At 35.4% G+C, this 72,089-nt stretch overlaps 4 protein-coding genes across 31 annotated transcripts; 2 read left to right on the top strand and 2 right to left on the bottom strand.

Moving 5' to 3' along the window:
* Positions 1-14,766: 14,766 nt before the first annotated feature.
* Positions 14,767-16,838, top strand: LOC132303044 (F-box protein At5g07610-like). Its single transcript, XM_059800109.1, has 2 exons — positions 14,767-15,304; positions 15,522-16,838. The coding sequence occupies exons 1-2, from the start codon at positions 15,300-15,302 to the stop codon at positions 16,729-16,731; spliced, it is 1,215 nt and encodes a 404-aa protein (XP_059656092.1). The 5' UTR covers positions 14,767-15,299; the 3' UTR covers positions 16,732-16,838.
* Positions 16,839-27,672: 10,834 nt separating this feature from the next.
* Positions 27,673-42,267, top strand: LOC132303043 (uncharacterized). Of its 16 annotated transcripts, none has more exons than XM_059800099.1 (16): positions 27,718-28,198; positions 28,324-28,356; positions 29,396-29,461; positions 31,093-31,153; positions 34,231-34,299; positions 34,599-34,707; positions 34,830-34,883; positions 37,921-37,983; positions 38,052-38,117; positions 38,305-38,346; positions 38,469-38,525; positions 39,677-39,901; positions 40,141-40,438; positions 40,595-40,636; positions 40,759-40,812; positions 41,837-42,267. In XM_059800099.1, exons 5-12 carry the CDS (start codon positions 34,243-34,245, stop codon positions 39,811-39,813), a joined length of 585 nt encoding a protein of 194 aa, XP_059656082.1. In that variant the 5' UTR covers positions 27,718-28,198; positions 28,324-28,356; positions 29,396-29,461; positions 31,093-31,153; positions 34,231-34,242; the 3' UTR covers positions 39,814-39,901; positions 40,141-40,438; positions 40,595-40,636; positions 40,759-40,812; positions 41,837-42,267. The 16 variants fall into 16 exon arrangements, with proteins under 16 accessions (XP_059656083.1, XP_059656082.1, XP_059656081.1 ...); XM_059800098.1 differs by having other exon boundaries at positions 40,134-40,438; XM_059800095.1 differs by having other exon boundaries at positions 40,094-40,438.
* Positions 42,268-44,481: 2,214 nt separating this feature from the next.
* Positions 44,482-59,083, bottom strand: LOC132303042 (uncharacterized). Of its 13 annotated transcripts, XM_059800088.1 has the most exons (15): positions 58,609-59,077; positions 58,451-58,483; positions 57,346-57,411; positions 55,604-55,664; positions 52,495-52,563; positions 52,136-52,159; positions 51,960-52,013; positions 48,837-48,899; positions 48,703-48,768; positions 48,474-48,515; positions 48,295-48,351; positions 46,389-47,154; positions 46,249-46,290; positions 46,073-46,126; positions 44,482-44,912 (listed from the first exon to the last, which is right to left on the bottom strand). In XM_059800088.1, exons 6-12 carry the CDS (start codon positions 52,155-52,157, stop codon positions 47,018-47,020), a joined length of 441 nt encoding a protein of 146 aa, XP_059656071.1. In that variant the 5' UTR covers positions 52,158-52,159; positions 52,495-52,563; positions 55,604-55,664; positions 57,346-57,411; positions 58,451-58,483; positions 58,609-59,077; the 3' UTR covers positions 44,482-44,912; positions 46,073-46,126; positions 46,249-46,290; positions 46,389-47,017. The 13 variants fall into 13 exon arrangements, with proteins under 13 accessions (XP_059656071.1, XP_059656070.1, XP_059656061.1 ...); XM_059800087.1 differs by lacking the exon at positions 52,495-52,563; XM_059800078.1 differs by lacking the exons at positions 52,495-52,563; positions 55,604-55,664 and having other exon boundaries at positions 46,389-46,787; positions 46,930-47,154.
* Positions 59,084-64,809: 5,726 nt separating this feature from the next.
* Positions 64,810-66,878, bottom strand: LOC132303041 (F-box protein At5g07610-like). The gene is made up of 2 exons (XM_059800075.1): positions 66,344-66,878; positions 64,810-66,126 (listed from the first exon to the last, which is right to left on the bottom strand). Exons 1-2 carry the CDS (start codon positions 66,346-66,348, stop codon positions 64,917-64,919), a joined length of 1,215 nt encoding a protein of 404 aa, XP_059656058.1. The 5' UTR covers positions 66,349-66,878; the 3' UTR covers positions 64,810-64,916.
* Between the last annotated feature and the right edge of the window lie 5,211 nt (positions 66,879-72,089).

Genomic DNA, 72,089 nt, shown 5'->3' with positions numbered 1-72,089 from the left:
TAGATTATATTTTTCTATGGTCATTTGAACTTCACTGTTTTGCATAATTAATACTCCTATACTCGCTCTTGTGTCCATGCTATTATACTTATGCCCAATGCCTGTATTTTCCACATTGGTTGCATTCTTTGCTCGTCATGTCTAGCATGTTTCACATTATTTGATCATTCAATGTTTATACTTGGCTTGCATGACCACTTGCATAGGTAGATTCATGGGTTTATATATTATGATATTTGCTTCATTATGAGCATCGTGTTATCTATCTTAATCTGACAAACATGTTTCTATCTTTTGTGCATTCATTTCTGTATCTCATCTACTATTTCCTATTACTGACTTTAATTATAAGTGTTTTTTTCTTTTTGCAGGTCATGAGTAGGTTCAAGACCACGGCTAACCGGACCTATAACCGTTGAGTGAGGTAGAGGATAGAGGAGCCAGCTCCTACACAGTCCGAGTATTCCTCCTCTTCTTCTTCATCATCTCATGAGGGTGAGCCCACACCCCCTTCTTTGCCTGCTCCAGTGCTACCACCGGCACAGCCTGGCATTGCCCGAGACCGGGTGGATCGGAGGTTTACGTGCCTTTCGGTGGCGCATGAGTCTATTTTTGATGCGAACTTCTTTGCACGGTCGATCATAACCAAGTGGTCGTATGACGAGATCTATAGCCGCCATCTTTCTCCCATTTTGGTCTCAGCGGCCAATCCAGTTTACCCAAGGCTTGTTCGGCTATTCTACCAGAACCTCTGGCCAGCTTCAAGTAACTTGGCTGAGCTACAAGCTACCATTGATAGGCATCTCGTCTGCATTACTGTCGAGACATTAGCAACAGCTTCTCAGTGCCCACATGCCTGCCCTCCGGACATTGATTATCCAATTTTATAATGGCCATCATTTGCAGACATGGCCATAGCTCTTCATGGCACCATTACTGACGCCGACACTTATTCCACTAGGACTTATCTGCCTAACAGCATATGGTTCTTTGATTCAATTTTATACTGAAATGTTTTTATGGCTGGGTATAAAATCCAACGGCAGGCAGACTTCCTTGTAGCTTTATATGCCATCTTTACAGGGTATTGGTTTTCAGTTCTTACACTCTAATGGAGTGTCATGATGAAGCGGTATATCAATTACATCAACAAAAATAACCCGAAGCAGCCCAAGTTCCTTTACTATGCCCATTTGATTACACAGTTCCTCCGGCACCAGCACTATCCATTTGACCCGGAGAAGGACATTGACTAGGGCTTGCCACTACAGGAAGAAGGACTGGAATAAGAGCTATAACGCTCTTAATAAGAGTCTGGAGGTAGAAGCAGCCCAGGTAGTAGAGGATCTTGAGGCTGAGGAGGAGGCAGCAGCAGCAGAGGCACCAGTGACAGAGAGAGCTCATATGGATATTGACCCGGAGTACGAGCCTCCAGTGGGGTCACCACATCCTTCCCAGGAGCAGAGCCATCATTCTCAGAACCAGGACGAGCATTAATCTTCTGATGACTCCAGATTGCCCCATCAGGATGATCCAGTAATTCCTGACACTCAAGCTCAGACAGACACTTAGGGGAGCATATCCGGACTTTAGAGGATGCAGTAGTTTCCCTCAGTGCAGATATGACCACTATCCGCACGATATCATGACAGCGGTGCAGACCATTTCTAGATATATCTGGGGTTCCCGCCTCGCCAGACCGTCATCCTCTGCCTGACCTCTTTCTCTTTTTATCTCATATATGTAACTGTGTTCTTTTTAGACTAATACTTTGATACTGTTATTCCATTTTTGCGGCCAATTTGTTGGTCCGATTACTGAGATGTACATAATATTATTTTTATTTTTAGATATTTTGGATGTCAGATTCTTATATTAATATATCTATTTATGATTGACTCCATTATCAGGTGCATCCCGGTGACTTCAGTGAGAGAGTGTAACCTATACTTTTTCAGGACCATCTTTACCCTCTCTTTATTTCATTTATTTTCCCGCTTACACTTGCATGCCCACTATGCACCATTATTATCCCATTTGTTATTTGATAAGGTTTTATTCTAGTGACATCTTTTCAGGACCACAGTTAATCCCAAGTTTGGGGGGGTTATACCACCCACTTTGGATACTTGTGTCCCGACCATTCATTGTCATAGTTGCACTGGTATATGGTGTGTCGTCGGACCAAAGCACAAAGGTGTGTAGTGTGGCCAAGTTAAAATTTAGAGAATGCCATTACCACTTTTAACTAAAACATAGCAAGTGAGTAGGGATCGTCCCAAGGGAAAGAAGTCATGTTTTGGAATCAATTATTGGATTAGTAGGTTGAATGATCAAAAGATGGTTTGATTTGGTTAAGTTATTGGTTCAATTAAAATAATGCAAGCAAGTATCAATCTAGAAATTAGGCAAAATATATGAGAAAGAGGTCTTGGGGCTTAGAGTTCACCACTGAGCTTCACTTCACCAAACACTCGCAATTATAAATTAACGGGAAAATTTAAGTTGTAAAATGTGTATGTGTGTCATTAATTTACAACTAAGCATGTGTGATACCCCTCGAATCCGAGACACGGGTTGATCAGCCCCAAGCCCAAACCCGAGGGAAATATCAAACAATTAAAGTATTTTAAAGTGAACACAGAATATAAAAATGAAATAAGAAATAGAATAAAGCTGAAAGAAAAATCAAATATAAAATCCTCCAAACGATAATGAATAATGTTAATCCAATTCTCCATAATCTCCAAGAGTACAACTTGGGAATCCATCTAATGGAGCCCTAAATGAAAATCCCAACTGAACTGAATAACAGAAAATTAAAACTAACTAGAACATCGAGAGAAGTCCTACGTAAGCAGATGAATAAGAGACTGTCCTCGACAAGCACGATCAAGCTCTAAGGCTGGAACCGTCCTGTATTTGAAAAGAATAAAAGAGTGGGTCATGCCCACGAACAAGTTCTAATCTAATTGCAATCCATACAGTGACCCGATACGCAGATACACCCTAGATACCTCACAATAGTCATCTAGTCTATAAGTATATATATATATATATATATATATATATATATATATATATATATATATCCACACTAAGGGACATTCACTGGACTACAATAGAGGTCTCAACCTAAATAGAAGGCAACATGCGAAAACGCACCCAAAGGTGGGCATGAATACTTAGACCTAATAGGGTACACCTCAACCTATCATAGCCAACTACGCATCCACTACATATACGCACCCTAACTAATGAACCTAAGACTCAAGCTCATCTTGTGGTACCATAACCATATATCTAAAGTCCATCCAAAACCAGAGTGTGTCATTCAATTATTCATTGAGGTGACATACAAACACAATCCAGTTAGTCACTCAACTTATTCAGTCGATATGACTTAACTACAACCAACTAATCCAGGAAGTCATTCAACTTAGTCAGTTGATCTGACTTAAACATAATTTAGGATTCAATATTTTACAATCCATTCCTTTAATCCGATAGGTTAGGTCTTAGCGTTTTGAGCTAAACCATCCCTAGTATGCCACCGTCCCATACCAGTGCATACAATACTCCATATCCAATTAAATTACTACACATAAATAATAGTTAAGCAATTTACAATCCAAACCATTATCCAAATAATTGCAGAAAGATGTTTAACCTTCTAGCAATTGTAATCCAATTGTAATTGCAGAAAAAATTTCAATAGTTCAACAATTAGCATCCAAAGCAGGCGTAGATCAAAACTAATACATAAATGACCCTATCATGCATTTAAGATAAGATTTATAATCTTATTATACTCCATTAAATTGCTAAAATTTAAGCTAAGCAATTACATTCCTTACAACAGTTAACAGCATGCAAAGTTGTATACTTTCCTACTGTTCTATCCTTTAACATAGTGACATAAACTATGCAAACAGAGGCTTAAATAACACTTGAAACTTGAATTAAGAACTCCAGTATACTCTCAACCCAGTTCAGAAGAAGTTAAGACATCCATCGTCCAAACAGTATTCCAAAAACAACCCTGTACGCATCAAAATAAGAGAGCCTGCTCTTAGAACTTGAGAGCAGGCTCTTTTAGAGCATGGAGCCGGCTCTATACTTCATGGAGCTGGCTCTGAGGACCTTAGAGCTGGGTCTGGACTCCCCAGAGCCGGCTCTGAAGATGAGGAATCCGGCTCCCTCCTCCATGGAGCTGGCTCTCTCCCTCTCTGAGAGCCGTCTGCTACTTCCGACTGTCGTCTTTGACCCTGGCCACTTCCGACCTTTCTGTTTGGTTTTAAAACTGTTCCTAAGAGTCCTAAATGTGTCCAACATTATACCAAACCATTCCTTAAACCAACTTACATTATTAGGAACCTTAGAACTCTTACCGATTAAACATGCTTAAAAATCAAACACTGTAACAGAACTTGCAAAAACCGTAACTGAAATAATTCAACACATACAGATATTCAATTTAGCCTATACTAAGCATGCATAATTCAATTAATAATCCATTAAACCCTAGAGACTATCTAGGTGCACAGAACATAAGCCAACGAGAAAGAGGAAGAAAAGAACTTGCCTTTGATTTTAGTAACGAAATCCCGGCGTCGTCTCTAAGTTTCTGGCAATACTAAACACCGTCAAACCTCCTACTGCTCCAGCTCTTCCCTTCTCCTAGGTCCGACCATTAAGCCTCAGTCGAAACCTTCATCGAACGTGCTCTGTTTTCTCAAAACCTCTCTCTTTTTCTCTCTGTAACCTTAGTACGTGAATAGGGGTTGTGTATTCTAAGACATACTGTTCTATATATATATAGACTTGAATAAAACCATATTCCCTGTATGATTGTATGATTACAGACAGAGCCTTAATGTCGATCTTAGTCGGCCAATAGAGCAACCTAAGCTATAATATACGTCGGCTACATACGTAACTTCTTAACAAAAAAAAAAAAAAAAAAAAAAAAAAAACCTAACTTAATTAAATACAATTTTAACATTATAATTATTACACTAATTTAATCCCATTAAAACATTTAACTAAACCAATTTGCACATTCCAAGGAATAACACTAAATTACTAACTTAACCCAAGTAAAGAAAATACACATATAATTTAAATACACAATTCAATTAAAGCAAACAAGAAATCAATTAATGCAATTTAAATTCATAATTAAACAATTAAATTACAATTAAATTAAATAAATAATGAAAATAATTAAACACTTAAACGCATAAGCAAATAATCACACAAAAATGCAAGAAAACAATAATTAAAATGCCGAAACTATCCTTTTAAAATTAAGGGTATTGCAGCATGGATGGCAAATAAGCATAGATTGTCTAGTCAATCTAGTGAATAACACAACCTATCAAATGAGACCATAAACCATTCAATTAAACTACAATTAGAACACACATAATAATCTAGAGAAATGTACTCTTTGTACTCATGAGTATGGAACATCAAGCAACAAGAATGAATTGTCCACCTATCTAAGAAATTAAAGCAATTACATTACAACTAGGCTAGAGACATGAAAATTAAACTAAGTAAACTAGAGGTGTGGTACAATCCATCAAGAAACAAGTGGAACCATCAAATAAACCACAAGAATATTCAATTAAGTACCATGCTTTGACCATCACTAGCTTAACAACATCAATACACATAGACATGCATTAATTTCATAAAATCTAGAGTAAGACATATGAACACTCATTCTAGCATACATAGACTTATGGAGAGAAATAAATGATCAATTAAAAGCATCAAATTAAGCAAAAATCACAAGATCTATATTTATTCAAGGTCAAAACATTTATTATAACTAAAATCCCCAAAAATACACAAAAGCTAGGTTTAAGAAGCAATCCTAGGGGATATCTCTAGCCCTAAGTGAAGGATTTAGCCATTTATTGTAGTAGTCATGGAACCCTCAAGGGCTAGCTTGGAGGTTACCATTATCATCTTCATCCATGCTTTCTTTCCAAAACCTTAGTTCTAGAGAGAAAAATATCTACTTTATGAATGATATAAGATAATTGTTCAATTAATTCATTACATGCTTTTTTGAGTAGGCACCAAGTCAGAAATACAGCCTATGATTGGAGGAAATTCGCAACTACTCAAGTTAGGTAGTGATTGACGCTTTCGGGATTAGACAGCACACTGTCAGTAGGCAGTTCGATCGATCGAAGATTTTCGATTGATCAAACACTTATCTTGGATCGATCGAAGGTGAAGTGGCATCAAAAATATCTTTCAGGCCTTATCCACTTTGCTAAACTGGCACCACCTCATTTTAATTGATTGTAGTCGACTTTGATCGATCGGGCTTCCTTTCGATCGATCGAAGATCCTCTGGTGCAATTTCTTGGCTTCTTTCCAACTTTGCTCCTTAGCTCCAAAATCAAGCTAAATGGCTCTTGTTAGCCTGTTTGAACTTTATTGACCTGAAATAGGCAAAAACACAAATAAGTACTAAGACATGAAAGTAAGATAAATGAATGGACTAAAATATCCTAACTTAGGTGCTAAAATGTGTCATATTTGAGCATTTATCACACCCCCAAACTTAAATATTACTAGTCCCTAGCAATGAACTACAAAGAAAAGAAGGGAATAAACAACTATACAACTATGAATCTAGAGAACAATAAAAAGATAATGCCACTTTTGTAGGGAATACGATTACATTTAGCATATGCAACAAGCCTTTTGAACCCCTAGGTTACCCCTAGTGCACGAGTGAAGTCTCGTGAGGGTTTTCAGAAATTATACCCACAAATATTGTGTTGAAAACTATTTTAGTAACACATTGAGCTCTTTCTCACAAGAAAGGAACCAATATACAAAACAAGCATTGGGAGAAAACTACCTCAAGTATGCAATTTTTCAACCATTTCCAAGCAATCTCCCAAAATCTCAATACCAAACAAGCAAATATGGTCTTCCACACATCAAGACAATGATCATGCAAATCAAAACAACTCTAGAATCCTTTTTAAGTGAACCGGCATCAAATATATTGCTATCTAAGCCAACTAAAGAAATGATCACATCCGGCCTCAAACTAGCATACAAATCTAGTACCGATCAACAAAATAAAGAATGGACCTTTTATTAAAGCTTTATTCAACTAGGTGTGCTTATTCTTTTCACTCGATTTTTATTTTTATTTTTTTTACCTAGAGGATCAAAGATGAAAGCATGGTGCAATGTAGTGATCTATTAAGCTTTCTAGCGATCTATGAGGTCGAGTGTTAGGTCAATGACTCCTAAACTGGACGACTTTAGGGCATTAGGTGTTTAAACACCCCTAAGGACTTACAAGCTCAATCAATTAGGCTACAAATCAAAACTACCTCTATTTAATCATTTCCCACTTCTCACCTTTTAGGAGAAGAACTCACTTTTTTTTTTTTTTGCTTTTGCAACTTTTTTTTTTTTTTTTTTTTTAACCTAGAGTTTGGATCCTTCACCTTTCGGCACAAGAAATTCAATGGTTGATGAGGCTAGAATCCTGACTACTTAGTGAAAAGGGTTTGTTATCCACCTTGTCAAGAATAAAAGCTTTCAATACACTATTAGCTCAATTGGGATATAACTAAATCAATAATCAACAAAGCATGTACGCCACAAATGAATGCTAGTGTACACCTATGCTAGTGTAGAATCTTATAATGAATCTCAAAATAATCACAAAATCAAGATAACGTGGACCACAAATGCAAGCAAGATATTAATCTTTCAAAAAATTTACTCCTAAATGGCATCCATAAAGCATACAAGGAGTATTGAACTCTCAAGTTAAGCAATTTTTAAATTCTAAGTACGATGATCCTCAAAAGATCAAAATCATAGCCCAGGACTCTCAAATCATACCACATGCATAGAAACTAAGTGTGACATGTAAAATATGCTAACACACCCCGAAACTTAATCTGTGCATTGTCCTCAATGTGCAAAGAAGTAACAAATAATGGAAAGAGTATACCAAATAGGTGAAGCAAAAGGGACCCGGAAATGGAAGCTTAGCTTTGAAATATGCATCCCTAAACTTAGATTCCAAAAACCTGTCTGAAAATGGTCACACTAACAACTATCAAAGCATATGTATCAATGATATAAATGAGAGGTGAAACTGAAAATTGGGCAAAAATAATGGTATCTAACAATGAAAAGCTCAAAATATCCAAAACTGATACCAGTATCCCAAAAATCCATATATATATAAAATAAATCTAAGATGAGATATCCATAAATCAATGTAGTAGTGCCATGCAAGAAATAATATCCAAAATATCTAAAATATCCAAAACCTAGAGCAAGTGTCAAAATAAGCAATAATATCTCAATAACAGCAATGTATCAGATAATAAATAGGAGAGAGAGAAAGTGGTGGAATCATGGAACGGGATCCGAAGTCAACATATCCGTAATGTGTTGGAGCACGGCAGACATCTCAGTGCTGTGGCGAGTGAGAGAAGCTGTAAGGTCAGTCCGTAGTGCGCCAAGCTCACCTCTCACTACAATTACATCTGCTCTCAAATCATTATGCCTCCTCAGCAACTCATTATATTGCCTCTCCAGATCATCGTGCCGCCTCGTGACATCCTCATGCCACCCGGTCATATCAGCTCTGAAGGAAATGAAGTCTGTGTGCAGCTGAGTGACCTCTGATTTGTAGCCAGAATCAGTGTTGGCATATCGGGAACGAGTGTCGGTCTACGCTATCGGCTCTGTGGGACGGACAAGAGAAAGGTCAGTCTGCTATGATAAAGAAGAGACATCTGGCTGTGTGCTTGAGGCTGCAGTGGTAATGTGACATCTTTGTCTGGGAAGAGATCTATCTGCGGCATCATCTGTTACAACTGCCTCTTTTGCTGCTCTCTACTGCTGCGCCTATAGTATTTTCATATCCCTATTTGCCCTATTCTTACAACAGGAGTTGAAAGTCTTCGTCCACCTCACCTGATCATATGCTCTCCTCTCTCTTTCTCTGTACTAGGCTCTGGAATCTCCTTGGGGTTAAACTGATAACCGTAGTCTAGTAGCAGTTGAGTAATCAAGTGGCCAAAAGGTAACGGCCATGTCGTTGCTTTAGTACTGCGTGTGTGATGCAAGTTCTTCCAGAACTTGTGCATAAGCTCCCAAATCAATGTAGGTATAGAAATCCAATATCCCTAGTCTAAACAAGATAGAGCTTGAAAGATCCCCTCTCGCCATTGAGTGCCATGGCCTGATGGAAATGCATTGAGGTGCAACACTGAGTCAAAGAACCAATACCGAGGATCAATCTCAACCCGGTCTGCAAAGGTGTGCCCCTCAAATGAAGCATGTGGAGATAATGTAGCGACCATGGTCAGCTCAGTTGGAAAAGGTAGAGCTATAGGGTACAGAGGCTCCTGAGAATTATCAGCCAAAGGAGAAGTGTGGGGGCATCGACCGGCAGCAGCTATGGTAGGAATAGAAAGAACGATCTCCTAGCTGTCAATAGTAGTATGGAGAAGAAGTCGATCATCCTCATCCATCTGGAGGTGCTGGTAGAACATAGCAACTAACCAGGGGTAGACGACTGTGTTTGCTGGTGTCATAATGGCATCAATGCCCTACCGCACAAGCTCATTATAGGACCACCTGGTTTGGTCCAAGGTAGAGAATAGATCTCTATCAAATCTGTACTCAGTCTCCTGTGTCTTACCGGCATAAGACTCAACGAGGACCTCTCGGATAATAGCATGCTCAGTGTCCATAGAAGATGGCTCAGACTAGACTGATACAGAAGATGGCTCAGACTAGACTGATACAGAAGATGAAGAGGATGAAGAAGAAAACTCTGCCACTGGAGATGAAAGAGCTCTCTGTATTTTTTTTTTTAGCTAAAGTCTTTCGTTTACGCTACATCTGTAAAAGCAATAAGTATAAATCAGTGCACAGGTATAGGATAAGGTAATCAACTGATAAGAAAACACAAAGCATACTTGAATCAAGTAGAAATAGAGAATAAACAAGTAGGATCATGCTTATGCAAGAAATGATTAAGAAGGTTTTAGAATTAGCATTCAACATGTTTCGACTAAACAGGATAGATCAAAGCATAATAAGTAATGTCAAATAAGCAGTGATGGCATAGAGGGCAGAAAAGTCACATATGGAATATTTTAAGCAAAAATATGATCAACATGACAAGTATAGGCTGTGATGCGCATAAATGATGGATCGTGCATTCACAAACCTAAAACTTAAGTAGATGCTACAACGACATGACAAGTATACTCTAAGATGACATCATATTAATTCCTAGCAAGAATGTCTACAAGTGCAACAGTGAAGATCATATGAAGTAAGCAGGATAACATGGAGCATATAATCATGACAAATATCAACCTAGGATACAAGAAGCTTACATTTCATGTAATAAAGAGTAAGTGGAATGCACGGTTGCAAAACACTACAATCCAAAGCATGTTATGATAGACAAGATCAAGAAAGAATCCTGGACATGGTATGCAACTAGATGGTATATATCTAAATGATGCACAAATAGTATGTTATTTTACCTTTATTGCATTATTGTTTAGTTTAAATAGCATCTTAGCTTAATTCAACCACCAACAATCCTTTGATCACTCGACCTACTAACCCTAATTTCGATTCCACAACCTTTTGCGACCCTCACAATCCCTTGGGACGATCCCTACTTGCCTTAACTATATTTTTAGTGAAAGGTAATAGTGGCAAATTATAAATGTAAAACTTAGCCACACTCACTTGCACACAAATTTGGTCGCACCGAGCGGACGACACCAAGTTCGAATGTTGATAACTTTTGTAATTCTGATGAAATCACATCTAGAGGCCATGTACTCTTCATTTGATGCCTCATTCCAACTTGTGATTCATATTTGTAGGCTTCTAAGTCAACCGATGATGTAAAATAACTCATTTAGATTCATGACCAAAGTTGACGAATCCATTTTGATGTAAGAGTGGTGTATTATGTGTATCATGATGTTTGGATTCTATGTTATAAATGTTTATATGTAAATGGATGTTTTGGAATGGGTTTTTCATGATCAAATGTTTAATTATGGACCAAAGGGGTAGATTCTATCACAAAATATTTTTTACTCATTTATGGGCTAAAATGTGCTTAGTCGCACCACTAATTACGCCTAGGCACGCATTGGCCTCTGTTCTTTTGATGCCTCATTCCGATTTGTGATTCATATTTTAGGGGCTTTTAAGCCAACCAATGATGTAAAATAACTCATTTTGATTCATAACCAATGTTAATGAATCCATTTTGATGTAAGAATGGTGTATTGTGTGTATCATGATGTTTGGATGCTATTTTATAAATGTTTATATGTAAATGGATGTTTTGGAACGGGTTTTTCATGATCAAATGTTCAATTAGGGACCAAGGGGGTAAATTCCATCACAAAAGATTTCTACTTATTTATAGGCTGAAATATGCTTAGGCACACCACCAATTGAAACTAAGCGCATCCCAATGTAGCGCATTGGCCGCTGTTTTACACCCTATTCTGGTCTAAAATACACTTAGGTGGAATTATAATGTGCCTAGGCGCATATATTCCCCTAATTTGCAACCTCTATTTTTCAGGGCTAACTTCAAATAACCACATCTCCTTCGTTTCAATTCTAAATTGGGTCATTCTTGAGCCCAAATTGAAACATTTTTTGTCAGCTTTCCAATGATATCTGCCTAATACTCAAATTATAGTCACACTAAGAGTTATAGCTATTTTAGTGAAGTAGTGTCGAAAATCCTTCAAACCGAGAACGAGAAATTGTGGGAAACCATCACTATCGGCATTAAAAACTTGTAGAATGAGTTTAGTTTATTAAAACGATCACAAAGAACCCCCATTGAACTTATCATCCACCTTTAGTAATAAATAATAGTATTGCCCGTAGTTGACCTCGAGTTCGAGTAAGGACCTGCGTAACGATTCGAACCCTCGTGTTCGGGTTGTTACAATTTATATATGTGTGTGTGTGTGTGTGTGTGTGTGTGTGATTATATATATATAATCATGGCAAGAATGTTAAGGGTTAGGGGTAGGGGTTAGAGAGGATGAAGAGGGTGTAAGGCTTAATCACGAGCTCCTCGAGTAGCAATCCATCTACTTAGATATCACGACACTTGTTATAAGGGACATATCTTAAGTCACATATAATATAAGGGACACTTGTTTAAACAAATCAATGTCGAAAGGATAATTTGAGAATGTTATAAAAATAGTATATCTATTTTTTGAATGAGAAATGTATTTTGGAAAATCCCAAAATATAAAAAGAAGGGCAAGAGTTTTGGGACTATTATTTTTAAAATTATCAATTTATCCTTTTAAATTAAAATAAATATGTTATAAGTAAATAAAAAATAAAAAAAATAGAGGGTAACAATGTAAAAGTTTGACTTTTCAAATGAGATAACTATTAGGCAAAAGTGATAAAAACTCCCCTGAATTATTTTAAAATTGCAGTAAACTTTCCTGGACTATTCCTTGTACGTTGCATATCATACCATAAACTATGTTTGTTGAATATAACACCCTAAACTATCGAAAGTTGTAATATGATCCCCTCCCGGTGACCAGACGTCAATTTTCGACATCCAGAGGGTCAAAATTAATTATTACCCCCACTTATTAATTTATTATAAAAGTTATAAAATATAGAATTGCAAAATACCAGTAATACCCTTCAGGGGGCATCTTGCAACTAATCAATAGTTTAGATGGACTTTTTGTAATTTTGCCTAACAATACAAGAGTTTTGGGATTGTTATTTTATTTTTTTATTTTTATTTTTGGCACTTTTTCTATATCAGGAATATGACATAATTAGTACTGTAATACCCATTTACCCTTTTACTTTTTCAAAAATACCCATACCAAACCTTTAACTAGTTCAATCTAAAACTGGTTTAGGATAAGAAAATACCTATAACCAAGCGCCCTTTTTCTCCTACACCTTTCTTCATAGACTAAGCTTATGTGATGGCGACTGTAGCTGGACTGAAGGTAACTAGACGGCGTGGCAAGAACCTACCAAGCTTTCGCCGATCTTCAACGAAGCTTAAGAAAGGATGGGGCAAGGCAGCACTACAAGGTCTTCCACCGGTGATGAGTCCATTGTAATGGTTGTTGTAGAACATTAAAAAAAAAAAAAAAAATTTGAATAATAACAGAGGTTTCCAGCCAACACAAACCAACGGAAAAGTCTCTGCACACAGACGAAACCTACCATCATAAATCAACGAGGAAGTCGACTGTCACAAGAATCGGTTGCGTTTCAATGGCGATGACTCTCTATATCTCCAATCAATCATGCTAGGAACCTCTTCTCGGTGAGTTCATTAACAATTTTTGACGGGCAATGACAGCAAGCATGATGGAGATCAACGACTGCAAGGAAGATGGTGAAACAACGGCGGCGAGTTCTGGCGCCGCCGAAGGTACTAGCAACAGCGGTGATGGATCTGGCACGGGCGATGGCTCCAGAGATCTATGGTGGACGGCAGAGAGCAGCTGCAGAGGGCAGCGACATATGTGGACCTTGGTGGTGTTGACGATGTAGAGAAAACAGAGAACGACGACGTGATAAAGGGCGGCGGCGATGGCGGAGAACAGTGGCGTGGTAGATGGCATTGGCGGTGACAGAGAATAGCAGCATGACAAAAGGCAGTGGCGGAAGCAGAGAGCAGCGAAGAGGATGATTCTTATTCTTACAGTGCTTTGTACGTGGATGATGGTGAAGCTTCGCCGGTGGGTTTTGATGTGCCAGGGGATATTCTTGGGATTTTTTTTTTCTCCTCATTGTATTAGAGTTGAAGAAGATGGATTTTGGGTACCTTTTTAGTCCTTTCACATCGTATTATTATTTTTATATATTTTATAAATTGTGTCACTAAGGGCCTTTTAGTCCAATTTTGTGTAAGGAGGACCTATTTGCACAAATGTCATAGTTTAGGATATTTTTTGCACTGAAAGAGTGCAATATACACTATAAGCATACTTTAAAGTGTTTTTTACACTTGACCTGTTATTACTATTACTACTATTCTTATATATATTAAAATAATAATAATAATAATAATAATTTTTTAGGTAAAAGTGAAAAAAATAATAATAATAATAAATTATAGGTTAATTGCAAGATGCACTTGCAAAGTGCATTATTGGTATTTTACAATTATGATATCTTATAATTTTTTTAATAAACAAATTGGTGAGGATAAATAAGTAATTTTGACCATCTGATAACCACAAATTGACGCCGGTCACCCAATGGGTCACATTGTAACTTTCTGATAATCTAGGGTTTGATATGTAATAAGCAATAATCCAAAGAGGTTTACTATAATTTTAAAATAAGTCGGAATTTTCTTCATAATTTTGCCTACTTAATTTGAGACATCCAGTGGTATGTGACCGACGGACGAAAGCTATTGTTTGGTTTTGTACTCGCCAAACCAACCATCTAATCTAAATCTAAAGTAACTCGGAATAAATTATTTTAGGATTTGAAAAAGAATCAAAATTGAAATAGAAATTAAAATTAAAATAAAATTCTATTTATTTGTTTGGGATAAATTAGATTTAAAATGAAATTTTGAATAAAAATAATATAATATTATTTTTGTTCATATTTAAATAATAAATAAAATATTTATTTTATTGTAAAATATACTCTTATTCCAAACGAAGTGTAGGAAAGGGGTCATAAATCATAATTACCAATTCATATAGGTTTTCAAATTTTAATCTTTTGACAATATCTCAGCCACCACCGACCGCCACGCTCTTCTGTTCTGCTCAGATCTGCCGGTTGCTGTATAGACTGTTCCGATCAGCTTCGCCGGCGTTCTCTCTGTTTCTCCACAAACACAAGCAAGGACGACAACTTTCTACCTTTCTCGCCGTTTGCTGTTCTGAACAGATCTGCCGGTGCCCATTTTTTATGCTTACCGATTGTTTATTCCGATCAGCTTCACTGGCGTTCTCTCTGTTTCTCCACAGACTTGAGCAAAGGTCACAAGTTTCTACCAGTCTCGCAACGTGTTCTGATCAGATCTGCCGGTGCGGGTTTTTTATACTTACCGATTGTCTATTCCGATCAGAATCGCCATCTTTGTCTCTGTTTCTCCACAGACGCGAGCAAAGACGACAGTTTTCTACCTGCCTCGCCGTTTCCCTTGTGGTGTGATCAGATCTGCTTCCGATCGTCTAGGCCGTTCACCTCTCTGTTTGATGAGGTTTGCATCATCAACCGCTATTCTAACAGGCTAAATTTAATCTTACTTATTCAAACACAAATAATTATTTATTGTGTTTAAAAGTTAAATAAATTTATTTTTATTTTTAGGTTGTCAGTGTTGTATTAGGATAACACACGATTTGTTATTTTGTCTATGTAAGTGTTTAATTAGAACCATCCTCTGAAGTGAATTCAACTTCGTTAATGGGTTCTAGGGTTAAAAGGTTCCAGAATGCACAGAGCCGGTCGTCGGCCCAAATATCCTCTGCCGCTGCTGAAATCATTGGCAGTAACGACGACCTGGTGGTGGAGATCCTTGTGCTTCTGCCGCTGAAATCTGTGGTTCGATTCAAGTCCGTCTCGAAAACATGGTTCTCTCTAATCTCCAGTCCTACTTTCCCTCTCCTCTGGCAACAGCGGCAACGACAATCCCATGATCCCAAAATCTCCGGTCTTTTCTTCACCTGTAAATCCCGAAATCAAATCAAATACATTCCTCTCAAAGGCACAGATGATGGTGGAAAAAACAAGTCTTTAGCTCGCTTTCCCAATATGTATACTGTGGATATTACAATCATAGACTCCTGCAATGGTTTTCTACTCTTGTGTTTAGAACCAAACTATTTTTCCCGATCCTACCAAGTTTTCAATCCTACTACCAAGCAATCCCGGACGCTTCCCTGGCCCTTTTCCCTTGCTAGATATCCTCCTGACCCTCTATATTTGGCTTTTGATCCTTCCAAATCAATTCATTACAAAGTTGTTTTGCTCAAGAGATTACACGAGGTGAAGGTCGATTTTTTGTATCAAATTCATGTCTATTCGTCACAAACCAATGCATGGCGGAGACCCTCAGGTGATCATCATTCTTTCTCCTCAAGCGGAGTGGACTTGGGTAATGGAGTCTATTGCAATGGTTCAATACATTGGATTTCCTTCTGGCCAGATAAACCTTCCAAATACTTTGATGTTGATCAAGAAAGAGTGTTTCCAATGCCATCTTCACCAGAAATGGTTTTTAATGGATTACGGCATTTCGGGGAGTCTAGAGGTCATTTGCATCTTACTGGGCGAAGTGTTTATGGTACCATATTTGATATTAAAGTCTGGGAGATGGAAAGCGATTACTCCAAGTGGTCATTGAACTATCAACTTAACTTTAACATGATGCTTAATTTTGTATCACAGAAGATGATCGTACCGCGAACAATGTCTGTGCTTGGTTTAATTCATGGAAAAGATGAAGCAGATGTGTTTTTGGTGTTATTTGTGGGCACCAATATGATCATCTCCTACAACATTAAGGATGACACCTTTAAGAAGCTTCATGATGTAGTACATCATCCTGGTTCTTCTTCCCAGGAGCTTATGCAGCCTGAAAGCTGTAGCGTCCATCCATACATTGAGACATTACTCCCACCTTGACCAACAGTACATTTCTAGTTACTTGGATTGGGTGTTTGTTCATTGTTTTGTAACTTTAACTTCAATCTCGAAATCTATTTAATTTACATTAATAACCTGTCCTACTATTTACTTTTTATTGTGGCTTGTGTTCAAGTTTTGTATGATGCATGCCCTCCTTATTGGAACTGGTTTGACTAACACGAAGTAAATATTGAAATTAACAGAGCACGTTTTATTACCATGAAACAGAATTCACAATAAAGTTGGGAATCAATTGTCTTGTGGCCCAATAGTTAGAAAACATCCTACTGTTCTCTAACCATGAATGTTTTTTTGAAGGAGACTCAGAATCAGTACATATTTCAACTTAAAAGCCTGTTTTGGCTATACGACAATTTGTGCGTGGCCGGCCTACCCTTGTTCCAACACACACTCCTCCTGGCACCTTGAGAAATTTCTGTCTGCGGCCATCCCAAGCCCTCTTGAAAGAGAATAGCCCCTTAACGTGGAGCCTCAAAATCCGGTCTTTGGCATAACCCCCTTCTTATTATTTTTGATTAAATTGCCCCCACTAAAATTAAACACCACCTTTAACTATAAACCGTCGTCACATTGGCCCATTTCCGTTTAAACCAGTTAACCTGTCGTGAAATGACAATTATACCCCCATTTCCTTTTAAACCAATTAACCTGTCGTGAAATGACAACTATACCCTCATAATATTATATGAAATTTAAATACAAAAGAAATGTTTTATTTGGAGGCAACAAAATGGGGTCTTATAGCAACCCACCCTTTTCAACCCTTTGTCTCCCACCAACACACCACAAAATAACAACTACAATATAATCTGAAATTTAAATACGAAATAATTGTTATTTTTACAATTGGGTGCTCTGTGATTTTTCGTTGAAGCACACCAGGAACCCTCGCCGGAGGAGCTAAAAGAGAAATCACTTTAGGCTTCCGTTGTATTAGCCAATGGATCATTGCTGATCCTTAGCATGAAAAAAACTGGATAATCAATCCTTACATCTCAATGCAATATTTGTAAGTTTGTGTATATATGTGTCTGTGCGTATATATATATATATTTCTACTCATATATACAGACATTTCTGTAATCTGGGCAATCTAAAACCAACAACTCCATACAGGGGCTTTACACGTCACCTTCCACCACAGCACAAGGCCGTACAACAAGTATGGTTATCCCTCTTCAATTTTGATGTTCCCTTTTGATTAATGTCTGAAATTTTATGTTTTCATTTTTTTTTTTTTTTTTTATTTTATGGTTAAAGAATTTTCCTTATTCCTTTGGTTGGTTTCTAAGAAAATTAAAGAAAGTGAAAGAATTATATAATTTTATTTACTGGGTCTGTTCTCTGACGTTGTTTTGGTCTCAGATTATAAATCTAATTTTTGTTTTTTTGGTTAAATTTTAAAATTGTGCAGATGCATCTTCCTTCCTTTACAGATCAAAGTCCCAGACTTTGTCACACCACAAGATGAGACTCATCAGCAACCAAACTCAACATTGTGAAATTCCCAAATTGGCTTTGAATCTCAGCTCCAATTTAACTACCACCCCAGCACATGGTTGTTCGTCACTATCCCACAAGAGAACCCTTCGCCGGAGGTGATCGTACTGAACTTCGACGCCACCTCTGTTTCTTCCACAACACCAAAACGCAAGGAACAACGATGACAAATAAGCAAAACGCAGGGAACAACGGCGACAAATAAGCAAGGGAAAGAGACGGTGGTGGAACCTTCATAAACAAATTCTCCGGCGACCAAGCTCTGACCCGGGAATCTGACAAAATTCTCCAGCGAAGGGTCTGGATTCTAGCAGCGATTGGGCCGTGGAGAGGAGTTTTTGACGAGTGATTTGGGATTCGGAGACGATTGGGCGTGGAGAGGAGTTTGTGACAGAGTGATTTCGGATTCGAAGACGATTGCACTTCAGCAAAACGCGGCCTCCCCCTTCCCTTTCCTTTTAGGGCTTCAAAGCTTTGTACACAACACACGCTTATATATATACAGTATACAACACACGCTTATATATAATATAACACAGAGTCTAGGGAAGGGGTATTTTAGAAAGAAAAAAAATTGATAAGCGCATGTTGGTCACGCGCTGCTACCCAAACCCTAGGTTAACGGGTTTGAATGGAAGTAGGACAATGTGATGACGATTTATAATTGAAGGGTGTGTTTAATTTTTGTGGGGACAATTTGATCCAAAATGAAAATAGAAGGGAGTTACGTGATTTTTTCCCTAAAAAAAAACATTGAAACTCAAATTCCACATCCCCATTCCATAGAAGTGAACTAAGCTTTGCATCCCTGGGCAAATGAAACTGCCATACACCCCTCAGACAAAACAAACCTCTGCAATAAGGTCTTATCATTATACCAAGGATCAAGAAAAAAGATGAACTCATTCCCTGTACGGATCAGAAATCCCCAATCTTGCACCATAACATCATTGGCAGCCATGCAACTGCCCCCATGCAACAGATCTAGAATAAGATGGAATAGCCAACCAATAGAATGACCATTTATGCCATGTTTGGTTGTATCGAATTGGCAGATTAAATTTGAAATTGTAAAAAAATTAGTATACTCATGTTGTATTTGGAATCCCAAGATTTTATGAGAATTGAATTTCATAAGGGACTTGTTTTGTTTGGAAGATTTAAAAAAGGAATTGGGGTTTGTAGGGATTTGATAAGAAAAATTGTAATGTAAAGAAATTTGGGAAAAAATTGAAAGAATTTGAAGGAAATGTTAACTAACCTTTGAATTTTGGGATTGTAGAAATTAGTATCTTCACGCAGTGTTTGGAATCCCAAGATTTTATGGAAATTGGATTTCAAAGGGACTTGTTTTGTTTGAAGCAATGGAATTTAAAAAAGGAATTGGGTTTGTAGGGATTTGATAAGAAAAATTGTAATCTAAAGAAATTTGGGAAAAAATTGAAGTAAGTTAAAGGGATTTGTTAACTAACCATTGAAGTTACAAAAATAACCCTTCTACCACAGCTACAAACTGCCCTGTTCTACAAACTAATTTTTTCACCTTTTTAAATCCATTATCAAACTTCCCTGTTGTACAAACTACTTCTTTCACGCTTTTAAATTCCTTATCCAAAATCGTACAATTTTTTTTTTTATTCTCAAATTTCTTTTTACAAATTCCAATTTATTCCAAACTTAAAATAAAATCTTATTTTAATTACAATCCAATTCCTTTTCCAATTGTATTTCCAAATTTAAAAAAAAAAAAAAAAAAAATTCCTCGAATTCCAAATCCAAAGTACTACTAAACATAATATTTTACTTCATTTGGTGTATAGAAATGAAATGAAATGCAAGTGGGAATGGAATGAGAATGGGTATGGAATGGAATGACCATTCTCATTCTGTTGTTTGGTTGTAAATATGAAATGTGTTGAAATGAAATGATAATAAACACTCTAGTGTTTAGTTGAACCAATTTAAAATTTAGATTGGAATAAATTTCAAATTGAGTACTCCAAAATATCGTATTAGTAACAAATATATTAAATAAACAAAATGACATTCTTCTATAATTTTTAAAAAATAAATGGTGGCAATGGCAGTGGTTGATGTACGGCCTCATGATCAACAAAATATAAGTGTATTAATATGGCAATTAAGAATATCAACTTTTAAATTTATAAAAGCCACTACACAACTATACGTGAGTATAGTGAGTAGAGATCATTTACTGGGATTATGGGCTTGAAATGAACTTAGTATCAATGAGCGTGAGATTAAAAAGATGTTAATTGGTTTATTAAACTAATGATGAAATTCAATTAAATGTAAATAGTAAATTAGATTATATGCATAACTTGTTTGTTTTAAAACCTTAGCTTCCGTGTTGTATTTTTTTGAGTTCCGTGACTTCTCGGGAAATTACTTTGGAGTCTTAAAGGTGGTATGCATTTTTAGAGACCATTTATTTATTTTATTTTTTCGCTTTCGCGTTTGGGATCTTTTTTCGGATCAGTTTCGGGACACTCACTAATGCATCGAGTTTTATAAAACTTGTTCGGTCACAACAATTGTTTTATAATTTTAAATTTAAAAATTAATTTTGAACTAAGAATGTGTTTTAAGTCTATTTGGAATAAAGTTTCGGTGTAGAAAGAAATCAATAAAAGGTGATTAAATTTTAATATACTAGGTTTAAAAGGGATAAATTATTATTAAATTTTGATATTTAATGAATTTTGTCTTTGTCATTACATTCTCTTAAACGAGTGCAAAGTGCAATAACATAAAATTATTTTTTTATAACAAATTAGAGAAATTAAAAACAGTATTGAGAACATCTTGTTTGAGATAATTTTATATGGGAAATAATTTTTTTTTTTCATAAAAACCATTAATTTGAAAACTAGGAAAAAAATTATAGTATAGCGAACAGACCTAAAAATAATTGGTACCGAGCTACCATAAGCAATGAAATTTTTTTTTGTTTTTTAATAAAATAAAAGCAATAAAAAGTAAATAATGCTATTATCTTAATGCTTGTTAAAGATATGATCAGAAAGCAACAACCATTAATTACCGAAGCAGATTTAATGGTTAAATGCATGGATTTTATGAGGAATAAATTTGTTACAACTTTTGATTCCTCCACATCGACAGTAAGAGATGATGCCTCCATGATATCAGTCTCTAGCCAGATCAGTCAAGATGGTAATCAGTTTTCCTGTCTAGCTGGTTATGCACAAGATCCCAATGAAGATCTTATTTCTGAAGATGAACCCACAGTCGCTGATTATTGGGACTCTCTCACCAGCCACTTGAAGGAAAAGATGAATCCATCCAAAAAGTAAAGATTCCTCTTATCCTGCCGACAGAAGAAGACAAAGGACTTTTCTCAGAAGTCTTTGATTCTACAGTATTTCCTTCATCAGATGTCTACTTTCCATCAGATAAGGAGACAGAACTTAGTGGTGGGCCGACCGACTGCATTATTTAAGCACACGTTCCCATGCACTATGCGGACTTCAAAATGTTAATTTCAAGTCCATTTTATGTATAAATAGAGGGCAAAGTTTCCCTTCAATGTATCTTTCAATTTTTCTTTCTTCCTCTTGTAATATATCTCTGTATTAAGTTTGGAAGTGCAATAAAGAAGAAAGTTTTCTGTAAGTGTTTCAAATATAATTAACTATTATTATCAACTGTTTATATTATCAACTGTTTATAAATAAATCAACTGTTGATTATATATCGATCCACTTATTTATTATTTTGGTATCAGAGCCATGCTGGCTTAACTTTTTATTGTTAATGCTTCTTAGGTACTGGTAGCATGATTATTATCGTAATTATGTAATGAACAATACGACTACTATTCTGTCTAACTTATGTTTATCCCTGATTCAATTATGGGTCGTCTAAAAGTCGCGTTGGAATGTTTAGCCCGCTTTTTGCATTAAATTGCTGCACAGGGTATTGTTTCAAGTAAATCGTTGACAGACGAGTAATAGAATCTCTCTTAAGCAGAACGACAACAGAATAGTAACTTACTGTTCATTATATAATATTATAATATTTATACTATACAGACCTTAAAGCATTAACAATAATTAACAAACATGTTAAAACCATCTTCTTCCTCCTCTTCAGGAGTACAGGAAAACCAGGATTCAGAATTGGTAAAAAATACTGAATTAGTGGAATGGACCAATGTTCAAAATAAATTGAACAGATGGACTATCCCTCCAGTAAGTGCTAAGAGCATTTACAAAATCGGAATGCTTAATCTAACTGATCTATGAACTGTCAAGACCATGGAACAAACTATACAATTAAGCACCCAAGACACAATAATTAGATTGTTGTCTTCCCGTGACCTTCAAAGGCACATGCACAAATATAAGTACATCCATATAGGTTTAATTCAAATTGCTTTTAAACCTTTAACCTTGCTAGGTATGGATGCTTATATTCAAGCAACCCTGAGGGATGCTCGATGTCTGAAATTTCACCCCTCTTTGATGGGTGCACTGGAAACCAGTCTATGTCATGGACCGGTTTATTTTAATATCTATCCTAGTTTGAACTTATCTTTAACAGATAAAAACATCCTTGAGGCAGTTAGTCTTCGTGTTCAGACCTATGGGTATGATTATTTACCTGGATCGGAAGTGATAAGTGTTATTTATCGCATCCATTACAAAGTACTTGATACTATGTGTCCAAATGCCATGCGCAAAGACTCTCAATGAGTAACAGCGTTATGGGACACCAATATGTTCAAATCAAATGTTGCCACAGAAAGGATGATTCCTTGGAGTGAAATAACATTTCCTGAACATTGGACAATTTCTAATGCAGTTCCGGCAAAGCCAATTGCTAATCATAGCTTGGACTGTGTTATTCAGGACCAGGATGGTGATGTTTTTCTGAATTTCAGAAAATCATTAGATCTACCCAGATCTACATCATCTAAAGGAAGTCATCTTCCTTATCATGTTTCTTGTCCTCCTTCTTGCCATTCGATCTCGTCGAATTACAGAAAGGAAGATCTCCAACCTCCTGCAGTAGTTGGTTCCAATCACCTCAAGCTGAAAGGAATACAGTAATCTCAGAATCAAATTCCAAGAGGAGTCTACGAGAAAGCACCAATAGGTATGTCTCGTCGCCAATTTGGAATTGAATTCAGCCCAACTCCATCCGAAATGGGAATCGGAAATGAATCTGTTAAGGATCAATTTGATGATCCTACAGACATAAATGACCCTCATGAATATTAGTTTTAATGGATTTTGTCCCAGATAGAATTGCCATTAATACTGAATTTCAACAGGATCAATATAAAGAATTCAGAAATTGGTATTTTAAAACTTTTGACCAAAATCAATTACAACTTTTTAAAAATCAATTTTATGACTTTATACAAGAACGCAAAATGGTTATACCTTTTGTTTCTTGGTTCTTTATGACAAATCATTCTTTAGTTAACATAAACATATTGGATGATTTTCTCAAACCATGGACTACAACTGAAGATAAGGTTTATCACTCTGTCCATCCTCCCACTGAACATTTAATTCTGAAAAGAATTGACCCTGACAGTGGTGCAAAAGTGGAAACCAAGGCTCTGATACCAAAATAATAAATAAGTGGATCGATATATAATCAACAGTTGATTTATTTATAAACAGTTGATAATATAAACAGTTGATAATAACAGTTAATTATATTTGAAACACTTACAGAAAACTTTCTTCTTTATTGCACTTCCAAACTTAATACAGAGAAATATTACAAGAGGAAGAAAGGAAAATTGAAAGATGGTTTACCAACCTTTTTTGCTGAAAGAATCAGGAAAAAGCTTAGAGATATGCATAATGGTATATCTATCCCTTACAGAAACTATACCTATGGTGGATTAGTTAATATTGTAATCCAAGAAGGTTTAGCTCTCTGTAATGATCTGAAGTTACAGTCCCAGTTAAAAGCACAAAGATTAACTGGTAGAAAGGAAGTAGGTGAATTTTGTGATCAATTTGCCTACCAGACTCCCTTATCTTATCCTAAACCTAGGAAAAGAAATAAGGTTGAAAAACCTTATAAAAGGAAGTATTCCAAAAGAAAGAATTATTCAAAGGAAAAGGATAATTCTCGACAGTATACTAAGCCTAAAATGAAATATATTCCTAAAGCAAAAGGTAAAGGAAAACCCAAAGCTGAGGCTAAATGTTTCAAATGTGGACGCATAAGCCACTATGCAAACAAGTGCAGAACTAAGGAGAAACTTAGTAGTCTTCACATAGAAGATGAACTAAGACTTCAATTAAGTAAATTGTTACTTAATACTAGTTCTTCTGAATCAGAATCATCGGCTGATTATGGGAATGATGTTATGGAATTACAGTCTTCTTCTTCCTCTGAAGCAGAAGTTGATAATCCAAAATGCTCCTGTAATCCCTCTCATGATGACTATTATAAGGCAATTGTTGAAATGAATGGGTTAAGCTTAAATGTTTTGACTTCGACTCAACAATCCTTATTGGATCTTATAGATCACATTCAAGATCCTCAACTCAAGATGAAAGTCTTTGAAATAGGTTCTGCTTTAGCACGAACTAATGAGGATACTGATAATCCAGATTTTCTGAGAGCAGAAAATCATTACAGCATGAAAGAAGTTCTAAGCAGATTAGAACACCAAGGACAGAATTCACGTCCTGCTAATCTCCCTGATCTCAGAATGGAGATTAATCTTTTAAAAGAAGAAATTCGTCAGTTAAAGTCTCGTCAGACTAAGATGGAACTGGAAATTACTCTTTTGAAAGCAACATCTGTAACTGTAACTTCATCATCCCAGATTGAAGTCCCTCAATCCGAAAGCAAGAATTATCTTCAACTCTTGAATCAAGTTACTTACCAAAAATGGTATATATCTATCAATTTGGTAATTAATCAAGAGTACGCCATCACTAATGCTATTGCCTTAGTTGATAGTGGTGCAGATATGAACTGTATACAGGAAGGATTGGTTCCTACTCAATATTTTGATAAAACCACTCAAGGTCTTACCAGTGCAAGTGGTGGTAAGATGCAGATTAAGTATAAACTTAATCACGTTTTCATCTGTAAAGAAGGTATTTGTTTACCATCTACTTTCTTACTTATCAGGAATATGGCACAACAAGTTATTTTGGGCACCCCCTTTTTAGCTTTGATCATGCCAATTGAGAAAAATTGATTCTCATGGAATATGCTCTAATTTACATGGCCAGTCAATTACTTTCCAGTTCTTGACCCCACCAGTAAATAAGCATATCAATGCTCTTAAAGATAACATTATCTTTAAGGAAAAGCAACTGAATTATTTGCAAAAGGAGGTATCCTCCTTAGCAATTAATCAAAGATTGGTACAACCCACTGAGCAACAGAAAATTGAGTCAATACGACAAAACTTTCTAAAGGAAATCTGTAGTGAGATTCCTAATGCTTTTTGGGACAGAAAGAAGCATATTGTTTCTTTACCCTATGAAAAGGGATTTACCGATCTCATGATTCCTTCTAAAGCTAGTCCCAGCCACATGAAGGCTGACTACTTGGAATTATGCAAAACTGGAAACAATACCCTGTGCAGCAATTTAATGCAAAAAGCGGGCTAAACATTCCAACGCGACTTTTGGACGACCCATAATTGAATCAGGGATAAACATAAGTTAGACAGAATAGTAGTCGTATTGTTCATTACATAATTACGATAATAATCATGCCAAAAGTCGCATTGGAATGTTTAGCCCGCTTTTTGCATCATTGAGTTGGAGAACCTTTGCTAAGAATACATCTTTATACCACCGGAAATGAGTTAAAGATGGACATCTTAGATTCTGTAGAAGTTCACGACTCCGTTCACTATTAGCACCTTCTGGGCCAACAAAATGTTGGATAATAGTGGTGATGAGGGTGTAAACCGCATCGGGAGCAGGACCTGGTTGTTGGGTAGCTTCATCTTTCACTATCTCGGTAGCAGAAAAGATTTCAGCTTTCTGAATGTCAGTGAGAACATTATCCCACCATCCTTTAAGGATTCCTGTAAAACCAGCAACGACAAATTTAGCAATGGTTGGGTCAGTATTGTTATTAATTTTACAGACTTGGCTATACATCAACATTTGATGAATAACCTCGTAAATCTGATAATCAGATTTGCCATCTATATTCCATTCATAAATGGTCTTGCCATGAAAAGATTTCCGTGTATGAAAATAATCTTCTTTATACAAGATATCTTGAGGTGTAGGTCTGGAATAATAATATCTACTCGGAGCAGGGGCAGTATTGGAGTGGATATTCTTATCATAGACAATTCTGTTGAACTCAGGTAGCGGAGTGAAATCAGTTTGGAAAACCTCAATATGAGGTAACACATCATCAGAACCTATATCAGATTCATCATGGGATAAAGTCTGAATTTTAAGTCCTTGAATTTTCTAAGTAAGAAGAGTAAGAAATTCTTCATTCTTCTTAAGATGTGTAAGATTGAAGCCTTTAACTTCAATTGCAGGTTTGACCAATGCTTTGGATAAGGAAGCTTCTGGAGGAGAAGTCTTATCAGTAATACACTTAGTATTAATTGTATTTAATGCCGTGTCTATTTCTGTTTCAATTCTCCTAAGCTGGGACCCTACCGTTTGCAGACAGACATTAATATAATTGTTTTGCCTGTAAATATGAGAAATGTCTTTTTTAGTAGCATTACAGGACGGATCAATTATTTTAGGTTGGCTATAAGCCTTGGTTTCCACTTTTGCACCACTGTCAGGTCAATTCTTTTCAGAATTAAATGTTCAGTGGGAGGATGGACAGAGTGATAAACCTTATCTTCAGTTGTAGTCCATGGTTTGAAAAAATCATTCAATATGTTTATGTTAACTAAAGAATGATTTGTCATAAAGAATTTTTCTAAAAATAATAATGTTATTAAATAATAAATTAATATGATCTCATTATAAAGTTTAATCATCTGAATTTATAAAGTTTCGAGTGTGCATGAATTATACGGTGATTCATAAATTGGTGTATTGTACCAGCGCCACTCCAACGCTTATTTTATTACAAACCCGAGAAGCATTCAATCTCTCCCTATATAGTTAACAAGATCATCATACCATCTTCCCTTCTGGCCATCGGATGCACTCCCACTTCAATTTCGTACCCATCAACGGTCTTCATCTAGCTAACACATACACCACCACCGCACATAAATTTACCCTCGGACCATGAGAGCCGAAACCCCAGTCAACAGCATGACGTCAGCTTGTGATGACCAATTAATTACTTATACCGCTCTCAACCAAAAATATCGGGTACGGACCCGGAATCTCAAAGCAAAGGTAAATAAAACCGAGCGGGGTCCGCTGCTCATAATTACTAGAGGAAGAGAGAGAAAGAGTTACACTAGGTCAAATGTTGCTATAAAGACCTCTGAAACGTCTAGGACAATTTTTTTTTTTTAAAAAAAAAAAAAACGTTAGGACAATTTTACTTTTCGCTAAGAACCTGCTAGGGTTTCTTTGTTTTGGGATCACGAGTTTTGAAGTCTGTAAAATAAATGTGAGATTCACGATATTTTTTAGGGCAAATCATTTCAGCTCTCCAATCGCCTCCATCTCTATTCTCGTTCTCAACTCTGAACTTGCCCCCTCCCTCTCTCTGTAACTGCAAACTACAAAAACTACAAGAATCAGAAGTTCAAAACCCATATAGTTCAGTTTTATCTATCTGTCTGCAAGAATCAGAAGTTCAAAACCCATATCGGCATATGATTTCAGATTGTTCAAAAAATCAAAACCCATACCTTTCAGTTTCCATCGCCCGCTGTTCCAGTTCGGGTTCCCCGTTCGCAAGCTTCAGCAACTGGCTCTCAACTCTCAAGCTTGCCCCCCTCTCTCTCTGCAACTGCTAACTTGTATGTATGGGTTTTTTTTCTTTTCTAAATCAACTAATCAAGCTCTGTAATTCTTGTTTTGCAAACTAAATCCTATTTGGTGAAATATTTTATGATCTTTTTTAAATAATTTTTTTTTTTTACAGTATAAAGTAACAAAATTTGCATTGCATTTTGAGGTAATCCCCGTAATCTATATATATATTTGTTTTTATAACTTCTATTTCTGTAATTTTTTTTATTTTATTTTTTATTTTGTGTCAATTTAGTCTTACAATAAAATTTTAATCTGGGCATGAAAAAAGAAAAAAAAAAATCTGAATTGGATTAGAAATCTGCAGAGATTGAATCTGAAAGAATTTTTATCAAAATGCCAAGCTTTTTGAAGAAGGAATTCTTTTCAGAACTAAAAAAAAAAAAAAAAATCATAACAAGAACTTTGACAAGCAAAAGTGCTTAATATAGGGTAAAGCTCTAAAGTTACTTCTTGAAAATTAAAATACTTACAAAAAGCATGCTTTTGAGTGAATTCCATAGTGTTGGAAGGGGGCTCCATGAACTACCTCACACTCTGCTTCCACTAGTAGATTCTCAAATAGGATTAGTAAATTGGTCAAAAGAAGAGATAGGGTACTGAGTGGTGAATTGTTCAGAAAAAAATTGGTAATTTTTTTTATTAATTATCCAAATAGGATTTTCTATGCCTTAATCAGTCAATTGTCTAAAGAAACATTGTTAGTTAACTAAAATTGAATTAAATAACAGTTGATTTTGGTTGATATATTTTGATTTGGCCCACCCAATTGAGAAATCCGGGATGTTTTGTTTCACATAGAAATACAGTCTGTGTAATGTTTGAAGGATATATTCAATCTTGCCATATTTTTATTTTCAAATTTTGGTTTTTGATTTTCTTTTGTTATTAGAATCTAGAATATCAGGTTATTGATTTGTTAATTTTGAAGATTATTCCTAAACTGATGCATTGTACTTTGTTATTGGATTAACTTAACATAAGAGCTGAGTATAATATATGCTAATCACACCTATCCGTAATTACACCTCTTTCTACGGATAGGTGTCCAACATTTCGATTGAAAGCATAGTTGGGTTGGGTTAATACATGATACAAATAATACTTAGATGGTAGTGTTTTAATTGTTATGAGTGAGATTGTGAAACCTCTTCCACACAACTTGAGTGTTTTCTTATTTTTAGGGTTAGCATCGGGCCTTAACATTTAGCAAGAACAAGGTTCGAGAAACATGCCTCCTCAGTCATCAGGTAACAAACTCTTACTTTTTCTAAAATTTTAATTGGCGTTTTTAGCTATTGGTTACGTTTATTTATTCATGTTTCACATACGGATTTTTTGTTTTTGTTTTTGTTTCTACATTCATTATATAATATTGTTAGGGTTAATTATACTCACACCCCCTGAGGTTTAACTTATTGACAAATAGATGAAACTTAACCCCTTTTTGAACAATCACATCCCCTCAAGTTTGCTAAAGTTAACAAAGACACCCCTACCACATCTGACACAGTGTGAATTGATTATTTTGCCCTTTGACTTATTAATTGTCCTATTTAAATAATAAAATTACCTTTTTAACCATCACACCCACCGCCACCACTCACAGCCCCACCACCGCTTCACACCCCTCCACACCCGCAAATACATAAATCATCAAATTCATCCTGTATATAGATATATTATATATACACATATGTAAAAATCCCATTAGAGAGAGTCACACACAAACACAAACGAATAATATATAAAGATATATATTTCTATATTAGAAATCATTTACTTGGATGCTTGTGTTTCTGCATATCTATATATTGTTTGTATGATTGTTGAAGGATATATGTATATTTGCTGAAAAGGAAAGTTAAAGAATTGAGTGTGTTTGTGATCACATATACGTACATACGCACAAACACATACCAAGAAGAACAATCACACGTTAGTCACACACACAGATAATTAATACACAAATATAATACACAATGAAGAGTCGTCGGTCATCAATTTAGAATCTTGAACGCCGGGAAAGCTCCGACCTAAATTCGAAGAAACAGCAAGAAGAACAATGAGAGGAACAATTCCTTCATTGTCACCTCCGCCGCAGTCTGCAAACCATAAATCAATCCGAATTCCTTTAGAAAATTTCACAAACCCTAGTTCATTGGAACTTTCACCGCTGCAATCCACTTCCTACTTGTACTGCCCATCTACAACCAACCTCCTCCTTACTCTCACAGCGGCTTATTGGGCCACCTATAGGCACGGTCCGCACGGATCAACCATGTTGGTAATGATAAGAAAGATGGTGATACGGTAATCACCGGTGGGTGGAGAGCGATGGTGGCAGTGGGTGCAGAGATATGGTGGCTGCGATTGAATAGAGATGGTAACGATGGGTGAAGAGAGATGGTGGTGGTGGGTGGAGGCGGCAGCCGTTGTTGAGGAGAGATGGTGGCAACCAGTGGAGAGGGAGGGGAAGAGAAGCTGTGGGCATCGCTGGGTAATTACGGACAGAGGACTTCAATTAATGGGGACAAATTTGTCATTTTACAAATTGAGATATATATTTTTATTTTTATTATTAAAATGAATTAAAGATTGGGGGCAAACTCATCTTTTTTTGCATTTTAAAGGCTTGTTTGGATGATATTTTTGACATGGGGTGTGCATGTTAAAAAATGAGCCAAGTTTCATCTAGCTGTTAATAGAACAAACCTTAGGGGGTGTGAGTGTAATTAACCCATATTGTTATGATGTGATACTCAAACAATTTATTAATGGGAATTAAAGACTTGGAAGTTTAGTTTTCAATTTCAGAATATATGTTTTACAAGTTTATTAACGCCTTTAAAACTTTTTCTCTTTTGTCCTAATAATATAGGTTTCTTTTCTGAAAGAAGAGAGTTGATGGGAATGGGTGGTGTTGGCAAAAAGTAAATAAGGTATGTTTTTTTTGCCTAGCTAATTGAATTATATAAATACCCTTACTATTGTAGCAGTGATGTTGTTTTTAAAATGACTAATTATGATAGGAAGTCTCTTTTCAGTTTGTCTTAATCAAATGTATCTTTATGCAAGAGGATTACGTGATTCTAGATGACGATTTTAGGTGAGGATGTTAATGTCAACGTTATGAGGATGTTGATGTCAACGTTGACTCTAGTGATGACGACTGATGATGTTGATAATATGTTGATGCACTTAAATTAAGTCAAAGCACTCAAAATTGAAGGAAATTTAGAGTTGAAGACATACTATTGAGCCTAGTGTCTAATTCTTTTAGTTACAAGAATATTTGGTCACTTCAGACACGATTTTTCAGTTCCTGAAATTCTGAAACAATGGTGTGCAATATGACTTATCTACTTGGCTCTCATCTTTTTCATCTCTCTAAACCCTAATTTTATCTGTGAAAAAGAAAAAGAAGAGACTATGCAATTTTAATTTAATTTGTCACTGAATCGAGTGGAATCAGAAAAAAGATAGGTTTGTTTTTGGGACTGTTATTTTGTTAATTAAGGTGCTTTATTATATTTGTTTTCTTTCTTATGTATTTGAAAATATTTCAAAAATAATTTGTATGACTAATGTGCTAGATTTGGCTGAAACATGCACTAATGAAGGGCTTAACCAAGTCAAATTTTGACGGTTTTTGTAGCTTAACCAAGTCAAATTTTGACGGTTTTTGTAGCTTAACCAAGTCAAATTTTGAGCCAATCTAATGCTCTAAGAAGTAAAAAATATAGAGTACGAAGGGCTTATGTTACAATCAGATCACTCTATTGAAATTTTGAGCATTACTTGTCGGTTCTTATTGATACCCAAAAAAAAAAAAAAAAATATGGAGCAAGTACAATAGTATAAGCATGCATCTTTTGTTCTACAAGCTTGAATTTCTTCTTAAAGCGTTTCTGTCATTACCATCCTGATATTTAAGAATTTTCTGTTTAGTTATCTCCCTTACTTTCAGCACTTTTTTTTTTTTTTTTTTTTGGGTACATTGGTAAGAAACACAATCACACCACCACACTTGGCCCTATGGGGTCTTGAACCCTTGACTTTCTACTTTAGAAGGACTAAACAAAAATTAACCATAATCTCTTTAAGTATTTCAAGAGCACCCATAATATTAACCAAAGTGCTGTTATGGATATGATATTAGGTACTTTCACTTGCTAAAAAAGCTCAAACTCAAAGCTTCACTATATAAACTTGTAGCCTCCAATTCGTACTGTTTTGCATTGTTTGATTATTAATTACCTCATCTTCTTGCATTTTAGTACTAGTATAGAAAATGAGTTGCATCTATGCACCCAACTATAATTTAGTTGCAGACAAGTTTCATTCACACTTGAAACACTATTTTTTATGACTAGTATCCAACAGGATATTAACTCGACCATCCCGTTGGTTATTCCAAGTAAAAGGATAACCTGCATAACCTAAATCACCCAAATTGCATATCTCTATCAAAGATTGGAATGAACGCAAACGCCATCTTGTCTTAACTGGCCCATCACACTTCTCAGATGTATAGAGAATATCATTAATCACTTATAAGCACTAATTGCGTCGTCCAAAATTGAGACTGTTGTTCTAAATATTTCCATTGTGATGCACGAATGGTGTCAATTGTACTCGAATAAATTATGGAAAGGTCCTAGGTGTTTTATTTTGCGGGTGAACCAAAGCTTTAATATGAAAATTATTCTGGTCCGGCACCTCTAAGTGAACCGCATCTTTCCACCAGAGGGCAATGCCACCCGCACGACCCACCAGATTAGTTAAACAGGCATTATTAAACCCAAGGACCGATTTAAGGTGATCCATCCGTCTCCGACCATTTTTTGTTTCAAGAAGTGCAAAAATCATCGAGGAATGCATTTTTTGAAGTTGGTTGTGATTGGGTTACCCCTCCCTTGACAATTCCAACAATAATTCGCAGGGGACTATGTTTGGGGGCAATTACATTCCCAAAATTATGTGTTGGATGCTCTGTACGTGTAGGACCGTGTCTTGACGAGGAAGCACTAGAAACATAAAATGAACAACGATGTCAGAGTATGTTTGGTTTGTAACTCTTAAAACAGTTCTCAAGAATTCAGAGAACAAAAATCTGTTTTTTGAGAACTATAAAAGACAAGTTCTATGAAAATAAGTCTTTTTATAACTGAGTTCTCAAAAAACTGAATCAGAATTTTTTGTACAATTTTCTATTTTCAGTCTATTCTCAGAGTTGCAAACCAAGCAGAAAAAATTCACACAAGTCTCCACACAGTTGAGTCGCTGGCCTTATATTGCATGGATCCACGGCCTACTGTTTCTCCAACCCGTAAGTAACTGGGTCCAGTGCTGTATTTGGACTCACTTGACCATTAGGAAGTGGCCCAATGAAATTTTGGTCACCACTATACAATGCTATAACAATTGGACTACGCTAATTCATTGCCAATCCTTTATATACCCTTATATTTGTGGCCATTGGATCACATCAAATTTGATCCAATGGCTATTATTATCAAAACCCTTATATTGTTTGGGTCATGAATCTCACATTTTGCTCCACACCGCTACTTTGAGATTCAAGAGGCTGCTCGTCTGCTATTCAAGAAATTCCAAAAATTGCTCCAACAATGGCAACGAAAGCTCTCCTGTTTGTACGTAGATTTTGGAATCTACCAATTCCCTCACCCATGTTGAGACATTCTTCTTCTCTTTTTTCTACCACCATGACACCATTTCTGGACAAATGGAAGCCTCTCCATCCCATTCCACCTAATCCTAATGTGCATTTTCGGTGGTTCCCCCATTTTTCGGTTTTTCATCTCTGCCATTGTCCCCAATTTTCGGTGGTTCAGCATTTTTCGGTGGTTCAGTGCTGAACCGCCGAAAAATTGGAACACTGGCACAGATGAAAAACCGAAAAATGGGGACACTAGCATATCTGGTAATCTCTTGACTTCATTATTGTTTATATAGTATTTTCTGAATATTTGGTTGACGGTCTTGCATTCTTTAGAAGGGTTTGGACATGAATCACCACAAAATGGGGATACTGGGGGAAAAGATTCTGCACAAAACACTTATGGTAATCTCTTCACTTGTTTAGTTGATATTCTGAATATTTGGTTGACGGTCTTGCATTCTTCTGAAGGGTCTGGACATGTACCAAATGGGGATACTGGGGAAATGATTCTGCACAAAATAGATCTGGAAATTTCTTCACCTCATTGTTATTTACTTCATTATTGTTTATATAGTTAAATAATGATTTAATATTTCACGTCATTGTTATTTACTTCATTGTTGTTTATATAGTTAAATAATGATTTAATATAACAAAACTTTCCCTGAATATTTGGTTGACATTGGTCTTGCATTCTTCAGAAATGTCTGGACAAGCTAATTCAAGTAGCCTCTATAACAAAACTTTCCCTGAATATTTGGTTGACATTGGTCTTGCATTCTTCAGAAATGTCTGGACAAGCTAATTCAGGTAGCCTCTTCACTTCTACTATGACAAACCACAAAACCCTCACTCTTTGTGCATTTATTATTACATAGGCGGGGGCATAATGTTCATACATATATTAATTATCTAAATTTATTACTTCTCAGGAGGATCTGATGATGGAAGATCTGATGATGAGTTCAAGTTCAACACTACCTTTGGTAATCTTGTCTATTAAACCTATTCTTTACTGAATTCTATATTACTTCTATATTGAAATAAATTGTAATTAAAACCGTAAACCTTTAAAACACAATTGGCATCAAGAATCTGGAAACGGGTAACTCTAGCCACCTCTGCAGCTGATATTCCCACCCTTTTTGATGTCTTGCATTACTCTCATCCCATAGGGCCCAAAACACTGCAGTGAACACCATCACCACTGCTTTTATCTTATTCTCAGTCACTTTGTCCCCAAGCATTCTCGTCTCTTTCTCCGAGATCCTGTGTCTAGGGCTGATCAGTTCCTTACCAATCGTATGACTAGCTCCTCTAAACAGTTTGGTATAATAGCCAACAGTCCACTTTAATATCATACTCGGAGAGGATGTGGTCTCTCTCTAACAGACTACTTCAAGTGTTTAGCATTGACTTATTATAATTACATTTTTCAGGGCATTTTCAATTTGTTATCTGTTACTTTTTGCATGTGTTTTCAAATTGGGTAATTTTTTTTATTTTTTTTGATAAGAATAAAAACCAGATTATTATTAATAACCGAGCGTTAGTCTAGTATAAACATTGGTCAGTTGAGTCATGTGTAGTGTTGGGAGTTTATTGAAGTCATATTATGGATTTTAGAGTTTGTAAATATGGAATTTGAAGAGTTGACAAGTTTTGACATTCCAAGCTTATGATTATTATTTTTGCCCTTTACCATATATATAAATTGTGAGAGGGAAGTGCAGCCACTGCATGTAAACCTTCAATTAAATTCATGTTCCTTGGTTATTTTGTAAACTTAAATTAAAGATTATACTTCAAATTTTCATTTTGATTTTTTTTTATTTTATTTTTTGTTATTTGAAAACTTTTCTATTGGAGCTTGCGGTTCAATTTATTTATGGAAGAACAATGGCTGTGATCACACATGATAAGGCCTCTTCTAATCTACCTCTATGATTCTTCTCCATATCAATAATTTGTCTGTTGAAATAGAGGGTTACCTGATACCTATAATATTATGGTAGACTGGCTTCTTGGAAATGTTGTCAATTTAGTGATATTTAGTGAAATGTTTGACTATCGAATGTGATTTTATTCAAGATCTAAATTTGATGTAGAAGAAATAGATCTGCTTTTCGGAATCTCTGAATCTTCAATTATGCTCCAATTCCGATGAGATAGAGAACAACACTACTAAATCACTCTTGTGTTTGTGTGTGTGCTCTCAAAAATAAAATCAGAAAAATCAGATTTGATTTTCTGAAAAATATCTCTCAAAAGGCTCTCTCTAAATAATGAATTTTTGTTCTTAAAAGTCATACCTCAATGTTGAATGAAAGAGAGATTATACAGAAGTTTGGAAGACATAAGAATACTTGGAAATCAAGTCAAATTCGTGCATAGGATTTTCGAAGGAAGTCTATACCAAATAGGAATGAAAACAGATCAGGAAACTAAAGTTACCAAAGCTGTCTGAAGACCTTAAATCGGTTCGAGAAAGTATAATCAGTTCAAGATGGCCAGTGTAAAATTTGAAGAATCCTTTTAATTCTTGAACCGGTTCAAGATTGTTGAACTGGTTTAAGATGACCAGTCTTGAAAATCTCCACAGAGCCTCAAATATTGAACCTGTTCAAGTTGGGCAGAATCTAAAAACTTCCTAAAAGTTGTGTTTCAACCTTCCAAAACTTCCTAAATGTTCTTACATACTCTTATACCTTTCTAAAGCATTGTTTTCATCATTCAGTGTGTATTAAAGTATGAACGCTTGAATTTCTTCAAATCTACTTCTGATCTTCAATCTTGAAATTCTGAATCAAAATTTTACAACTTGATCGGGCTTGTTTTGACAACGAAATTAGTCAATTACAAAATATATATCTCACACTCTAGCTTTTAACTCGAAATTATGCATTTCAAAAGTTTCTGTAGGACTTAGCAGTAGTGACGACTAATGTGACTAGACTAAAACATTATATTTTTGCCATGATAACAAGAGCCTTAAGCTTGGCTTGTAGTATTAGGCCCACCTTTGATGTAAATTAGTTATATTAAACATAAGTTATGATATATATTAAATATATAAATTTTTATAAAACCTTAAAATGAACTGCGATGAACAATTTGAGGTAAAATTAGTATAAATCATGGAGTATGAACCTGAACCAGACTCGTTGAGGTGATTTATAACTAAGTGAGCTATATATATATAATTGGGCTGTCTAAAAATTAAAAAGATAATAATAATAATTCTCTTTCATTAGCCATTAACATAATATCAAGAAAATATTAAAAAAAAGAGAAGAAGATTAATGTAAAATGTGTATAGACCTAGGTGAAATGGAGGTTATTGGACCAATGTCAAGCACTAGTTAAAAATTTGAAAGATTGTAAAACCCTTCCTCAAACTAAAGAGTAATTTTACATCCCCACTTGCAATTTATTTATCTTAGCAAAAATTGCTACTTATGCACCAAACCTTGTGATTAGTTTTAAAAGCAATATAATTATGCACCAAACCTTATAAGAAAGTGGCCCAATGAAATTTTGGTCACCACTGTATAATGCTATAACAATTGGACTACGCCCCGCCTACCTTTTTATATACCTATTTGTGGCCATTGGATCAAATTTGATCCAATGGCTATTATTATCAAAATCTTGATAATCCATAGTAACTACAGGGCACAATCTTAGACACCGCCCTCATTGTTTAGGAGCTCCTTTGAGATTCAAGAGCTGCTCCTCTGCGATTCGAACAATGGCAATGAAGGCTCTGCTGGTTGTACGTAGGTTCCGTCGTCTACCAATTCCCTCCCCTATGTTGGGACGTTTTTCTTCTCCCATTTCTCCCATTCCTAGCATGACACCATTTAAGCCTCTCCATCCCATTGCACCTCCCATTCCTGCGCTTTTTTGCTGGTTCAGTGCTGAACCACCCAAAAATGGGGACGCTAGCAGATCTGGTAATCTCTTGACTTCATTATTGTTTATATAGTTGATTTTCTGGTTGACGGTCTTTTGTATTTTCAGAAGGGTCTGGACATGAGTCACCCCAAAATGGGAATACTGGGGGAAAGGATTCTGCTAGTTCTGGTAATGTCTTCACTTGTTTATATAGTTGATTTTCTGAATATTTTGGTTGACTGTCTTTTCTTCTGAAGGGTCTGGAGACGTACCACCAAATGGGGATAATACTAGGGAAAATGGTTTTGCACAAAATACATCTTGTAATTTCTTCACCTCGTTGTTGATTTATATAGTTAAATAATGATTTAGTATTTCACCTCATTATTGATTTATATAGTTAAATAATGATTTATTATTTCACCTCATTGTTATTTACTTCATTGTTGATTTATATAGTTAAATAATGACTTAATATAACAAAACTTTCCCTTAATATTTGGTTGACAGTGGTCTTGATATCTTTGGAAATTTCTGGACAAGCTAACTCAGGTAGCCTCTTCACTTCTACTATGACAAACCACAAAACCTTCACTCTCTGTGCATTTATTATTACATAGGCGGGGGCATAATGTTCATAAATTTATTAATTATCTAAATTTATTACTTCTCAGGAGGAGGATCTGATGATGGAGGATCTGATAATGAGTTCAAGTTCAACATTACCTTTGGTAATCTTGTCTATTAAACCTATTCTTCACTGAATTCTATATTACTTCTATATTGAAATAAATTGTAATTAAAACCGTAAACCTTTAAAACACAATTGGCATCAAGAATCTGGAAACAGGTAACTCTAGCCACCTCTGCAGCTGATATTCCCACCCTTTGTGATGTCTTGCATTACTCTCAACCCATAGGCCCCAAAACACTGCAGTGAACACCATCACCACTGCTTTTATCTTATTTTCATTCACTTTGTCCCCAAGCATTCTAGCCTCTTTCTCCGAGATCCTGTGTCTAGGGCTGATCAGATCCCCTCACCAATCGTATGACTAGCTCCTCTAAGCAGTTTGGTATAATAGCCAACAGTCCACTTTAATAACATACTCGGAGAGGATGTGGTCTCTCTCTAACAGACTCTCTCTAACAGACTACTTCAAGTGTTTAGCATTGACTTATTATAATTACATTTTTAAGGGCATTTTCAATTTGTTATCTGTTACTTTTTGCATGTGTTTTCAAGTTGGGTAATTTTTTTTATTTTTTTTGATAGGAATAAAAACCAGATTATTATTAATAACCGAGCATTACTCTTGTACAAACATTGGTCAGTTGAGTCATGTGTAGTGTTGGGAGTTTATTGAAGTCATATTATGGATTTTAGAGTTTGTAAATATGGAATTTGAAGAGTTGACAAGTTTTGACATTCCAAGCTTATGATTATTATTTTTGCCCTTTACCATATATATAAATAGTGCAGCCATTGCACATAAACCTTCAATTAAATTCATGTTCCTTGGTTATTTTGCGAACTTAAATTAAAGATTATATTTCAAATTTTGATTTTGATTTTTTTTTTTTTTTGTTATTTGAAAACTGTTCTATTGGAGCTTGTGGTTCAATTTATTTATGGAAGAACAATGGCTGTGATCACACATGATAAGGCCTCTTCTAATCTACCTCTATGATTCTTCTCCATATCAATAATTTGTCTATTGAAATAGAGGGTTACCTGATACCCATAATATATATGGTAGACTTGCTTCTTAGAAATGTTGTCTATTTAGTGAAATTTAGTGAAATGTTTGACTATTGAATGTGATTTTATTCTTGGTACAGATTTTTTTTTTTTTGATAAGTAATTTTATTCTTGGTACAGATACCGTGGTGTGGATCCAATTTGTAGCTCTGGTGGTGGGCGGATTGTCTTTAGGCCTGCAGTATCTCACCTACCTTGACGAATATGAATCAAAGAAGCTGGCAAGAGAATCTTTAATGCAGGGAGAGAATCTGTAAAGCAGCTGAAAACGATGGTAGACACTCTTGGTAGAATTGAGCTGCAGGGAAAGACCTCTTGGTGGAATCGCTTTTTGGGGCTTTTTCGGTAAGTTGTTGTGGTTCTATCATTTACTTATGAAGACATGAGACTTAATTCTCATCTTGGATTCTGTATTATTTTGTGTGCAAGTTGGCAGTCGGTTAGACCAATCGTTTATATACCCTTATATTTGTGGCCATTGGATCAGATCAAATTTGATCCAATGGCTATTATTATCAAAATCCTTATATTGTTTAGGTCATGAATCTCACATTCTGCTCCACGCCACTCCTTTGAGATTCAAGAGGCTGCTCGACTGCTATTCAAGAAATTCCAAAAGTGCTCCAACAATGGCAACGAAAGCTCTCCTGTTTGTACGTAGATTCCGGAATCTACCAATTCCCTCCCCAATGTTGAGACGTTCTTCTCTTATTTCTCCCACCATGACACCATTTCTGGACAAATGGAAGCCTCTCCATCCCATTCCGCCTAATCCTAATGTGCATTTTCGGTGGTTCCCCCATTTTTCGGTTTTTCTTCTCTGCCATTGTCCCCATTTTTCGGTGGTATACTAGGGAAATGATTCTGCACAAAATAGATCTGGTAATTTCTTCACCTCATTGTTATTTACTTCATTATTGTTTATATAGTTAAATAATGATTTAATATTTCACCTCATTGTTATTTACTTCATTGTTGTTTATATAGTTAAATAATGATTTAATATAACAAAACTTTCCCTGAATATTTGGTTGACAGTGGTCTTGCATTCTTCAGAAATGTCTGGACAAGCTAATTCAGGTAGCCTCTTCACTTCTACTATGACAAACCACAAAACCCTCACTCTCTGTGCATTTATTATTACATAGGCGGGGGCATAATGTTCATACATATATTAATTATCTAAATTTATTACTTCTCAGGAGGATCTGATGATGGAAGATCTGATGATGAGTTCAAGTTCAACACTACCTTTGGTAATCTTGTCTATTAAACCTATTCTTTACTGAATTCTATATTGAAATAAATTGTAATTAAAACCGTAAACCTTTAAAACACAATTGGCATCAAGAATCTAGAAATAGGTAACTCTAGCCACCTCTGCAGCTGATATTCCCACCGGCCCAAAACACTGCAGTGAACACCATCCCCACTGCCTTTATCTCATTCTCAGTCACTCTGTTCCCAAGCATTCTAGCCTCTTTCTCTGAGATCATGTGTCTAGGGCTGATCAGATCCTCACCAATCGTATGACTAGCTCCTCCAAACAGTTTGGTATAATAGCCAACAGTCCACTTCAAGTGTTTAGCATTGACTTATTGTAAGTACATTTTTCAGGGCATTTTCAATTTTTTATCTGTAACTTTTTGCATGTGTGTTTTCAATTTTATTTTATTTTTTAATTTATTTTAATTAATTTATTTATTTATTTTGATAAGAATAAAAACCAGATTATTATCAATAACCGAGTATAAACCTTGGTCAGTTGGATCTTGCGTAGTGTTGGGAGCTTCTTGAAGTCATATTATGGATTTTAGAGTCTGTAAATATGGAATTTGAAGAGTTGACAAGTTTTGACATTCCATGCTTATGATTATTATTTTTGCCCTTACCATAAATAAATTGTGAGGGAAGTGCAGCCCACTTAAACCTTCAATTAAATTCATGTACCTTGGTTATTTTTCGAACTTAAATTAAAGATTATACTTCAAATTTTCATTTTGATTTTTTTTTATTTTATTTTTTGTTATTTGAAAACTTTTCTATTGGAGCTTGTGGTTCAATTTATTTATGGAAGAACAATGGTTGTGATCACACATGATAAGGCCTCTTCTAATCTACCTCTCCGTTTCTTCTCCATATCAATAATTTGTCAGTTGAAATTGAGGGTTACCTGATACCTATAATATATATGGTAGACTGGCTTCTTAGAAATGTTGTCTATTTAGTGAAATTTAGTGAAATGTTTGACTATTGAATGTGATTTTATTCTTGGTACAGATACCGTGGTGGATCCAATTTGTAGCTCTGGTCGTGGCCGGATTGTCTTTTGGCCTGCAGTATCTCACCTACCTTGACGAATATGAATCAAAGAAGCTGGCAAAAGAATCTTTAATGTGGGGGGAGAATCTGTAAAGCAGCTGAAAACGATGGTAGACACTCTTGGCAGAATCGAGCTGCAGGGAAAGACTGAGCTGCAGGGAAAGACCTCTTGGCGGAATCGTTTTTTGGGGCTTTTGTTGGTAAGTTGTTGTGGTTCTATCATTTACTTTGAAGACATGAGACTTAAATCTCTTTTTGGATTCTGTATTATTTTGTGTGCAAGTGTACCAGTCGGTTAGACTGAAGATGAAAGATGAATTTAAAAATAGACGATGTATTATTTTGTGTGCAAGTTTTGACCAACGGTTAATTTAAGCACAATTTAAACATATCGTCTTTTGTTGCATGGTATTAAGATTTGATTCGTGTAATTTTATGGGTTAAGACCATCAGAATAGAATCTCCTTCCAGGTGAGTGAAGAAAACTTCAAGCCTGGTGAATTCTCCAAGTGATGGAATAATTTTTTTTGACAATCTGGGTATAGACTGACCCAATCCATGTGTGACTGGGACCCAGTAAGTACGTCCCTTGCCCAACCAAACCAAATAAAATATGGGTTGGTTGTGTTTTGGTCCTTTTGGGTAGGACTGGGCTGGTCATGTTTCTTTTTAAGTAACTAAAGGACCACAGCTGGCCCAGGACCAGGCCCAGTTCGGGCTGATGTGACACTAGAGCCATCCCCATTAAACTTTCTATAAAAAAATGGGCCATTATAATTAGGCTTTAATTACAAATGCTTGGATTATTTTATAAACAATACTTGCAAATGACGTGTTCATTTTGAATTTATTTGTCTGAACTGCAATTTATACCTATAAAATATATAAATATTTCAATTTATCTCTTTGTTTGATGTGGATATGTGTCAAAGTATGACACCTTTTAAACCAAAAAAAAGTTGTGAATGATGTTATAACAATTGTTTGATTTTATTAGCTTTTTTAAGGGGCCCTCAATTAAAAATTTAAATTAAATGAAACTTGGTGGAAAAGAGGTTTTCATAGGGTAGTCAACACAAACAAAAGATTAGTTAGCATTATCTCCGATAGTGTCTTTAGATTTTAATGGAGTAGGCTGTTTATCTGTGTAGTTTCAAAAAAGAAATACTCTGGATGGTATATGTGTTGGCCTAATTTGAATGGGTTAAGTGTATTAATGTATAATAAGTTAAGTAAAAGTTAATTTTTTATATATAATAAAAATAATATTATTATTTTAGTATCGTATTCTTGTTGTGTTCGAGTTATATTTTTTAAAGAAAATTATCATATTACTGTATCTATATCTTTAAGAAAATTATCATATTACTGTGTCTATATCTTATCTAACCTATGTCTTACGTCCGTCCGTACTTCATATCTAGCCGATAAGCTTCTTGTGAAATTCTCAATCATATGAAATTCCATTCGGGCCGTATGATGATTTTGTTTAAGCCTTTTATAGTCATATTATTGAGAATTTCACAAGAAGCTTATCGGCTAGATATGAAGTACAGACGGACATAAGACATTGGTTAGATAAGATATAGACACAGTAATATGATAATTTTCTTAAAGATATAGATACAGTAATATGATAATTTTCTTTAAAAAATATAACTCGAACACAACAAGAATTCGATACTAAAATAATAATATTATTTTTATTATATATAAAAAATTAACTTTTACTTAATTTATTATACATTAATACACTTAACCCATTCAAATTAGGCCAACACATATACCATCCAGAGTATTTCTTTTTTTAAAATATAAAGATAAACAGAATCTAAAGACACTATCGGAGATAATGCTAACTAATCTTTTGTTTGTGTTGACTACCCTATGAAAACCTCTTTTCCACCAAGTTTCATTTAATTTAAATTTTTAATTGAGTGCCCCTTAAAAAAAGCTAAGAAAATCAAACAATTGTTATAACATCATTCACAACTTTTTTTTGGTTTAAAAGGTGTCATACTTTGACACATATCCACATCAAACAAAGAGATAAATTGAAATATATATATATATATATATATATATATATATATATATATATATATATATATTTTATAAGTATAAATTGCAGTTCAGACAAATAAATTCAAAATGAACACGTCATTTGCAAGTATTGTTTATAAAATGATCCAAGCATTTGTAATTAAAGCCTAATTATACTGGCCCATTTTTTTATAGAAAGTTTAATGGGGATGGCTCTAGTGTCACATCAGCCCGAACTGGGCCTGGTCCTGGGCCAGCTGTGGTCCTTTAGTTACTTAAAAAGAAACATGACCAGCCCAGTCCTACCCAAAAGGACCAAAACACAACCAACCCATATTTTATTTGGTTTCGTTGGGCAAGGAACGTACTTACTGTGTCCCAGTCACACATGGATTGGGTCAGTCTATACCCAGATTGTCAAAAAAAAATTATTCCATCACTTGGAGAATTCACCAGGCTTGAAGTTTTCTTCACTCACCTGGAAGGAAATTCTATTCTGATGGTCTTAACCCATAAAATTACACGAATCAAATCTTAATACCATGCAACAAAAGACGATATGTTTAAATTGTGCTTAAATTAACCGATGGTCAAAACTTGCACACAAAATAATACATCGTCTATTTTTAAATTCATCTTTCATCTTCAGTCTAACCGACTGGTACACTTGCACACAAAATAATACAGAATCCAAAAAGAGATTTAAGTCTCATGTCTTCAAAGTAAATGATAGAACCACAACAACTTACCAACAAAAGCCCCAAAAAACGATTCCGCCAAGAGGTCTTTCCCTGCAGCTCAGTCTTTCCCTGCAGCTCGATTCTGCCAAGAGTGTCTACCATCGTTTTCAGCTGCTTTACAGATTCTCCCCCTGCATTAAAGATTCTTTTGCCAGCTTCTTTGATTCATATTCGTCAAGGTAGGTGAGACACTGCAGGCCAAAAGACAATCCGGCCACCACCAGAGCTACAAATTGGATCCACCACGGTATCTGTACCAAGAATAAAATCACATTCAATAGTCAAACATTTCACTAAATTTCACTAAATAGACAACATTTCTAAGAAGCCAGTCTACCATATATATTATAGGTATCAGGTAACCCTCAATTTCAACTGACAAATTATTGATATGGAGAAGAAACGGAGAGGTAGATTAGAAGAGGCCTTATCATGTGCGATCACAACCATTGTTCTTCCATAAATAAATTGAACCACAAGCTCCAATAGAAAAGTTTTCAAATAACAAAAAATAAAAATAAAAATAAATCAAAATGAAAATTTGAAGTATAATCTTTAATTTAAGTTCGAAAAATAACCAAGGTACATGAATTTAATTGAAGTTTAAGTGGGCTGCACTTCCCTCACAATTTATATATGGTAAGGGCAAAAATAATAATCATAAGCATGGAATGTCAAAACTTGTCAACTCTTCAAATTCCATATTTACAAACTCTAAAATCCATAATATGACTTCAAGAAGCTCCCAACACTACACAAGATCCAACTGACCAAGGTTTATACTCGGTTATTGATAATAATCTGGTTTTTATTCTTATCAAAATAAATAAATAAATAAATAACTTAATTAAAATAAATTAAAAAATAAATTAAAATTGAAAACACACATGCAAAAAGTTACAGATAAAAAATTGAAAATGCGCTGAAAAATGTAATTACAATAAGTCAATGCTACACACTTGAAGTGGACTTGCAAAAAGTTACAGATAAAAAATTGAAAATGCCCTGAAAAATGTAATTACAATAAGTCAATGCTAAACACTTGAAGTGGACTGTTGGCTATTATACCAAACTGTTTGGAGGAGCTAGTCATACGATTGGTGAGGATCTGATCAGCCCTAGACACATGATCTCAGAGAAAGAGGCTAGAATGCTTGGGAACAGAGTGACTGAGAATGAGATAAAGGCAGTGGGGATGGTGTTCACTGCAGTGTTTTGGGCCCTATGGGATGAGAGTAATGCAAGACATCACAAAGGGTGGGAATATCAGCTGCAGAGGTGGCTAGAGTTACCTGTTTCCAGATTCTTGATGCCAATTGTGTTTTAAAGGTTTACGGTTTTAATTACAATTTATTTCAATATAGAAGTAATATAGAATTCAGTAAAGAATAGGTTTAATAGACAAGATTACCAAAGGTAGTGTTGAACTTGAACTCATCATCAGATCTTCCATCATCAGATCCTCCTGAGAAGTAATAAATTTAGATAATTAATATATGTATGAACATTATGCCCCCGCCTATGTAATAATAAATGCACAGAGAGTGAGGGTTTTGTGGTTTGTCATAGTAGAAGTGAAGAGGCTACCTGAATTAGCTTGTCCAGACATTTCTGAAGAATGCAAGACCACTGTCAACCAAATAGTCAGGGAAAGTTTTGTTATATTAAATCATTATTTAACTATATAAACAACAATGAAGTAAATAACAATGAGGTGAAGAAATTACCAGATCTATTTTGTGCAGAATCATTTCCCTAGTATACCACCGAAAAATGGGGACAATGGCAGAGAAGAAAAACCGAAAAATGGGGGAACCACCGAAAATGCACATTAGGATTTAGGCGGAATGGGATGGAGAGGCTTCCATTTGTCCAAGAATGGTGTCATGGTGGGAGAAATAAGAGAAGAAGAACGTCTCAACATTGGGGAGGGAATTGGTAGATTCCGGAATCTACGTACAAACAGGAGAGCTTTCGTTGCCATTGTTGGAGCACTTTTGGAATTTCTTGAATAGCAGTCGAGCAGCCTCTTGAATCTCAAAGGAGCGGCGTGGAGCAGAATGTGAGATTCATGACCTAAACAATATAAGGATTTTGATAATAATAGCCATTGGATCAAATTTGATCTGATCCAATGGCCACAAATATAAGGGTATATAAACGATTGGTCTAACCGACTGCCAACTTGCACACAAAATAATACAGAATCCAAGATGAGAATTAAGTCTCATGTCTTCATAAGTAAAAGATAGAACCACAACAACTTACCGAAAAAGCCCCAAAAAGCGATTCCACCAAGAGGTCTTTCCCTGCAGCTCAATTCTACCAAGAGTGTCTACCATCGTTTTCAGCTGCTTTACAGATTCTCCCCCTGCATTAAAGATTCTCTTGCCAGCTTCTTTGATTCATATTCGTCAAGGTAGGTGAGATACTGCAGGCCTAAAGACAATCCGCCCACCACCAGAGCTACAAATTGGATCCACACCACGGTATCTGTACCAAGAATAAAATTACTTATCAAAAAAAAAAAATCCGTACCAAGAATAAAATCACATTCAATAGTCAAACATTTCACTAAATTTCACTAAATAGACAACATTTCTAAGAAGCAAGTCTACCATATATATTATGGGTATCAGGTAACCCTCTATTTCAATAGACAAATTATCGATATGGAGAAGAATCATAGAGGTAGATTAGAAGAGGCCTTATCATGTGTGATCACAGCCATTGTTCTTCCATAAATAAATTGAACCACAAGCTCCGATAGAACAGTTTTCGAATAACAAAAAAAAAAAAAAAATCAAAATCAAAATTTGAAGTATAATCTTTAATTTAAGTTCGCAAAATAACCAAGGAACATAAATTTAATTGAAGGTTTATGTGCAATGGCTGCACTTCCCTCTCACAATTTATATATATGGTAAAGGGCAAAAATAATAATCATAAGCTTGGAATGTCAAAACTTGTCAACTCTTCAAATTCCATATTTACAAACTCTAAAATCCATAATATGACTTCAATAAACTCCCAACACTACACATGACTCAACTGACCAATGTTTATACTAGACTAACGCTCGGTTATTAATAATAATCTGTTTTTTATTCTTATCAAAAAAAAAAATTACCCAATTTGAAAACACATGCAAAAAGTAACAGATAACAAATTGAAAATACCCTGAAAAATGTAATTATAATAAGTCAATGCTAAACACTTGAAGTAGTCTGTTAGAGAGAGAACACATCCTCTCCGAGTATGATATTAAAGTGGACTGTTGGCTATTATACCAAACTGTTTAGAGGAGCTAGTCATACGATTGGTGAGGATCCGATCAGCCCTAGACACAGGATCTCGGAGAAAGAGGCTAGAATGCTTGGGGACAAAGTGAATGACAATAAGATAAAAGCAGTGGTGATGGTGTTCACTGCAGTGTTTTGGGGCCTATGGGATGAGAGTAATGCAAGACATCACAAAGGGTGGGAATATCAGCTGCAGAGGTGGCTAGAGTTACCTGTTTCCAGATTCTTGATGCCAATTGTGCTTTAAAGGTTTACGGTTTTAATTACAATTTATTTCAATATAGAAGTAATATAGAATTCAGTGAAGAATAGGTTTAATAGACAAGATTACCAAAGGTAATGTTGAACTTGAACTCATTATCAGATCCTCCATCATCAGATCCTCCTCCTGAGAAGTAATAAATTTAGATAATTAATAAATTTATGAACATTATGCCCCCGCCTATGTAATAATAAATGCACAGAGAGTGAAGGTTTTGTGGTTTGTCATAGTAGAAGTGAAGAGGCTACCTGAGTTAGCTTGTCCAGACATTTCCAAAGATATCAAGACCACTGTCAACCAAATACTAAGGGAAAGTTTTGTTATATTAAATCATTATTTAACTATATAAATCAACAATGAAGTAAATAACAATGAGGTGAAATAATAAATCATTATTTAAGTATATAAATCAACAATGAGGTGAAATACTAAATCATTATTTAACTATATAAATCAACAACGAGGTGAAGAAATTACAAGATGTATTTTGTGCAAAACCATTTTCCCTAGTATTATCCCCAATTGGTGGTACGTCTCCAGACCCTTCAGAAGAAAAGACTGTCAACCAAAATATTCAGAAAATCAACTACATAAACAAGTGAAGACATTACCAGAACTAGCAGAATCCTTTCCCCCAGTATTCCCATTTTGGGGTGACTCATGTCCAGACCCTTCTGAAAATACAAAAGACCGTCAACCAGAAAATCAACTATATAAACAATAATGAAGTCGAGAGATTACCAGATCTGCTAGCGTCCCCATTTTTGGGTGGTTCAGCACTGAACCAGCAAAAAAGCACAGGAATGGGAGGTGCAATGGGATGGAGAGGCTTAAATGGTGTCATGCTAGGAATGGGAGAAATGGGAGAAGAAAAACGTCCCAACATAGGGGAGGGAATTGGTAGACGACGGAACCTACGTACAACCAGCAGAGCCTTCGTTGCCATTGTTCGAATCGCAGAGGAGCAGCTCTTGAATCTCAAAGGAGCTCCTAAACAATGAGGGCGGTGTCTAAGATTGTGCCCTGTAGTTACTAGGGATTATCAAGATTTTGATAATAATAGCCATTGGATCAAATTTGATCCAATGGCCACAAATAGGTATATAAAAAGGTAGGCGGGGTGTAGTCCAATTGTTATAGCATTATACAGTGGTGACCAAAATTTCATTGGGCCACTTTCTTATAAGGTTTGGTGCATAATTATATTGCTTTTAAAACTAATCACAAGGTTTGGTGCATAAGTAGCAATTTTTGCTAAGATAAATAAATTGCAAGTGGGGATGTAAAATTACTCTTTAGTTTGAGGAAGGGTTTTACAATCTTTCAAATTTTTAACTAGTGCCTGACATTGGTCCAATAACCTCCATTTCACCTAGGTCTATACACATTTTACATTAATCTTCTTCTTTTTTTAATATTTTCTTGATATTATGTTAATGGCTAATGAAAGAGAATTATTATTATTATTATCTTTTTAATTTTTAGACAGCCCAATTATATATATATAGCTCACTTAGTTATAAATCACCTCAACTGGTTGAGTCTGGTTCAGGTTCATACTCCATGATTTATACTAATTTTACCTCAAATTGTTCATCGCAGTTCATTTTAAGGTTTTATAAAAATTTATATATTTAATATATATCATAACTTATGTTTAATATAACTAATTTACATCAAAGGTGGGCCTAATACTACAAGCCAAGCTTAAGGCTCTTGTTATCATGGCAAAAATATAATGTTTTAGTCTAGTCACATTAGTCGTCACTACTGCTAAGTCCTACAGAAACTTTTGAAGTGCATAATTTCGAGTTAAAAGCTAGAGTGTGAGATATACATTTTGTAATTGACTAATTTCGTTGTCAAAACAAGCCCGATCAAGTTGTAAAATTTTGATTCAGAATTTCAAGATTGAAGATCAGAAGTAGATTTGAAGAAATTCAAGCGTTCATACTTTAATACACACTGAATGATGAGAACAATGCTTTAGAAAGGTATAAGAGTATGTAAGAACATTTAGGAAGTTTTGGAAGGTTGAAACACAACTTTTAGGAAGTTTTTAGATTCTGCCCAACTTGAACAGGTTCAATATTTGAGGCTCTGTGGAGATTTTCAAGACTGGTCATCTTAAACCAGTTCAACAATCTTGAACCGGTTCAAGAATTAAAAGGATTCTTCAAATTTTACACTGGCCATCTTGAACTGATTATACTTTCTTGAACCGATTTAAGGTCTTCAGACAGCTTTGGTAACTTTAGTTTCCTGATCTGTTTTGATTCCTATTTGGTATAGACTTCCTTCCAAAATCCTATGCACGAATTTGACTTGATTTCCAAGTATTCTTAGGTCTTTCCAAGTATTCTTAGGTCTTCCAAACTTCTGTATAATCTCTCTTTCATTCAACATTGAGGTATGACTTTTAAGAACAAAAATTCATTATTTAGAGAGAGCCTTTTGAGAGATATTTTTCAGAAAATCAAATCTGATTTTTCTGATTTTATTTTTTAGAGCACACACACAAACACAAGAGTGATTTAGTAGTGTTGTTCTCTATCTCATCGGAATTGGAGCATAATTGAAGATTCAGAGATTCTGAAAAGCAGATCTATTTCTTCTACATCAAATTTAGATCTTGAATAAAATCACATTCGATAGTCAAACATTTCACTAAATTTCACTAAATAGACAACATTTCCAAGAAGCCAGTCTGCCAGATATATATTATAGGTATCAGGTAACCCTCTATTTCAACAGACAAATTATTGATATGGAGAAGAATCATAGAGGTAGATTAGAAGAGGCCTTATCATGTGTGATCACAGCCATTGTTCTTCCATAAATAAATTGAACCGCAAGCTCCAATAGAACAATTTTCAAATAACAAAAAAAAAAAAAAAAAAATCAAAATCAAAATTTGAAGTATAATCTTTAATTTAAGTTTGCAAAATAACCAAGGAACATGAATTTAATTGAAGGTTTATGTGCAATGGCTGCACTTCCCTCTCACAATTTATATATATGGTAAAGGGCAAAAATAATAATCATAAGCTTGGAATGTCAAAACTTGTCAACTCTTCAAATTCCATATTTACAAACTCTAAAATCCATAATATGACTTCAATAAACTCCCAACACTACACATGACTCAACTGACCAATGTTTATACTAGACTAACGCTCGGTTATTAATAATAATCTGGTTTTTATTCTTATCAAAAAAAATAAAAAAAATTACCCAATTTGAAAACACATGCAAAAAGTAACAGATAACAAATTGAAAATGCCCTGAAAAATGTAATTATAATAAGTCAATGCTAAACACTTGAAGTAGTCTGTTAGAGAGAGACCACATCCTCTCCGAGTATGATATTAAAGTGGACTGTTGGCTATTATACCAAACTGTTTAGAGGAGCTAGTCATACGATTGGTAAGGAACTGATCAGCCCTAGACACAGGATCTCGGAGAAAGGCTAGAATGCTTGGGGACAAAGTGACTGAGAATAAGATAAAAGCAGTGGTGATGGTGTTCACTGCAGTGTTTTGGGCCCCATGGGATGAGAGTAATGCAAGACATCACAAAGGGTGGGAATATCAGCTGCAGAGGTGGCTAGAGTTACCGTTTCCAAATTCTTGATGCCAATTGTGTTTTAAAGGTTTACGGTTTTAATTACAATTTATTTCAATATAGAAGTAATATAGAATTCAGTAAAGAATAGGTTTAATAGACAAGATTACCAAAGGTAGTGTTGAACTTGAACTCATCATCAGATCTTCCATCATCAGATCCTCCTGAGAAGTAATAAATTTAGATAATTAATATATGTATGAACATTATGCCCCCGCCTATGTAATAATAAATGCACAGAGAGTGAGGGTTTTGTGGTTTGTCATAGTAGAAGTGAAGAGGCTACCTGAATTAGCTTGTCCAGACATTTCTGAAGAATGCAAGACCAATGTCAACCAAATATTCAGGGAAAGTTTTGTTATATTAAATCATTATTTAAATATATAAACAACAATGAAGTAAATAACAATGAGGTGAAATATTAAATCATTATTTAACTATATAAACAATTTTTTTTTTTGATAAATATTTAACTATATAAACAATAATGAAGGAAATAACAATGAGGTGAAAAAATTTCCAGATCTATTTTGTGCAGAATCATTTCCCCAGTATCCCCATTTGGTACATGTCCAGACCCTTCAGAAGAATGCAAGACCGTCAACCAAATATTCAGAATATCAACTAAACAAGTGAAGAGATTACCATAAGTGTTTTGTGCAGAATCTTTTCCCCCAGTATCCCCATTTTGTGGTGATTCATGTCCAAACCCTTCTAAAGAATGCAAGACCGTCAACCAAATATTCAGAAAATACTATATAAACAATAATGAAGTCAAGAGATTACCAGATATGCTAGTGTCCCCATTTTTCGGTTTTTCATCTGTGCCAGTGTTCCAATTTTTCGGCGGTTCAGCACTGAACCACCGAAAAATGCTGAACCACCGAAAATTGGGGACAATGGCAGAGATGAAAAACCGAAAAATGGGGGAACCACCGAAAATGCACATTAGGATTAGGTGGAATGGGATGGAGAGGCTTCCATTTGTCCAGAAATGGTGTCATGGTGGTAGAAAAAAGAGAAGAAGAATGTCTCAACATGGGGGAGGGAATTGGTAGATTCCAAAATCTACGTACAAACAGGAGAGCTTTCGTTGCCATTGTTGGAGCAATTTTTGGAATTTCTTGAATAGCAGACGAGCAGCCTCTTGAATCTCAAAGTAGCGGTGTGGAGCAAAATGTGAGATTCATGACCCAAACAATATAAGGGTTTTGATAATAATAGCCATTGGATCAAATTTGATGTGATCCAATGGCCACAAATATAAGGGTATATAAAGGATTGGCCATGAATTAGCGTAGTCCAATTGTTATAGCATTGTATAGTGGTGACCAAAATTTCATTGGGCCACTTCCTAATGGTCAAGTGAGTCCAAATACAGCACTGGACCCAGTTACTTACGGGTTGGAGAAACAGTAGGCCGTGGATCCATGCAATATAAGGCCAGCGACTCAATTGTGTGGAGACTTGTGTGAATTTTTTCTGCTTGGTTTGCAACTCTGAGAATAGACTAAAAATAGAAAATTGTACAAAAAATTCTGATTCAATTTTTTGAGAACTCAGTTATAAAAAGACTTATTTTCATAAAACTTGTCTTTTATAGTTCTCGAAAAACAGATTTTTGTTCTCTGAATTCTTGAGAACTGTTTTCAGAGTTACAAACCAAACATGCTCTGACATCGTTGTTCATTTTATGTTTCTAGTGCTTCCTCGTCAAGACACGGTCCTACATGTACAGAGCATCCAACACATAATTTTGGGAATGTAATTGCCCCCAAACATAGTCCCCTGCGAATTATTGTTGGAATTGTCAAGAGAGGGGTAACCCAATCACAACCAACTACAAAAAATGCATTCCTCGATGATTTTTGCACTTCTTGAAACAAAAAATGGTCGGAGACGGATGGATCACCTTAAATTGGTCCTTCGGTTTAATAATGCCTGTTTAACTAATCCGGTGGATCATGCGGGTGGCATTGCCCTCTGGTGGAAAGATGCGGTTCACTTAGAGGTGCTGGACCAGAATAATTTTCATATTAAAGCTTTGGTTCACCCGCAAAATAAAACACCTAGGACCTTTCCATAATTTATTCAAGTACAATTGACACCATTCGTGCATCACAATGGAAATATTTAGAACAACAGTCTCAATTTTGGACGACGCAATTAGTGCTTATAAGTGATTAATGATATTCTTTATACATCTGAGAAGTGTGATGGGCTAGTTAAGACAAGGTGGCGTTTGCGTTCATTCCAATCTTTGATAGAGATATGCAATTTGGGTGATTTAGGTTATGCAGGCTATCCTTTTACTTGGAATAACCAACGGGATGGTCGAGTTAATATCCTGTTGGAAACTAGTCATAAAAAATAATGTTTCAAGTGTGAATGAAACTTGTCTGCAACTAAATTATAGTTGGGTGCATAGATGCAACTCATTTTCTATACTAGTACTAAAATGCAAGAAGATGAGGTAATTAATAATCAAACAATGCAAAACCGTACGAATTGGAGGCTACAAGTTTATATAGTGAAGCTTTGAGTTTGAGCTTTTTTTGCAAGTGACAGTACCTAATATCATATCCATAACAGCACTTTGGTTAATATTATGGGTGCTCTTGAAATAATTAAAGAGATTATGGTTAATTTTTGTTTAGTCCTTCTAAAGTAGAAAGTCAAGGGTTCAAGACCCCATAGGGCCAAGTGTGGCGGTGTGATTGTGTTTCTTACCAACGTACCAAAAAAAAAAAAAAAAAAAAGTGCTGAAAGTAAGGGAGATAACTAAACAGAAAATTCTTAAATATCAGGATGGTAATGATAGAAACGCTTTAAGAAGAAATTCAAGCTTGTAGAACAAAAGATGCATGCTTATACTATTGTACTTGCTCCTTATTTTTTTTTTTTTGGGTATCAATAAGAACCGACAAGTAATGCTCAAAATTTTAATAGAGTGATCTGATTGTAACATAAGCCCTTCGTACTCTATATTTTTTACTTCTTAGAGCATTAGATTGGCTCAAAATTTGACTTGGTTAAGCTACAAAAACCGTCAAAATTTGACTTGGTTAAGCCCTTCATTAGTGCATGTTTCAGACAAATCTAGCACATTAGTCACACAAATTATTTTTGAAATATTTTCAAATACATAAGAAAGAAAACAAATATAATAAAGCACCTTAATTAACAAAATAACAGTCCCAAAAACAAACCTATCTTTTTTCCGATTCCACTCGATTCAGTGACAAATTAAATTAAAATTGCATTGTCTCTTCTTTTTCTTTTTCACAGATAAAATTAGGGTTTAGAGAGATGAAAAAGATGAGAGCCCAAGTAGATAAATCATATTGCACACCATTGTTTCAGAATTTCAGGAACTGAAAAATCGTGTCTGAAGTAACCAAATATTCTTGAAACTAAAAGAATTAGACACTAGGCTCAATAGTATGTCTTCAACTCTAAATTTCCTTCAATTCTGAGTGCTTTGACTTAATTTAAGTGCATCAACATATTATCAACATCATCAGTCGTCATCACTAGAGTCAACGTTGACATCAACATCCTCATAACGTTGACATTAACATCCTCACCTAGAATCGTCATCTAGAATCACGTAATCCTCTTGCATAAAGATACATTTGATTAAGACAAACTGAAAAGAGACTTCCTATCATAATTAGTCATTTTAAAAACAACATCACTGCTACAACAATAAGGGTATTTATATAATTCAATTAGCTAGGCAAAAAAAACATACCTTATTTACTTTTTGCCAACACCACCCATTCCCATCAACTCTCTTCTTTTAGAAAAGAAACCTATATTATTAGGACAAAAGAGAAAAAGTTTTAAAGGCGTTAATAAACTTGTAAAACATATATTCTGAAATTAAAAACTAAACTTCCAAGTCTTTAATTCCCATTAATAAATTGTTTGAGTATCACATCATAACAATATGGGTTAATTACACTCACACCCCCTGAGGTTTGTTCTATTAACAGCTAGATGAAACTTGGCTCATTTTTTAACATGCACACCTCATGTCAAAAATATCATCCAAACAAGCCTTTAAAATGCAAAAAAAGACGAGTTTGCCCCCAATCTTTAATTCATTTTAATAATAAAAATAAAAATATATATCTCAATTTGTAAAATGACAAATTTGTCCCCATTAATTGAAGTCCTCTGTCCGTAATTACCCAGCGACGCCCACAGCTTCTCTTCCCCTCCCTCTCCACTGGTTGCCACCATCTCTCCTCAACAACGGCTGCCGCCTCCACCCACCACCACCATCTCTCTTCACCCATCGTTACCATCTCTATTCAATCATGATCGCAGCCACCATATCTCTGCACCCACTGCCACCATCGCTCTCCACCCACCGGTGATTACCGTATCACCATCTTTCTTATCATTACCAACATGGTTGATCTGTGCGGACCGTGCCTATAGGTGGCCCAATAAGCCGCTGTGAGAGTAAGGAGGAGGAGGTTGGTTGTAGATGGGCAGTACAAGTAGGAAGTGGATTGCAGCGGTGAAAGTTCCAATGAACTAGGGTTTGTGAAATTTTCTAAAGGAATTCGGATTGATTTATGGTTTGCAGACTGCGGCGGAGGTGACAATGAAGGAATTGTTCCTCTCATTGTTCTTCTTGCTGTTTCTTCGAATTTAGGTCGGAGCTTTCCCGGCGTTCAAGATTCTAAATTGATGACCAACGACTCTTCATTGTGTATTATATTTGTGTATTAATTATCTGTGTGTGTGACTAACGTGTGATTGTTCTTCTTGGTATGTGTTTGTGCGTATGTACGTATATGTGATCACAAACACACTCAATTCTTACCTTTTGAGAAGGGAAAAAAAAAAAAAAACACTCAATTCTTTAACTTTCCTTTTCAGCAAATATACATATATCCTTCAACAATCATACAAACAATATATAGATATACAGAAACACAAGCATCCAAGTAAATGATTTCTAATATAGAAATATATATCTTTATATATTATTCGTTTGTGTTTGTGTGTGACTCTCTCTAATGGGACTTTTACATATGTGTATATATAATATATCTATATACAGGATGAATTTGATGATTTATGTATTTGCGGGTGTGGAGGGGTGTGAAGCGGTGGTGGGGCTATGAGTGGTGGCGGTGGGTGTGATGGTTAAAAAGGTAATTTTATTATTTAAATAGGACAATTAATAAGTCAAAGGGCAAAATAATCAATTCACACTGTGTCAGATGTGGTAGGGGTGTCTTTGTTAACTTTAGCAAACTTGAGGGGATGTGATTGTTCAAAAGGGGGTTAAGTTTCATCTATTTATCAATAAGTTAAACCTCAGGGGGTGTGAGTATAATTAACCCTAACAATATTATATAATGAATGTAGAAACAAAAACAAAAACAAAAAATCCGTATGTGAAACATAATAAATAAACGTAACCAATAGCTAAAAACGCCAATTAAAATTTTAGAAAAAGTAAGAGTTTGTTACCTGATGACTGAGGAGGCATGTTTCTCGAACCTTGTTCTTGCTAAATGTTAAGGCCCGATGCTAACCCTAAAAATAAGAAAACACTCAAGTTGTGTGGAAGAGGTTTCACAATCTCACTCATAACAATTAAAACACTACCATCTAAGTATTATTTGTATCATGTATTAACCCAACCCAACTATGCTTTCAATCGAAATGTTGGACACCTATCCGTAGAAAGAGGTGTAATTACGGATAGGTGTGATTAGCATATATTATACTCAGCTCTTATGTTAAGTTAATCCAATAACAAAGTACAATGCATCAGTTTAGGAATAATCTTCAAAATTAACAAATCAATACCCTGATATTCTGGATTCTAATAACAAAAGAAAATCAAAAACCAAAATTTGAAAATAAAAATATGGCAAGATTGAATATATCCTTCAAACATTACACAGACTGTATTTCTATGTGAAACAAAACATCCCGGATTTCTCAATTGGGTGGGCCAAATCAAAATATATCAACCAAAATCAACTGTTATTTAATTCAATTTTAGTTAACTAACAATGTTTCTTTAGACAATTGACTGATTAAGGCATAGAAAATCCTATTTGGATAATTAATAAAAAAAATTACCAATTTTTTTCTGAACAATTCACCACTCAGTACCCTATCTCTTCTTTTGACCAATTTACTAATCCTATTTGAGAATCTACTAGTGGAAGCAGAGTGTGAGGTAGTTCATGGCAAGCCCCCTTCCAACACTATGGAATTCACTCAAAAGCATGCTTTTTGTAAGTATTTTAATTTTCAAGAAGTAACTTTAGAGCTTTACCCTATATTAAGCACTTTTGCTTGTCAAAGTTCTTGTTATGATTTTTTTTTTTTTTTTAGTTCTGAAAAGAATTCCATCTTCAAAAAGCTTGGCATTTTGATAAAAATTCTTTCAGATTCAATCTCTGCAGATTTCTAATCCAATTCAGATTTTTTTTTTCTTTTTTCATGCCCAGATTAAAATTTTATTGTAAGACTAAATTGACACAAAATAAAAAATAAAATAAAAAAAATTACAGAAATAGAAGTTATAAAAACAAATATATATATAGATTACGGGGATTACCTCAAAATGCAATGCAAATTTTGTTACTTTATACTGTAAAAAAAAAAAATTATTTAAAAAAGATCATAAAATATTTCACCAATAGGATTTAGTTTGCAAAACAAGAATTACAGAGCTTGATTAGTTGATTTAGAAAAGAAAAAAAAACCCATACATACAAGTTAGCAGTTGCAGAGAGAGAGGGGGGCAAGCTTGAGAGTTGAGAGCCAGTTGCTGAAGCTTGCGAACGGGGAACCCGAACTGGAACAGCGGGCGATGGAAACTGAAAGGTATGGGTTTTGATTTTTTGAACAATCTGAAATCATATGCCGATATGGGTTTTGAACTTCTGATTCTTGCAGACAGATAGATAAAACTGAACTATATGGGTTTTGAACTTCTGATTCTTGTAGTTTTTGTAGTTTGCAGTTACAGAGAGAGGGAGGGGGCAAGTTCAGAGTTGAGAACGAGAATAGAGATGGAGGCGATTGGAGAGCTGAAATGATTTGCCCTAAAAAATATCGTGAATCTCACATTTATTTTACAGACTTCAAAACTCGTGATCCCAAAACAAAGAAACCCTAGCAGGTTCTTAGCGAAAAGTAAAATTGTCCTAACGTTTTTTTTTTTTTTTAAAAAAAAAAATTGTCCTAGACGTTTCAGAGGTCTTTATAGCAACATTTGACCTAGTGTAACTCTTTCTCTCTCTTCCTCTAGTAATTATGAGCAGCGGACCCCGCTCGGTTTTATTTACCTTTGCTTTGAGATTCCGGGTCCGTACCCGATATTTTTGGTTGAGAGCGGTATAAGTAATTAATTGGTCATCACAAGCTGACGTCATGCTGTTGACTGGGGTTTCGGCTCTCATGGTCCGAGGGTAAATTTATGTGCGGTGGTGGTGTATGTGTTAGCTAGATGAAGACCGTTGATGGGTACGAAATTGAAGTGGGAGTGCATCCGATGGCCAGAAGGGAAGATGGTATGATGATCTTGTTAACTATATAGGGAGAGATTGAATGCTTCTCGGGTTTGTAATAAAATAAGCGTTGGAGTGGCGCTGGTACAATACACCAATTTATCAATCACCGTATAATTCATGCACACTCGAAACTTTATAAATTCAGATGATTAAACTTTATAATGAGATCATATTAATTTATTAATTAATAACATTATTATTTTGAGAAAAATTATAATTTATACCAAACTTAGAAATTAAGATAATAGCATTATTTACTTTTTATTGCTTTTATTTTATTAAAAAACAAAAAAAACTTTCATTGCTTATGGTAGCTCGGTACCAATTATTTTTAGGTCCGTTCACTATACTATAATTTTTTTCTTAGTTTTCAAATTAATGGTTTTTATGAAGAAAAAAAAAAATTATTTCCCATATAAAATTATCTCAAACAAGATGTTCTCAATACTGTTTTTAATTTCTCTAATTTGTTATAAAAAAATAATTTTATGCTATTGCACTTTGCACTCGTTTAAGAGAATGTAATGACAAAGACAAAATTCATTAAATATCAAAATTTAATAATAATTTATCCTTTTTAAACCTAGTATATTAAAATTTAATCACCTTTTATTGATTTCTTTCTGCACCAAAACTTTATTCCAAATAGACTTAAAACACATTCTTAGTTCAAAATTAATTTTTAAATTTAAAATTATAAAACAATTGTTGTGACCGCACAAGTTTTATAAAACTCGATGCATTAGTGAGTGTCCCGAAACTGATCCGAAAAAAGATCCCAAACGCGAAAGCGAAAAAATAAAATAAATAAATGGTCTCTAAAAATGCATACCACCTTTAAGACTCCAAAGTAATTTCCCGATAAGTCACGGAACTCAAAAAAATACAACATGGAAGCTAAGGTTTTAAAACGAACAAGTTATGCATATAATCTAATTTACTATTTACATTTAATTGAATTTCATCAATAGTTTAATAAACCAATTAACATCTTTTTAATCTCACGCTCATTGATACTAAGTTCATTTCAAGCCCATAATCCCAGTAAATGATCTCTACTCACTATACTCACGTATAGTTATGTAGTGGCTTTTATAAATTTAAAAGTTGGTATTCTCAATTACCATATTAATACACTTATATTTTGTTGATCATGAGACCGTACATCAACCACCGCCATTGCCACCATTTATTTTTTTAAAATTATAGAAGAATGTCATTTTATTTATTTAATATATTTGTTACTAATACGATATTTTGGAGTACTTAATTTGAAATTTATTCCAATCTAAATTTTAAATTGGTTCAACTAAACACTAGAGTGTTTATTATCATTTCATTTCAACACATTTCATATTTACAACCAAACAACAGAATGAGAATGGTCATTCCATTCCATACCCATTCTCATTCCATTCCCACTTGCATTTCATTTCATTTCTATACACCAAATGAAGTAAAATATTATGTTTGGTAGTGCTTTGGAGTTGGAATTCGAGAAAATTTTTTTTTTTTTTAAATTTGGAAATACAATTGGAAAAGGAATTGGATTGTAATTAAAATAAGATTTTATTTTAAGTTTGGAATAAATTGGAATTTGTAAAAAGAAATTTGAGAATAAAAAAAAAAAATTGTACGATTTTGGATAAGGAATTTAAAAGCGTGAAAGAAGTAGTTTGTACAACAGGGAAGTTTGATAATGGATTTAAAAAGGTGAAAAAATTAGTTTGTAGAACAGGGCAGTTTGTAGCTGTGGTAGAAGGGTTATTTTTGTAACTTCAATGGTTAGTTAACAAATCCCTTTAACTTACTTCAATTTTTTCCCAAATTTCTTTAGATTACAATTTTTCTTATCAAATCCCTACAAACCCAATTCCTTTTTTAAATTCCATTGTTTCAAACAAAACAAGTCCCTTTGAAATCCAATTTCCATAAAATCTTGGGATTCCAAACACCGCGTGAAGATACTAATTTCTACAATCCCAAAATTCAAAGGTTAGTTAACATTTCCCTTCAAATTCTTTCTATTTTTTCCCAAATTTTTTTACATTACAACTTTTCTTATCAAATCCCTACAAACCCCAATTCCTTTTTTAAATCTTCCAAACAAAACAAGTCCCTTATAAAATTCAATTCTCATAAAATCTTGGGATTCCAAATACAACATGAGTATACTAATTTTTTTACAATTTCAAATTTTATCTGCCAATTCGATACAACCAAACATGGCATAAATGGTCATTCTATTGGTTGGCTATTCCATCTTATTCTAGATCTGTTGCATGGGGGCAGTTGCATGGCTGCCAATGATGTTATGGTGCAAGATTGGGGATTTCTGATCCGTACAGGGAATGAGTTCATCTTTTTTCTTGATCCTTGGTATAATGATAAGACCTTATTGCAGAGGTTTGTTTTATCTGAGGGGTGTATGGCAGTTTCATTTGCCCAGGGATGCAAAGCTTAGTTCACTTATATGGAATGGGGACGTGGAATTTGAGTTTCAATGTTTTTTTTTAGGGAAAAAATCACATAACTTTCTTCTATTTTCATTTTGGATCAAATTGTCCCCACAAAAATTAAACACCCCCTTCAATTATAAATCGTCATCACATTGTCCTACTTCCATTCAAACCCGTTAACCTAGGGTTTGGGTAGCAGCGCGTTGTCCTACTTCCATTCAAACCCGTTAACCTAGGGTTTGGGTAGCAGCGCGTGACCAACACGCGCTTATCAATTTTTTTTCTTTCTAAAATACCCCTTCCCTAGACTCTGTGTTATATTATATATAAGCGTGTGTTGTGTTCAAAGCTTTGAAGCCCTAAAAGGAAAGGGAAGGGGAGGCCGCGTTTTGCTGAAGTCGTCTTCGAATCCGAAATCACTATGTCACAAATTCCTCTCCACGCCCAATCGTCTCCGAATCCCAAATCACTCGTCAAAAACTCCTCTCCACGGCCCAATCGCTGCTAGAATCCAGACCCTTTGCTGGAGAATTTTGTCAGATTCTCGGGTCAGAGCTTGGTCGCCGGAGAATTTGTTTATGAAGGTTCCACCACCGTCTCTTTCCCTTGCTTATTTGTCGCCGTTGTTCCCTGCGTTTTGCTTATTTGTCATCGTTGTTCCCTGCGTTTTGGTGTTGTGGAAGAAACAGAGGTGGCGTCGAAGTTCAGTACGATCACCTCCGGCGGAGGGTTCTCTTGTGGGATAGTGACGAACAACCATGTGCTGGGGTGGTAGTTAAATTGGAGCTGAGATTCAAAGCCAATTTGGGAATTTCACAATGTTGAGTTTGGTTGCTGATGAGTCTCATCTTGTGGTGTGACAAAGTCTGGGACTTTGATCTGTAAAGGAAGGAAGATGCATCTGCAAAATTTTAAAATTGAACCAAAAAAACAAAAATTAGATTTATAATCTGAGACCAAAACAACGTCAGAGAACAGACCCAGTAAATAAAATTATTGTGGCGACCTTGTGGGCGGGTGTGTGTGAGCGTGTGCAGGGGGCACCAGTAGGCTACCACACTGGGCAAGCTACAGGTGCACAATCCCACATCGTCTGGGTGTGGATGGGGCAAGTGCTATATGTAAATTCAACACCCTTCTATGACACAACGCGTTTTAAAACCGTGATGGCCGTGAACCCATCAGAACTCTGTAGTTAAGCGTGCTTAACTTGGAGTAGTACCAGGATGGGTGACCCCCTGGGAAGTCTCTGGTCTGGGTGAGCCAAAAGCGGACAATATTGTGTCTGCCCAGGGTGAGGGTCGTTACAAATGGTATCAGAGCCTGACCCAGCCGGAAGTGTGGCCAATGAGGACGTTGGGCCCCAAAAGGGGGGTGATTGTGGCGACCTTGTGGGCGGGTGTGTGTGAGCGTGTGCAGGGGGCACCAGTAGGCTACCACACTGGGCGAGTTACAGGTGCACAATCCCACATCGTCTGGGTGTGGATGGGGCAAGTGCTATATGTAGATTCAACACCCTTCTATGACACAACGCGTTTTAAAACCGTGATGGCCGTGAACCCATCAGAACTCTGTAGTTAAGCGTGCTTAACTTGGAGTAGTACCAGGATGGGTGACCCCCTAGGAAGTCTCTGGTCTGGGTGAGCCAAAAGTGGACAATATTGTGTCTGGCCAGGGTGAGGGTCGTTACAATTATATAATTCTTTCACTTTCCTTAATTTTCTTAGAAACCAACCAAAGGAATAAGGAAAATTCTTTAACCATAAAAAAAAAAAAAAAAAAAAAAAAAAAAAAAATGAAAACATAAAATTTCAGACATTAATCAAAAGGGAACATCAAAATTGAAGAGGGATAACCATACTTGTTGTACGGCCTTGTGCTGTGGTGGAAGGTGACGTGTAAAGCCCCTGTATGGAGTTGTTGGTTTTAGATTGCCCAGATTACAGAAATGTCTGTATATATGAGTAGAAATATATATATATATATACGCACAGACACATATATACACAAACTTACAAATATTGCATTGAGATGTAAGGATTGATTATCCAGTTTTTTTCATGCTAAGGATCAGCAATGATCCATTGGCTAATACGACGGAAGCCTAAAGTGATTTCTCTTTTAGCTCCTCCGGCGAGGGTTCTTGGTGTGCTTCAACGAAAAATCACAGAGCACCCAATTGTAAAAATAACAATTATTTCGTATTTAAATTTCAGATTATATTGTAGTTGTTATTTTGTGGTGTGTTGGTGGGAGACAAAGGGTTGAAAAGGGTGGGTTGCTATAAGACCCCATTTTGTTGCCTCCAAATAAAACATTTCTTTTGTATTTAAATTTCATATAATATTATGGGGGTATAGTTGTCATTTCACGACAGGTTAATTGGTTTAAAAGGAAATGGGGGTATAATTGTCATTTCACGACAGGTTAACTGGTTTAAACGGAAATGGGCCAATGTGACGACGGTTTATAGTTAAAGGTGGTGTTTAATTTTAGTGGGGGCAATTTAATCAAAAATAATAAGAAGGGGGTTATGCCAAAGACCGGATTTTGAGGCTCCACGTTAAGGGGCTATTCTCTTTCAAGAGGGCTTGGGATGGCCGCAGACAGAAATTTCTCAAGGTGCCAGGAGGAGTGTGTGTTGGAACAAGGGTAGGCCGGCCACGCACAAATTGTCGTATAGCCAAAACAGGCTTTTAAGTTGAAATATGTACTGATTCTGAGTCTCCTTCAAAAAAACATTCATGGTTAGAGAACAGTAGGATGTTTTCTAACTATTGGGCCACAAGACAATTGATTCCCAACTTTATTGTGAATTCTGTTTCATGGTAATAAAACGTGCTCTGTTAATTTCAATATTTACTTCGTGTTAGTCAAACCAGTTCCAATAAGGAGGGCATGCATCATACAAAACTTGAACACAAGCCACAATAAAAAGTAAATAGTAGGACAGGTTATTAATGTAAATTAAATAGATTTCGAGATTGAAGTTAAAGTTACAAAACAATGAACAAACACCCAATCCAAGTAACTAGAAATGTACTGTTGGTCAAGGTGGGAGTAATGTCTCAATGTATGGATGGACGCTACAGCTTTCAGGCTGCATAAGCTCCTGGGAAGAAGAACCAGGATGATGTACTACATCATGAAGCTTCTTAAAGGTGTCATCCTTAATGTTGTAGGAGATGATCATATTGGTGCCCACAAATAACACCAAAAACACATCTGCTTCATCTTTTCCATGAATTAAACCAAGCACAGACATTGTTCGCGGTACGATCATCTTCTGTGATACAAAATTAAGCATCATGTTAAAGTTAAGTTGATAGTTCAATGACCACTTGGAGTAATCGCTTTCCATCTCCCAGACTTTAATATCAAATATGGTACCATAAACACTTCGTCCAGTAAGATGCAAATGACCTCTAGACTCCCCGAAATGCCGTAATCCATTAAAAACCATTTCTGGTGAAGATGGCATTGGAAACACTCTTTCTTGATCAACATCAAAGTATTTGGAAGGTTTATCTGGCCAGAAGGAAATCCAATGTATTGAACCATTGCAATAGACTCCATTACCCAAGTCCACTCCGCTTGAGGAGAAAGAATGATGATCACCTGAGGGTCTCCGCCATGCATTGGTTTGTGACGAATAAACATGAATTTGATACAAAAAATCGACCTTCACCTCGTGTAATCTCTTGAGCAAAACAACTTTGTAATGAATTGATTTGGAAGGATCAAAAGCCAAATATAGAGGGTCAGGAGGATATCTAGCAAGGGAAAAGGGCCAGGGAAGCGTCCGGGATTGCTTGGTAGTAGGATTGAAAACTTGGTAGGATCGGGAAAAATAGTTTGGTTCTAAACACAAGAGTAGAAAACCATTGCAGGAGTCTATGATTGTAATATCGACAGTATACATATTGGGAAAGCGAGCTAAAGACTTGTTTTTTCCACCATCATCTGTGCCTTTGAGAGGAATGTATTTGATTTGATTTCGGGATTTACAGGTGAAGAAAAGACCGGAGATTTTGGGATCATGGGATTGTCGTTGCCGCTGTTGCCAGAGGAGAGGGAAAGTAGGACTGGAGATTAGAGAGAACCATGTTTTCGAGACGGACTTGAATCGAACCACAGATTTCAGCGGCAGAAGCACAAGGATCTCCACCACCAGGTCGTCGTTACTGCCAATGATTTCAGCAGCGGCAGAGGATATTTGGGCCGACGACCGGCTCTGTGCATTCTGGAACCTTTTAACCCTAGAACCCATTAACGAAGTTGAATTCACTTCAGAGGATGGTTCTAATTAAACACTTACATAGACAAAATAACAAATCGTGTGTTATCCTAATACAACACCGACAACCTAAAAATAAAAATAAATTTATTTAACTTTTAAACACAATAAATAATTATTTGTGTTTGAATAAGTAAGATAAGATTTAGCCTGTTAGAATAGCGGTTGATGATGCAAACCTCATCAAACAGAGAGGTGAACGGCCTAGACGATCGGAAGCAGATCTGATCACACCACAAGGGAAACGGCGAGGCAGGTAGAAAACTGTCGTCTTTGCTCGCGTCTGTGGAGAAACAGAGACAAAGACGGCGATTCTGATCAGAATAGACAATCGGTAAGTATAAAAAACCCGCACCGGCAGATCTGATCAGAACACATTGCGAGACTGGTAGAAACTTGTGACCTTTGCTCAAGTCTGTGGAGAAACAGAGAGAACGCCTGTGAAGCTGATCGGAATAAAGAATCGGTAAGTATAAAAAATGGGCACCGGCAGATCTGTTCAGAACAGCAAACGGCGAGAAAGGTAGAAAGTTGTCGTCCTTGCTTGTGTTTGTGGAGAAACAGAGAGAACGCCGGCGAAGCTGATCGGAACAGTCTATACAGCAACCGGCAGATCTGAGCAGAACAGAAGAGCGTGGCGGTCGGTGGTGTCTGAGATATTGTCAAAAGATTAAAATTTGAAAACCTATATGAATTGGTAATTATGATTTAGGGAAAAATGTATTAAATCTCCCTGAACTATCCATGAATTGCACAAAACCTCCCTGAACTAAATACCACCCCCTTCAACTATTAAAATTGTGCATTTAAGGACAAATAGTCAAATGGCAGTGACCGGACATACAAATTGACTATTTTGCCCCTATACAAATTGACATCGTGCCATGCTTACGGGTTTAAAAACAAATAATTTTCACTGCCAATTAGATTTTGCCAATTTGTCCCCACCATATTTATCATCTAATCTCATCATCTCCAACAAACTGCAATTCCTTTTTGAGAAATAGAGTGTGAGACATAACATGTAAACTTTATATTCAAAGCACCTCAAACACATAAAGAACAAATAATTCATCCACCCAAAACAAATTCAAGAGAGAAAATTTTCAAGGCCCAAATTTGTAAACATTGATTTCTCCCAAGGGATCAATTCAATTTGTAAACATTGATTTCTCCTAAGGGATCAATTCTTAAAATTAAAAAAATAAATAAAAAATCTTTAACATGCCTTTGGTTTTGAAACCTTGATAGATCTTGCCAGACTTGCGTCTTCATATCTACTACACCTTAAACACATAATGCACGAATAATTTATCCACTCAAAAATTCTCAAAACAAAATATAAGAAAGATAAAAAGAATATATACACACAAATATATATATACACACACGCACAGGCTGAGAGAGAGAGATCCCAGGCCTCGGATTTGAGGACATTGATTTTTCAAATGGTTCAAAACAGATTTGTACATTGATTATGCTTGAGGGAGTATTACAGGAGCTCCTCATCGGTGTGGCGGAATCATAAATCGAGAGCAATTGATATTGCCGGCGGCAGATTAACTACTACATATTAATGATCCATGATCAAACAAAGCTACATAATGAAAGACTTCATCTGTGATTGTTGAAAGGGTCGCAAAGACCTGGTTGCAGAGAATGGAGAGAGAGAGATGGAGAAGGGTGATGGCAAATTTGGGGTTCTAATTTTTTTTTTTTTATATAAATGATTTCACACTAAAGTAATAAGGGCAAAATTGTCATATTAAAATTACAAATCTTAGTTTACCGGAAAAACAAACGGAATAGTGATGCTTGGGCTTTTTTTGCCAAAAAAAGAATAGTTCAGGTGATTTATTGTAACAATAAAAGTTTAGGGGGGTTTATTGAGAGAGAGAGTAAAGATTAGGGGGGTTTTTTGCATTTTACCCTAATGATTTATGACCCCTTTCCTACACTTCGTTTGGAATAAGAGTATATTTTACAATAAAATAAATATTTTATTTATTATTTAAATAAGAACAAAAATAATATTATATTATTTTTATTCAAAATTTCATTTTAAATCTCATTTATTCCAAACAAATAAATAGAATTTCATTTTAATTTTAATTTCTATTTTAATTTTGATTCTTTTTCAAATCCTAAAATAATTTATTCCGAGTTACTTTAGATTTAGATTAGATGGTTGGTTTGGCGAGTACAAAACCAAACAATAGCTTTCGTCCATGTGTCACATACCACTAGATGTCTCAAATTAAGAAGGCAAAATTATAAAGAAAATTCCGACTTATTTTAAAATTATAGTAAACCTCTTTGGATTATTGCTTATTACATATCAAACCCTAGATTATCAGAAAGTTACAATGTGACCCATTGGGTGACCGGCGTCAATTTGTGGTTATCAGATGGTCAAAATTACTTATTTATCCTCACCATTTTGTTTATTAAAAAAATTATAAGATATCATAATTGTAAAATACCAATAATGCACTTTGCAAGTGCATCTTGCAATTAACCTATAACTTATTATTTTTATTTTTTTTTCACTTTTACCTAAAAAAAAAAAATTATTATTATTATTATTTTAATATATATAAGAATAGTAGTAGTAGTAATAACAGGTCAAGTGTAAAAAAACACTTTAAAGTATGCTTATAGTGTATATTGCACTCTTTCAGTGCAAAAAATACCCTAAACTATGACATTTGTGCAAATAGGTCCTCCTTACACAAAATTGGACTAGAAGGCCCTTAGTGACACAATTTATAAAATATATAAAAATAATAATACGATGTGAAATGACTAAAAAGGTACCCAAAATCCATCTTCTTCAACTCTAATACAATGAGGAGAAAAAAAAAAATCCCAAGAATATCTGCTGGCACATCAAAACCCACCGGCGAAGCTTCACCATCATCCACGTACAAAGCACTGTAAGAATAAGAATCATCCTCTTCGCTGCTCTCTGCTTCCGCCACTGCCTTTTGTCATGCTGCTATTCTGTGTCACCGCCAATGCCATCTACCACGCCACTGTTCTCCGCCGCCGCCGCCGCCCTTTATCACGTCATCGTTCTCTGTTTTCTCTACATCGTCAACACCACCAAGGTCCACATATGTCGCTGCCCTCTGCAGCTGCTCTCTGCCGTCCACCATAGATCTCTGGAGCCATCGCCCGTGCCAGATCCATCACCGCTATTGCTAGTACCTTCGGCGGCGCCAGAACTCGCCGCTGTTGTTTCATTATCTTCCTTGCAGTCGTTGATCTCCATCATGCTTGCTGTCATTGCCCGTCAAAAATTGTTAATGAACTCACCGAGAAGAGGTTCCTAGCATGATTGGTTGGAGATATAGAGAGTCATCGCCATTGAAACGCAACCGATTCTTGTGACTTTATGATGGTAGGTTTCGTCTGTGTGCAGAGACTTTTCCGTTGGTTTGTGTTGGCTGGAAACCTCTGTTATTATTCAAATTTTTTTTTTTTTTTTTTTTTTTTTACAACAACCATTACAATGGACTCATCACCGGTGGAAGACCTTGTAGTGCTGCCTTGCCCCATCCTTTCTTAAGCTTCGTTGAAGATCGGCGAAAGCTTGGTAGGTTCTTGCCACGCCGTCTAGTTACCTTCAGTCCAGCTACAGTCGCCATCACATAAGCTTAGTCCGTGAAGAAAGGTGTAGGAGAAAAAGGGCGCTTGGTTATAGGTATTTCCTTATCCTAAACCAGTTTTAGATTAAACTAGTTAAAGGTTTGGTATAGGTATTTTTGAAAAAGTAAAAGGGTAAATGGGTATTACAGTACTAATTATGTCATATTCCTGATATAGAAAAAGTGCCAAAAATAAAAATAAAAAAATAAAATAACAATCCCAAAACTCTTGTATTGTTAGGCAAAATTACAAAAAGTCTATCTAAACTATTGATTAGTTGCAAGATGCCCCCTGAAGGGTATTATCGGTATTTTACAATTCTATATTTTATAACTTTTATAATAAATTAATAAGTGGGGGTAATAATTAATTTTGACCCTCTGGATGTCGAAAATTGACGTCTGGTCACCGGGAGGGGATCATATTACAACTTTTTTGATAGTTTAGGGTGTGATATTCAACAAACATAGTTTATGGTATGATATGCAACGTACAAGCAATAGTCCAGGAAAATTTACTGCAATTTTAAAATAATTCAGGGGAGTTTTTCTCACTTTTGCCTAATAGTTATCTCATTTGAAAAGTCAAACTTTTACATCGTTACCCTCTATTTTTTTTTATTTTTTTATTTACTTATAACATGTTTATTTTAATTTAAAAGGATAAATTGATAATTTTAAAAATAATAGTCCCAACACTCTTGCCCTTCTCTTTATATTTTGGGATTTTCCAAAATACATTTCTCATTCAAAAAATAGATATACTATTTTTATAACATTATCAAGTTATCCTTTCGACATTGATTTGTTTAAACAAGTGTCCCTTATATTATATGTGACTTAAGATATGTCCCTTACAACAAGTGTCGTGATATCTAAGTAGATGGATTGCTACTCGAGGAGCTCGTGATTAAGCCTTACACCCTCTTCATCCTCTCTAACCCCTAACCCTTAATATATATATATATATATATATATATATATATATATATATATATATATATTGTAACAATCCGAACACGAGGGTTCGAATCGTTACGCAGGTCCTTACTCGAACTCAAGGTCAACTACGGGCAATACTATTATTTACTACTAAAGGTGGATGATAAGTTCAATGGGGGTTCTTTGTGATCGTTTTAATAAACTAAACTCATTTTACAAGTTTCTAATGCCGATAGCCATGGTTTCCCATAATTTCTCGTTCTTGGTTTGAAGGATTTTCAACACTACTTCACTAAAATAGCTATAACTCTTAGTGTGACTATAATTTGAGTATTAGGCAGCTATCATTGGAAAGCTGACAAAAAATGCTTCAATTTGGGCTCAAGAATGACCCAATTTAGAATTGAAACGAAGAAGATGTGGTTATTTGAATTTAGCGCTGAAAAATAGAGGTTGCAAATTAGGGGAATATATGCGCCTAGGCACATTATAATTCCACCTAAGTGTACTTTAGACCAGAATAGGGTGTAAAACAGCTGCCAATGCGCTACATTGGGATGCGCTTAGGTGCAATTGGTGGTGTGCCTAAGCACATTTCAGCCTATAAATAAGTAGAAATCTTTTGTGATGGAATCTACCCCCTTGGTCCCTAATTGAACATTTGATCATGAAAAACCCATTCCAAAACATCCATTTACATATAAACATTTATAAAATAGCATCCAAACATCATGATACACATAATACACCATTCTTACATCAAAATGGATTCATTAACATTGGTTATGAATCAAAATGAGTTATTTTACATCATTGGTTGGCTTAAAAGCCCTTAAATATGAATCACAAGTCGGAATGAGGCAACAAAAGAACAGAGGCCAATGCGTGCCTAGGCATAATTAGTGGTGCGACTAAGCACATTTTAGCCCATAAATGAGTAGAATATATTTTGTGATAGAATCTACCCCCTTGGTGCATAATTAAACATTTGATCATGAAAAACCCATTCCAAAACATCCATTTACATATAAACATTTATAACATAGAATCCAAACATCATGATACACATAATACACCACTCTTACATCAAAATGGATTCATCAACTTTGGTCATGAATCTAAATGAGTTATTTTACATCATCAGTTGACTTAGAAGCCTACAAATATGAACCACAAGTTGGAATGAGGCATCAAATGAAGAGTACATGGCCTCTAGATGTGATTCCATCAGAATTACAAAAGTTATCAACATTCGAACTTGGTGTCGTCCGCTCAGTGCGACCAAATTTGTGTGCAAGTGAGTGTGGCCAAGTTTTACATTTATAATTTGCCA

This window comes from Cornus florida, unplaced genomic scaffold (genome assembly GCF_030987335.1).
Source record: "Cornus florida cultivar Cherokee Brave unplaced genomic scaffold, ASM3098733v1 CherokeeBrave_3.0.0_Hap2_Chr04, whole genome shotgun sequence".
In the NCBI taxonomy this organism is placed as follows: Eukaryota; Viridiplantae; Streptophyta; class Magnoliopsida; order Cornales; family Cornaceae; genus Cornus; species Cornus florida.
This window is presented reverse-complemented; position numbering and strand designations above follow the sequence as displayed.

Bases quoted from the DNA above. Each gene is read 5' to 3' on its own strand.
- LOC132303043 (XM_059800093.1), top strand. From the start codon at position 34,243: ATGAATCACCACAAAATGGGGATACTGGGGGAAAAGATTCTGCACAAA. The intron at 34,884-37,920 runs GTAATCTTGTCT...TTGTATTTTCAG, and splicing joins CAAGTTCAACACTACCTTTG to AAGGGTCTGGACATGAGTCA. The intron at 38,118-38,304 runs GTAATTTCTTCA...TTTGGTTGACAG, and splicing joins TTTTGCACAAAATACATCTT to TGGTCTTGATATCTTTGGAA.
- LOC132303042 (XM_059800081.1), bottom strand. The intron at 52,014-52,135 runs GTAGCCTCTTCA...ATTACTTCTCAG, and splicing joins GTCTGGACAAGCTAATTCAG to GAGGATCTGATGATGGAAGA. The intron at 47,155-48,294 runs GTAATCTTGTCT...TTCTTGGTACAG, and splicing joins CAAGTTCAACATTACCTTTG to ATACCGTGGTGTGGATCCAA.